The sequence below is a fragment of the Convolutriloba macropyga genome, chromosome 5, assembly GCF_964194025.1.
Source record: "Convolutriloba macropyga chromosome 5, txConMacr16.3, whole genome shotgun sequence".
Taxonomy (NCBI): Eukaryota; Metazoa; Xenacoelomorpha; order Acoela; family Convolutidae; genus Convolutriloba; species Convolutriloba macropyga.
The window spans coordinates 15,691,679-15,763,767 of record NC_134472.1 but is presented as its reverse complement, the minus strand read 5'-3'; the positions used below and the strand labels follow the sequence as shown (position 1 = coordinate 15,763,767).

Below are 72,089 nucleotides of genomic sequence, written 5' to 3'. Positions count from 1 at the left end.
CCAAAGCCTTTATTTTTTGTTTAAGAAATAGGCATAATTTTTCGAGGAAAAATTTGTTTGTAGTTTGATTTCACCTAGTACTATTGGACACTTTGCTATTATAATTTTTGGGCAATTTTTTTCTGCTTTGTTATAGTTGTCTGATTCCCTTTAAAATATTTTTCTAGTAAATTGATTGCTTTTTTAATAGCCCATCAACATTCTGAAGAGATCTCTCACCTTTGAAAATTTGATTGCATGCCTGTTTCTTGTGCAATTTATTGAATAACAAATTGTTTCAATAACGGTTGATTCAGCAATTATCAGTTCTGGAGCTGGTTATGGCCCGTCAACAAGTGACAAAACAAAACAAGTAATAGTTCCAGTAGCAACTTCAATACAACTCTGCTTGTGAGCAGAAGTTAATAATAATCCGCGTACAGACTCGAATAACTTCTCTTTATCTCTCATCGAAGCTAATTGATATATGAGTTTTTTGTTAATTATTAACATCAATGTTTTCAGAGGACCAAATTTGCGTGGTCTCTGTCATACGGACTGGATTTTTATACTAATATCCATTACGTATTTAGTTCAATTTCATTATTCTCAGTACCTTATTTAGCTCATTTTACCCTAATTTATTTTAGTTAGATGATCGGTTTCGATTTTGTGAAGATCTGATTTTTGTTCATGTTTTAGACAGGAAACAGTCTGTTCACGTCATGCACAAATGTTACGTTTTTGTCTCATTGCGTGATCAGATCATGATCACCTGAACTTCTTTTTATGAATAAAACTGTAAATTTTGTTTCACTCCAGCATTTGTGCTGCAAACTTTCAGTTCTAATTAAACTTTGCAAGTCGCTATTCAAAAGCTAGATAAGAAAGTCAGCTAGTCAATTGCCACCCAATCTCTCTAATTTAAAAGTAATACTTGAAGTTTTACTTTAATGAACTAGGAAAGGCAGCGCAATCTCCAATTCTAAACAATAATGCGTCAAACGCTGGTGAATTGAACCAAGTCTGAACTCAACCAAGTCTTACAACACGCCGCAGTCAGCAGCTGCTGCAAAAATTCCTTTTCAAAGATGCTTTTTGGGAAAAAGCAACAATCACACTACCTCTCTTGTGGGAGAAGTGGACTCAGCAGTGGAAACTTGCCTTGTTAGCAAAAAAAGGAATGCAACTTGAAGTTCCTCTAAACGTTCCACCTTCAGGACTTATATACCCACTTGAACCTGTATACTAGGAGTTTGCTGAAAAACACACTTAAAAAAACGGGACGGGACCGAAAAAAACGAAACCAACTGCGCAAATCAAAATGGCAGAACAGATGCAAGAAAATCGATGAAATCGGCATCCTTTGTGGTGACAAGTTATGGGATATCTGTGACCAAACAGCCGCTTCACTCTTTTACCCTTGCCTTGGCACAGAAGTTCGTAGAATTTTCAAAAGTAACTACCCACTTTTTGCACTGAAAAGGATCCAAAGAAAGAACTATGGAAAGTCATGGAATTTTCCTCCATGAAAAACAGTAATATAAAATTTGACAGATTTGTTGTTTTCTCATCAAAACAACAGAAATGTGAATTTGTTGAGAGTTTCTACGGAAAAATTATTGAACTAGCTGAGAACTGCAGTCTACGTGACGCAGAAAAACAGTAATACGCGAAACATTCTTTCTAAATTTTTTGAATTATGAGACGCAAACTGAACTACACAAAGAAACATTATCACCCAAATCATTGGAAGTAGCAATTCACATGGGAATGGGAGCCCAAAACCAACAAAAAATCGATCAAAATCTAGAAAACAATAACACTCAATCAATCCTTGAAATAGTTAACAAAAACTGTAATCGCACCACAAACTTCCGACAATAAAGACAGAGTTAAAATCACAATGGAAATGCCGCTAATCAAGACCAATTAACTTGTATCTATGCAAATTTTGGACAACGTTAGACCTACATCATTCGTCGAGCCTGCCCAGCAAATGGAAAAAAGCAACAACTTTGGAATCTTAAACCATTTTGAAATGAAGTGCAGAAGACCCAAAAAATCTTAATCTCAAACATCACCACCCCAACAAACTAATGTCAATCAAGGGTCAACGCCTGACTAAAGTGAGGACGAAGGGTCAGTAAACTATTTAACTATCTACAGAGAGCTATACGAAACAATACACGACTGAAACTATAACAGTGAATCGAACAACTATGTCGCAGCTGTTTCGACTCAAACGGCAAACAAACTAGCCACTCAATGCCAAAATACAGTTTGAAAAAAATTTCGTTAACCTCGATGGCCGACTCTGGCAGTGTCCTTAGCATCACAACCAAAACATTAGCCAAATACATCCTGAAGACTATCCCAACAGCTCGATGGATGGCTCCAGTAGAATAGAAAGACCTGAAAACCTCCTCAAATGAAACAATCAATTTCCCAGAGAAACTCGCCAGAAATGTCTCCTACAATGACTGGACGTGTGAGGATGCAAGTATCACTGTGGTAGACTATGGTTGCAAAAACATCACAGGACGGGAGTTCTTCAATAGCCTCGGACTAGAAAATTTCAAACGACAATCAAAAATTGACGACGATACAATCCCAGGACGAGCCTACTTATCAGACACAACAATGTGCTCAGATATTAAAGTAGAAAAAGTCATTTGCGCTGCAAACATCAACGCTCACGCTCAACAGCAGAATTTGCAGGACGGCAAGAGTTGACTTAGGTGGTCGGAAGGAATTTCACAGCCAATTCCTAGAACAGAGCGTAGTGTGCAAGCCAAAAAATTTCATGCTACAAGAATATAAAAAACATCGTTTCTGGAGTTTTGGCAACGTGTAGCTCTGCGGGAGAATAAAGCACCACCAGCAGCGTCATCAAAAAGCCAAATAACTGAGAGGTCAGCGTCAGACAATCTTACATTAGAAAATTCGGCACAAAACAAGAACGGCCGACAGATCTGGCACAGTACGCGGAGCGAAGGCCACCCAGGATAATTGAAAAACGCTGGAACAAGAGATTCAAAACCCCAAAGAGGATTTATTGCAAAAAAATCTGGCTGCAAAAAGATGACACGTTCACGAAAACAAGCAGATGATGTTATTGTCATTGCTTCTGCAAGATTGTGTTTATCCACACCAAGTAATGTAGCACGAGCTCTCGAAAAGCGCATCCTGAAACGCAACTTAAATCATCATGACGCATTTAAAGACAGGCATAACTTAAGGCAGGTCCTTGCTTTCTGCCCCGATTAAACATAAACAATTGCAAGGCCCCCGGTCCAGCAAACTACATCAGCGTCATCTGCACCGCAACTGGCGCCCATTCTACGCAAATAGAAAAAAACGCTACAAGTGAGCGACATATCGGATTCCGAATTTTCTTCAATTGGAAGAAACAAAAGACAAAAAAGCAAAGCAAGACTCTGAGCCAACAAACTCAAGCAATTATAGAAAATGTACTATCAGATAACTCATGTCTATTCTCCAGAAATACCGATTGCCGATACAATTTTCATAGGTACTGCATCAAACCGCAACCCAAAGGAAAGATGGATAAATGATCCGTACCCAAACATTCTTTTGGAAAACAAATGACTGTATATGAGGCGGAACAATGCCAAGAAGATGAGTCTGACTGAAACTTTACTAGAACCTGACAAATTATACGTTTAATTAATGAAATAATATTTTTTTAATATATAACCGGTGAATAAGAACTATTTTTCTGGTTTTATTTATTATTACCTTATTCATTTTTCAACAAAGGAAATGTCATACGGACTTGATACTGTTACCAATATCCATCGGAGTATTTTGTTCCTTCTCCTTATTTAGTTCATTTTACATTTAATTTATTTTAGTCGGAAGACCTAATTTTTTCTTCATTTTTGTTTATGATTTAGACAGAAAACTGTCTGTTCACGTCATAAGCAAATGTTAAATTTCTGTCTTGTTCAGTTTATTATTAAAACTGTAAATTATATTTCGTTCCCTCATTTTTGCTGCAAATTTTTATTTCTAATGCAACTATGCAAATGGCTCTTCAAAAGCTAGATCGGAAACTCAACTAGTCAATCACGACGCGAACTCCTTTTTTTGAAAAAAATTTGAGTTTTACTTTAGTAAACTAGTAAACGAAGCGCAATCTCCAATTCTAAGTAATAAAGCGTCAAACGCGTCGCATTTGAACCAAGTCCAAACTCAAGCAATACAAGTCTCCTCAGTTGTGTTGCCTTGGCGTTGTTTATGGTGTGGCAATCGCAGAAGGAATATCAAATATATGCCGCCGAAAATTAGGATTTAAGTTCTTGGTTATTTTTAGGCCTCAAATAACTTTTTTGGCTTTCTGGTTATGTGATCAGGTTTTTTTCGCTGGACAATACGTCAACTTTCTTTTTACTTTTGACAATATGACGTTCAACTTTATTTCTGGTTTTCGATAAGAGTTGTGTTCTGTTCTTTTTTGACCTCTTCTGTTCACATAATTGATTATGTCTTTGCCATGTTTCATTATACGCTCTTCTAAATATACTGGATGCACATTATGCGGGTTTTTGAAGTCCAATAAAGTTTCTTGCTCCTCCAAATATTTTTTTTCGAGCACAAAATTAACAAACTTGACAATTATAGCAGGGAGATTACTAACTTCGTCGATATTTTTATTGTTTGTTAAAACCCATTACCTTGTCGAAGAAGCTGATCACATCTTGAACAACTGACTTGTTGGATAATAATGGAAAATGGTTAATAATGGCTGTGTCTTCTAACAAGTAAAGTTCATTTTCATTTAATAATTTTTCGCATTTGAACGCTTTCTTTTTCAAGGCTTTTAATGCGCTCTTCTTGGCATTTGCCTTTAGCAATCACTTCATCAGTGATGGTTTTCAGTTTCTTTGGAATTGTGATTTAATTTTCAACCATCGAAAAAGAATCCATATTTTTAATCAGGACTCGAGTGCTTTCTGTTAAGCAAGGTGTTATGTTCGCTGTTCTTCGTAGGTTCAAGGCAATGAATCAGAACAGGACTCTTTCTCTTCGGCTGGACATTTTCTCTTTCTGAAACAGTTAAATTTAGTTCTGTAACAGCAAAATTTGGGGATTTATTGCTCACGTAATAAATTTTTCGGATTGATTTACCTTAGCCTCCCATCAAATAAAGTGTCTCTACCGGAACAAGAACGACAAAGAAGAAGTTCTCTGGAGAAATTGATAACAAAGGAAAAACTTGAATACTTTAGGGCACGGTTCAAAAGCCCTATAGCCTGGTAGGGGCATTACCCGTAACAAAGCAGTAGTCACGGCAAAACTATAATTGAGGCGCAAATTGGTGAAAAAATTTTACCCGATAATCAAATGTACCAAAATACCTTTTTAAAGTAAAAAATAATATTTTTCGATTTTTAATGTCCGCTCTTACGTTTGATGGAGTCTGTCTAAGGTGTCAATTGTTGGAGTAGATTTGGAGTTCAACCAAATAAAAAATTTTCCTACTATAACCCCGTGATGTTTTCAAATGACAGAAGTGTTGAAATTAGCATAAGATTGTGAATTTTCGAAATCGTCTGTTGTGGAACAATAGTGCTATAGAGAGGATCATTTTTTCTTATTATTTTGGTTGAACAACATTTATTAATGTATGTTCCTTTCGCTCAGCTGTTATAGCTTATGGTGCTCTGAAACGACCCATCAGTCACCTAATTGGTTGCGACTTTCAGTCAACCAATCACCACAATACATTTTATTTTAAACAAATGTAATGTCCAAAAATTAGATTTTCAAAAAATTTGATTATGATGCTGAAACGTAAATTTTCCAATCGGACCACAGAGTTAGCAGATTTTCATATTTTTTATGGAAAAGAAATTTTTTAAAAATCATTAATTTGTTTTTAATTTATCGAAAGAAAAACAAGGACTGTCCCTGGGGCCTCCTCTACAAGACAGCCCCCCCCCCCATTGTCGACCAAATTGTGTTGCTGTTTCGCTCTATACCAATTTCTTTCTAACCGGAGAAACTCAGTCTATTAGCAAACATCAACGTGTTCAACAATGAAATTGAATTAAAATAAAAAACATAGCCGGCAGATTGCCCGAATAGCTGCGAAAGAAAAGACCTGCCTTCCGTACAATAGAGATAGAAACAGAGACAGATATAAATTGAAAAAAAATCGAGACCGCTCAAAAAGCTAGGTGAAAACCATTCAGCGATAAATTGATAAAGCTTGTTACAATTCATTCCGCAAAAGCCTTTTACTAGGGACCTTTACTGCACATATGAGTTCCTTTGCCCTTAAACCAATTCAAATTAAACTTGAGTCCTGAAGTCATTTTTTGAGTGAGTTAAGTCACTTGTGATCAAAATCTAATCACGCAAAGAACGTTTGCTTAAGAGAGTGAGAAATGACGTCACGCGCGCAAATGCCTTTAGTGAGAGGAAGAAGTCATTCAGAAAATTTGACTTTTCAGCTTTGCTGTGTGAACAAATGTCAAACAAAAAAGAGCGTCAGACGACGAAACAAAAAAACCTAGCGGGACAAGTCCTGAAATACAATCCAAGGAATTCAATGAAAAAAAGGCCTAATGTAATTGAGCAACAGATCAATTAAACAATCCCAGCCAAAAAGACGAAATCTCGAAAGTTGATAAACTAAAAGAATCAAACTAAACAAAAAAAATCATTTCTAAAACTTTTGAAGCTTTTAATCTGAAGGCCATATATGACACAATGCAATATATTTTTTAACTCACGCAAAAGCCTTGAAAGAGAGTAATTTGACACTAATTTGACAATTGCTTCAAAAAGTAATGTGACAAATGCTTCAAATTGAAAGTAAAAAATTAAAGATGTCTTTCGAAAATGTGTCTGGAAAAAATGTTTAAAATCATTTCGTTCTCTGTTGAGTTCTGTCTTGTAACCCATCTGCAACATTTAAAAGGTTTCGCTGACAAATAAAGATCGTTAAACTCAGAAAATTTTAAACAAAATCAAAAAATTTGAAAACAATCAGAAAATTTTAAATTGCAAGCTTTATCTAAAAAATTACTTACATTTGCAATCTAAATTCAGGAATTCAAAGAAAAAATTGCAATTTCAAAATTGCTAAAATTTGTAATTTTAAAATCTTGAAACATATTCCCCATAGCCACTAGAAACTATGCGGTAACCTACTATCAAAATCTAGAGGAGATTCCTTGGCTGTTCAGGTTAGAGATACCTAAAAATTGACAAATTTTCAAAAAATTGAAAAAAATTGGCTTATTCCATTGCCAATAAAAATTTTCCAGTAAACTATTAGCAAATCGTAGACAAGATTTTTTGCACGCTGGAGCTGGAAAACTTGAATAATGACAATTAAGGTCAGAAAATTGGGAAAAACTGCAAGTTTTATCAAAAAAGTTGATAAGATTCGGGAAGTTAAAATGTTGAAAACCATTCCATTACCTTTAGAAACTATTAAAAAACCTATTATTAAACCCCAGATGAGGTTTCTTGATACCAAGAGCTGAAACAACAAAAACATTCAAAAACCTTAACTAAATTGTAAAAATTAGAATAAATTACCGTGTTTATGTTTGGGGTAGCAATATATATAGCTCTTAAATTGGCCATAAAAAGTAAGTACGTCTTGCAAAAGACCATTATCAACTTTCACAAACCTCAATTTCAGACTGGTCCAACAAAAAATCCGGAAAAAGACGACAAAAATTTGCAACATTTTGGTCTCAAATAGTTTTGAAAATGACTTTTTAACCTTGAATTACGGCCTTCCCAGAAGCTTCACCACTCTAATTACTTGAAGAACTACTAAACAAAAATACAATTAATTTGACACTAATTTGATAAATGCTTCAAATGAAAAGTAATAATTTAAAGATGTTTTTGAAAATGTGCCTGGAATAAATTTTCAAAATCATTTTATTTCTCTGTGGAGTTCTTTCATGTAACCCATCTGCAACATTTAATAAGTTTCGTTGTTCAATAAAGATCGTTAAACTCAGAAATTGAAAAAAATTTCCAAAAAATTTGAATACAATCAAAAAATTTCAAATTGCAAGCTTTTTTAAAAAAACTACCTACATTTGCAATCTAAAAAATGGAAAATTGTTTATTGCTACTAGAAATTATGCAATAACATAGAAGCAAACTCAAGAGGAGCAAACCCCTGGCCACTGAGGAAAAATACTAAAAGATCAGGAATTCAAAGAAAAAATTGCAATTTGAAAATCCCTAAAACTTTAATATTAAAATCTTGAAACACATTCCCCATGGCCACTAGAAACTATGCAGTAACATATTATCAAAACCTAGAGGAGATTCCTTGGCTGTTCATGTTAAAGGAACCTGAAAATTGACAAATTTTCAAAAAATTGAAAAAATTTGGCTTATTCAATGGCCAATAAAAATTTTCCAGTTAAATATTAGCAAATCCTAGACGAGATTTCTTGCCCCCTGGAGCTGGAAAACTTGAATAATGACAATTAATGTCAGAAAATTGGGAAAAACTGCAAGTTTTATCAAAAAAGTTGGTAAGATTCGGGAAGTTAAAATGTTGAAAACCATTCCATTACCTTTAGAAACTATTAAAAAACCTATTATTAAACCCCAGATGAGGTTTCTTGATACCAAGAGCTGAAACAACAAAAACATTCAAAAACCTTAACTAAATTGTAAAAATTAGAATAAATTACCGTGTTTATGTTTGGGGTAGCAATATATATAGCTCTTAAATTGGCCATAAAAAGTAAGTACGTCTTGCAAAAGACCATTATCAACTTTCACAAACCTCAATTTCAGACTGGTCCAACAAAAAATCCGGAAAAAAACGACGAAAAAATTGCAACCTTTTGGGCTCAAATACTTTTGAAAATGACTTTTTAAACTTGAATTACGGCCTTCCCAGAAGCTTCACCACTCTAATTACTTGAAGAACTACTAAACAAAAATACAATTAATTTGACACAAATTTGACAAATGCTTCAAATGAAAAGTAATCATTTAAAGATGTTTTTGAAAATGTGCCTGGAATAAATTTTCAAAATCATTTTATTTCTCTGTGGAGTTCTCTCATGTAACCCATCTGCAACATTTAATAAGTTTCGTTGTTCAATAAAGATCGTTAAACTCAGAAATTGAAAAAAATTTCCAAAAAATTTGAATACAATCAAAAAATTTCAAATTGCAAGCTTTTTTAAAAAAACTACTTACATTTGCGATCTAAAAAATGGAAAATTGTTTATTGCTACTAGAAATTATGCAATAACATAATAGCAAGCTCAAGAGGAGCAAACCCCTGGCCACTGAGGAAAAAGACTAAAATTTCAGGAACTCAAAGAAAAAATTGCAATTTGAAAATGCCTAAAACTTGTAATATTAAAATCTTGAAATACATTCCCCATGGCCACTAGAAACTATGCAGTAACCTATTATCAAAACCTAGAGGAGATTCCTTGGCTGTTCATGTTAAAGGAACCTGAAAATTGACAAAATTTCAAAAAATTGAAAAAAATTGGCTTATTCAATGGCCAATAAAAATTTTCCAGTAAACAATTAGCAAATCCTAGACGAGATTTCTTGCCCCCTGGAGCTGGAAAACTTGAATAATGACAATTAATGTCAAAAAATTGGAAAAACTGCATGTTATATCAAAATAGTTGGTAAGATTCATGAAGTTAAAATGTTGAAAACCGTTCCATTACCACTAGAAACTATACAATAACCTATTATTAAACCCCAGAGGAAGTTTTTTGACACCAAGAGCTGAAACAACAAAAATATTCAAAAAACTTAACTAAATTGTAAAAATTAGAAAAAAATTACCGTGTTTATGTTTGGTGTAGCATTATATATAGCTCTTAAATTGGCCATAAAAGGAATTACGTCTTGCCGAAGACCTTTGCCAACTTTCACAAACCTCAATTTCAGACTGGTCCAACAAAAAATCAGAACAAATGACGAAAAAATTTGGGCTCAAAAACTTATGAAAATGAACTTTTAACTTTGAATTACGGCCTTCTTTGTAGCTTCAGCACTCTAGGTACCTGAAGAACTACTAAATGCGGCTCTGGGCCTCTAATGAAACTTGAGGCCCGCTGAGCTTTACCTGTTCATCCCGTTTTGAAAGCTCAAAGTCATGAAAAAGGTGTGAAAACATCTTAGTAAAATAAAAAAACATAACCTGACAAGTGCTGACGTACAATTTAGAGAATTTTTATTGACTAATCAGAAATCTAGAACTAATGGATTGGGAAATTCATTAAGAAAAAAATCCGATCCAAAAAATAAAAAAAAACAGTAAAAATCAGAGTGAAATTGCCGCATGTGAACAAAAACCACTAGCGAGAAATAGAGTTTTCGATCAAACACCGTTTTCTCGCTCTACTTTAATTTTAGAGCAAAAAATTTCACGCCGCAAAATCACTCGATTTTTTTGCTATACTTCCTGTTTCGGCCTGACCAAAATCACTACTCCAATTTAACTTCCAAAATCATGTCAATGTGTGAACAGATCTTAAAAACATAGCCGGAAAAATTCCGGAAACAACTCGGAGTGAAAATCCATTTAAACGCCATGCAACTACTCATCAAACAAAACGTGCCTTCACTCATTTATGATTATCTTGAAACAAGATCATGAAACAAAAAGTAAAAATCAAATCTGTTAAAATATGATTAAAAAATCTGATCAAATTTTGTTATTAATTGAGATCCCGAAAAAACTATCTCTGCCAAAATAACTACATTAAAACCACGAGTACTTACTAAAACCACTTACGTGAATTTTTTAAAATAACTTGAGGCCAAATTATGGAAAAAAAGCTCTAAAAACAACTTTCACGAAAAAACTGGAAAAAGTTAATTTTTTTAATATTTCAAAAGCATATAAATCCAAAGAAAAATTTCCTATAGCCAATAGGGAATCGAGACGATCGCAAAACAATAGGCAAGTCATAATAGGCTAAGAAACTTGGTCTAAAAACAGAAAAAATAGAAAAACTGCTAAAAATTTAGAAAAATAGTTCCAATTTTCGCCTATTTCTTGTCATATTTCTGAACAAAAAAATGTTTCGTACCAACAAAACTGTAACGAACTGTTATCTTAAATTTGCTCAAGTAGAAGGGGTTTCTTCAATACCCATTTGAGCCAATAAAAAAAAATAATCGTCAAAAAAACGCAAAAATTAGCCCGAAAATCAGCAAAATACACTAAAACCACCGAGTTATCATAAAATTCATATGAATTGCCAGAAACCTTCAAAACACTACGAAAACCAGCCTAATATTAAAACATAATCTTAAACAAACCTCTTAATCAAAATAAATAAAAAATGCTCTAAAATGCCGCACGTGATCAAAAAATTTCGCTCGCTTACAAAATTTTTTTCACACCTCAATTTCTCGCTCTCTAGAAAACAGCGATATGAACAAAAAACCACTCTCTTTTCGCTCCACTCTTCATTTTGTTCAGCAACAAAATCACTCCAAAATTTTTCACGTGGTTTATTTCCCGCTTCAAAATTCACTCCAATAAAATTGATTAAAAAAGGACTTCTCCAATACTCCTCTTGGAGTCGTAAAAAGGACTTCTCCAATACTCCTCTTTGAGTCGTAAAAAAAGACAGCGCTCCAATAGAATTCAAATTCTTTGAATTGTAAAAAGACAGAGCACCAATACAATCCAATTCTTGGATTGTAAAAATGCAAGACCACCGCAATATAGCTGCGCTCAGCTTACAGCTTCGCAGCTATAAAAATAACTTATAATTTTCTTTTATTCGAAGCTGTCTTACAGCAAAGTATTTTATGTTTGAGCTAAAACAGAAAATAACGAAATTAATAGTAATTAAATGACCCAGAGTTCTTCCTTCAATTTGGCTAATGAAAATACTCATGCAGAACATTATTGCTTATGAAAAATAACCAGGCAGACCAAAATCACCTTAAGAGGTCCCTCGCCCATCGTTATTTTTGTTAATTCTCAATTTGGAAATTGAGCAAATTTTTTCACACATTCATAAATTTCCCCTTTTGATGTTATGAATAAAACTAAAACCGATGAAGTTTTTCTCTCTGATTTTGAAAATTGAGAGTTGTAATTAGTAGACTACGACTTGTAATTGATAAAAATTATTTTTTGAAAGCAGTAACATCAGTTAACTAATATCTCAAAGGAGTTAATCATTCGGAGAAAGTTTTATTATTCAAAATCTTTCCATTGAAAATTTTATCAGTGAACCAACACTTGAAAAAACATTGAAACAGATTTAAACTAAAAATTTAATATAATTTATTTAGAACAGAATAAGGATTATAACCAAAAGCCAAATAATCAAAACGGTACTTCCATATAAACTGTCTGATCAACACTTTGTTCAAGTTGTAGTAGATTTCACTCATTGACTTATAGCGAGTTTTCTTCAACACAGAAATATTTCCTTCAGTTTTTGGAAGAATAAAATTAACTTTCTGGTTAATTTTAGTCTTCTTATTAATCAGCAAATCCATATCCCTGTACATAGTTTCTGTCCGCCCTATAAAATTAATATTCAAATAACATGGATCGCATACATCAACTTGCTGATTAAAATGCTGATTATCTGTCGTGTTGTGGACTAAATAGCTGAAATAATCATTGGGCGTCCATTTTTTGCCCTCGAAATAGTTTTCTTTTCGTACTTTGTTGTAATATGCCGACAGCGCTCTCGCGAAGGGGTCTCGAACAAACATGAAGCCAAATCTGTACTTCGATTTTAACTGTTCTTTCAGTATTGAAACTTTCGATTTGGGCACACTTTTGTCACGTATTGGATGTATTAAGCTACTGGCATTCATCTGTTCCTTTTGGTGAAAAACTGGCCAGAAAATTGCTCCACGACTGGACGAACCTAAAACAATAACTTCACTGTAAATGTTATCCGAAAATATTTGTCGAGTCGGAACACAGAAATTGGTCGCTTTTAAGTTTCTACAATCTTACAAACAAGTTACTCTTTTTTAGCTTCAATTTGCTTTGGCTCAAAAGAAAATTCCATATAGTGAGATAAGATTCTGACGCAATCAGATCAGAAAAACTTATTTTGTCCCATAAATGATCTTGGAAAAAATCAGAAGTAACGTTACTCAATTTTTTGTTCAATTGTTTAAGCCTCATAAACGTTTCTTAACAAAATCTCTGGTTGAAATGTTCAGTTGAAAATTTTCAGTAGCATTCATGAATCTCAGTTCGACTCCAATCAAAATTATTGCCGCACGAGACATCATCATTCAAAATTGCGTTTAAAAATCTTTCAACATCGTGCAAAATTTTTTAATCCACCGTACAACATAACTTAATAGAGAGCGCTTTTAGTTTAAAATATGAATAAATTCTATGTAAATATTAGGCCAAAAACTTGCTTTTGAGAATTTTTTAAATTACATATTTGGTTAACTTTGAGATAAAAAAATAAACAATTTCTCAGTTAAACTAAAACAACAAATTGTTTTAAATATATCAAAACTCAGAGCAAATAAAAAAGTAGAACATTTCTGGATACATGCGATAAAAAGAAGGCTGAACAAACACAAAGCGAGTGTTTTATGAAAGACACTATAACTTTAGAAACAAGGGCTAAAAAATAAAAAAAGGACCAAGCCAGTGCAGACCATACTTCTAGTTATTCATTCTCAAGTCCGTATTGCTTCAAAAACGAAAACATTAGATTCAGAAAAGTAACCTCTTTTTAGCTTTACGTTATAAAAATGTTTATTGTGAGTCAAAATAATCAACATCCTTCAAATTTTGATTTGAAGACTGTTATTTGGCTCGCAATTGTTTATATTAACTTTTCTAGAGCTTGTTCTCCATTAAGCTGCTTTCGAGGTCTTTTAGAGCAATAAAAATTGGATATACCATGCAGTATTCTCTGACTGTTCAACGTCAGTTTCAATAACTTGTAATCGTACAATTCTTGTGCTAACAACAAACGGTTTTCAGAGCAATCATTGCTATCGGACTCATTTTTCTACTTTTAAAAATTAATTTTTTCAAACTTTTTTTTCACCATCAAGGTTTCTAAAGTTGCTGTACCATAAAGTAAAGCACAGTATTTACTACTGGTTGTGCGAAAAATTTGTAAGCGTTTAACATTTGACTGAGCTTTAGATATTAGTTGCGTAGCTTATGATTTGTGTCCCAGAAGTGTTTATTTCAACTCAAAATAGACTCAACACGCTTTACGAAATATAATTCGTCGTCAAAGACTTAACGCTATTATTTAGTTTTTAAATTTTGGTGCTGTCGTGTCCAATCTTTACTTGTGCTTTGGTTTTTTCAATCCAATATTTGGATTGTATCGAGGCCCAAAATTTTTTCTGTGCGATGTTCACACATTTTTTATGACTTTGATCTTTCAAAACGGGATAGATAGGAGAAACCCAGTGGACATTAAGTTTGTTTAGAGGCACAAAGCTAGACCTTAAAAACTTCAGTAGTCCTTAAAGTGCTTCGATTGGTGCAGCTGCTGGGAAAGCCTAATATCCAGGTTAAGGGGTCACCTTTAGGAGTTTTGTGCCCACAATGCGTTACTGGATAGTTTCTGAAGACTATCAATTGGTTCTGAAGATAATAATATCACAAATTCCAGCAACGTTTCAATAAAATTTGCAATTGCTTTCAAATTTCTTGAAACTTGTCACTTTCGGAGATTATAGATCTATATTGAAAGACTAAATAAGTTCACTTGGGCCACATTTGAAAATCATTGGGATCTGTTATTAAGCAAATGTGCTAAAAGAAGAAAAAAGAAACACAAATTTGAAAAAAGAAACACAAACTTTTATGAAAACGCATACTGATCAACAAAGAAAACATCAGTTACGATAAAAAAAACTAGTAGACACGTTTACTTTTTAATTACGAGGAAATGAATGAAACTCTTCGCTATACACTGAATGCATGGAGTAACATCTTTCATTCAATCTTCATTGAGAAGCTTATGAGACGGGTCTGCTTTTTACGGCTACATAAAAACAAAAAACAGGCAAACCTGCAAATTCAAAAAAAAATTGATCGAGAAACGTGTCATAGCCATTGAAAATTGAAATTTTAAGCAAAAATGTATCTATATTCAATTAACTTTTTAACAGCGATGGGATTTTTTTAAGAAATGACTTCGAAAAAATCAACAAACAAGAACAAAAATATTAAAACCAAGAATTAAAAACAGATTTTGCTTTGCATTTCGATTAAATTTACACAATTGCTGTTGCCAATTCAAGGAAAGACGTCAATCTACCCGAACGAGCTGAATGCAAAAAAGGAGAGAAAAGAGGCCGGATTATTCACTGTAAGTTATTGGCCCGACTTAAATTAGTTGTTTAGTACGCAATTTCTCAGCAGTTTAATCAAAATCTTTATTAAAATATCGCATCGAAACTTTATCCGTGATCACCCGATGGTTTAAAATAATCAGGAACGTGAAAAATAACTGTCCCAGCACACCTGTATCAGACCCACCTGTTTTTGGTACTCTGCATTCATAGCAACCGAATTCTTTGAATAAAGTAATTGAAGGGACGTTATCATTCTTATGCTTGAGCAACTTTTGATTGCAAAATGATCTAACATGATCAATCCTCAACTTCTGAATGTCTTCTAAATTGTCGATTATACTTTCTTCGTCAATTAGGTAAGTTTTGTTTGGTGGAAAAGTTGTCTCAAAACCAGGAATTTCTGAAGTTTCTCTCCCATCGATAAACCCAGTTAGAAAACGAGGATAAGGTTTACTTTTTATTATTTGCTGTTGTATATTATGATTTTTGCTTATTAAATAAACCATATCAAAATAATTTTGTTTACTATCTAATGAAAATAAATGATAAACGACCACAGTAATAAAACAAGCGGAAGTTGACAGCAAAAATTGTTTAATTCCGGTCGTTCTAAAATGCATAACGTTCAGTTGAGTTTATTTTTTTAAGTTTGCGAAACAAGATACCGCGATTATGTATTTTAATAATAAACAGCATGAGCTAATTGTGAACTCAAGTTCCCTTTTGAGTTCTAACAAAAAGATCTCAGTGCCATGGAGGCACAGACACAAAGATGCGTTAAAACAATGTAAAAACTCTATCTTGACTCGCTGGATCTCTACTACTGGCCAAAAAAAACATTTGAAACAATGGTTAATAAATTTGATTGCATCCCAAGAACTATTTTCTTACAAATTGAATATGGCCATCTTGTAAATAGCAAAATGCAAGCATTTGTTTGCTAATAATATTTGGAATGGTTGCCTTATCGATTCATGATTTGATGTCAAATCTTGGAAAATTAATTAGTGACTTCGTACGGTCTTGAAAGCCTGCGCACTTTTTATTCCAACCACTTTTGTAGGTTAAAAAATATTAGATTTTCTCCTTTGTCGCTCTTTCGCCTTTCTAATACAATTAGAAAACAAATTGCCATATTAAAAATATGGAAAAATGTAAATGTATTTTTTAGCGTTATAGTCAAACGAAAATATCAGACAAAACTTTAAGAAGATTTTTTTCTTTCTTTATCTGTTATGCACACCAAACCTCTTCTATGGTGAATGCTTGATAACTTTGCCAAAGGCGTTGAAAAGACTAGCGCAATAAGAATTAACTATTTAACGAACTTCTCTTTCTTTGCTTAAGACACCAAGTGCAGTTAGCTATTGCGCTCCGATCGGAGTTTGCGAATGACAACTGGTACAGCCAGGTAACAAAAGTGAACAATGCGCTTAACGTATTTAAAATCATGAATGATGATATATAATAACATATAGAGTCTTATAGTAATATAAGAAATTATATTATTACATTTAGATTCTTGGTTACTGTGTGAGCCAGGTGCTCACCACATTCCCCCCTCTGGGGGATGCCAAAAGAAGATCAGTGTTGGGATTCTTCGCTAGAGGCGTTGTTTTTAGTGTCGCAGTCGTGTGGTTCCCGTTCGGGTCCTTGGGGTGTTGGGGACCAGTCCATGGGTGTTGAGTTCTTGGGTTGGAGAGTCCGAGTGGGTATTGAGTGAACAGATGCAGTGTGGAAGAAGTTACTTGACTCTTGGGAGTCAGATGAGAGGATTATGATGTCTTGTCCGAAGGAGGAGCAGTTTGGGTTGGTGCTGAGAGGTGTGCTTTGTTGGGGTTCGTCTGAAGCGTCGATTAGATCGATAATTGTTGTCTCTTTGGTGTTTGTCTGGTGTAATGAGTCGTCGGTTGGGGGAGTGGATGTGAGATTGGCAATGGTCTTTTCGATATTTAATTTCTTTACCGTTGCTTCGGCTTTAGATTTGCGGATGTTGCGCAGCGGGGGTGACTTGGCGATTGTTGAGACTGTGCTCTTTTTGGGAGTTGAAATCAAAAAGTCCGCCGCTGAGGAGGATGCTGCAATAATGAAGGAGTGCTCTGGAGAATGTTCTTTGAATATGCGGGTTGGCTTCTTTTTGCCCATTTCATCTATGTTGACCGGACTTTGGCTTAGGCTGAATGCATAGCTTTGTTTTAGTGCTGCTAGTTTGGCCTTTGTTAGTATCATATTGTCTGTCTTTCGGGCTGCTGACACGGTTGCCTTTTTTCGAATTGAGGATCGTTTGCCCCTTTTGGGCTACTTTTTGGGACTTTTTCTTTGGCTTCTTTTGTGCTGGGCTTGGTTGTGCTTTAGTCATTATGGGGGATATGTTGAGTGTTGCCTTTTTTTGCTTGGGTTATGCTCTCGTCCTCGTCGATAGGGGTTGACGTGCCTTGCTGGAGGCTTGAGGTGGATGATTCTGGTGCATTTGCTGTTGCTTTTCGATTACGTGATTCGCTACTTGGTTGCGGTTCCGCTGTGGCTTCTTTGCATGCTTTCTTTGTGGGTTGTCACCTTCGGGTCCATTGGGCTTTCTCGGCTAAAGGGAATTTCTCTATTTTACGCTTATTACGATTACATTCGCCTACTGTTTTACAGGCAACGAAGTTTATTAGGCGGAGTTTGGGTTCTTGGGGTTTTTGTTCTTGAGGTAACGGACGTTTTTCGGAGGATATGGCTATGTCACTCTTACGTATTACTGTGTTTTTCCGATTTTGTGTGTCGATGGTTATGGTGTGGGGAGTATAATCAACAATAGTGCCCTCTGGTATTATTGACCATAGGGGTTTTAGTGTTCCTCTCGGTTCGGGGTTTTTTCTTCTAATGGTTTTACGTGCTAGGTTGCGGCGTGTTTGATCAATTATGGTTGTCTTATCTCCTATTTGGAATTTAAATTTAGACGGAAATATTGTACCCTTGTGGGATGGCATTAGTGGGGCATTGTCAGATTCCGAAGGGTCTGACGTCTGGGATTCCTCTAATCGTGGGTCCTGTCGGGCCTGGTCCTCCTGTCTGTATTGTATGTCCAAGCTGACCCCTGAATTAGTGTCCCGGTCCCATATTGCCGCCGGCGTCAATGTGGGGTTTTGGAGTAGTCGTTTGTCTAAGTAGAAGGATTTTATATTGCTGTAAGTTAGGTTATTAGTGTTAGGATTTGTTAGAAGGTTAGAGAGTTCTGTATTTTTTGGTCTACCCAAGTGTGCTTCGAATGCTGGTATTTTAGTGACCCTGTTGGGGATAAGTCTGATGGATTCGATTATTTCGGAGATTTTCTCTGCTATGGTGGTGTTGTCCCATATGGGATCGATATTCATAGTTGCTAGTCTTCGCTTTAACGTTTGTATTAGGCGTTCCACCATGCATGAGGCTCGGTGGTCGTGGGTGGGGGAGAATATGTGTTTTATATTTTTTTCCTTGCAAAAAAATTCAAAGGCTCTGGATTTAAATGCCTGTGCTTGGTCGCAGCGGATGCTGCGTGGTATGCCATGGAACTTGCAGTATTGGCTAAGGAATTCTATTGCTGTTTGAGTGTCGCAGTTTGTGTGTACTACTGCTGATGGATATCGGGAGAACCGGTCTACCACGGCTAAGATATGGTGTTCGTTGTTAGTGTTTTTTGTATCTACTATTTGTCCTGCGAAGTCTAGTTGTAGTTCTTCATTGGGTTCGCTTAGCTTAGGTAGTTGACCTAGTTTTGATTTTGGTATTAATGATTTTAGGTTCTTACCTTGATCCAGGCATTGTCTGCAGTTTTCTGCCCTTAGAGCGATGGTGCGATGTATCTGGGGGAACCAGATAAGGTTCGCCATTCTAATCATCCCAACTTGGCCCGGGTGGGTGCGATTCACGGCGTTAATAACTAAGTTCTGGAGCTGGTAAGGGATAACTAGTTTGCCATCATATAAAAGACATCCCGATTGGGCCACGGATAAGTCGTTTCGGAGACTGTAGTATTATTTCGAGACTAGTTTTAGCTCTTCCCATTTGTGGGCTTTTACAAAGCGAATGATGGACTGTAGGTTCTTGTCTTTTAAATTGGCCTCATCCAGGAATTCTTCGCCAAATACTCGAGATAAATTGCGACGATAATCGGGAGGGGTTTCGTTCTCGAATTCGAACAGGGGTGCATGTTTGGCTTCGTCGATTGGCTCTCGGCCTTGGCCTATATTTGAGGATGGTGGGTTTTCGTCCGTTTGGGTGGCTACAGAGTTGGGGATGTTAGGAGTGGGTGAGTTCATTGCTTTCGTTTTGTTAGGTTTCCTGGCACCTTAAACTATTGGTCTACCGAAAGTGTTAAAATTGGGTTTGTTTCTTGTAACTACGTTAATTTTAGTGCGGGGATTTGACTTAAGATAAAGGTGACTTATTGTTGTTTGAAAATTGAGGAAGGTTGAAGTTGTTTAATTTAGGATGTTCAATGTTGTTCAAAGTTGGATTGTTTTTGTACGAGAAATTTTGATATTGAAAAGTTGAATTTGATAACGAGAAAGAGTGCGACTGTTTGTGGTTAGATAAATGGCAAAAAGCGTTCGCTTTATTTTGCGCTTGTTGAATTTCATCTATTACGTCATTTTATTTGTGTGTTTGTCCGAATCGAGCGTTTTGATTGGTTGAAATGTTGTGCTTTCTTTCTTCGTTGACTAGTATGAACGTAAATTCTTTTAGTCTGTTTATGAGAAAAAATTCATCATCTGGGCCTATTGGAGGGGGTTTCAAATGTGGTTTTCTGCTTAAGTAATTGGTAAAGCCCATGTCTTTCCCCGGTAAATGCTTGATTTTGAAAGTGTATGGGAGTAGTTTGTCTACCCAACGTATTAGAATGCTTTGTCGCGATTTATTGGCCCGGTTGGGTTTTAATGCTGAAAGGAGAGCTGTATGGTCTGTGATCAGTTCAAATTTGGATCCTAATAGATGATATTTGAAGTGGTGTGTGGCCCAAACCACGGATAATAGTTCTAGTTCGTTGGTACTGTATTTCATTTCTGCCTCGTTTAGGAATCGGCTAGCGTACGCGATTGGAAACCATCTTTGTGGGTATTGTTGTTCTAAGACTGCTCCGAGGCTTCTGTGGCTTGCGTCGCATTTTAGGCGTGTGTTTCGCTGTTTATCGAAGTGTTTTTTCTGTTATTTTTGAAATTTCCGCTTTTGTTTTGTCGAGGGCAGTTGTGTGTGAATCTACCCATCGTATTTTATTGTTTGTTATGTTTTTTTTAGTAGGGGTCTTATTGGGTCGAGTAAGCTGGCTAGGTTTGGTATAAATTTTATGAGCTGGTGTATTGATCCCATAAGGGAGCGTAATTGTTTGAGTGTGTTTGGGGGTTTGAGGTTGAGAATGGAGTCTGTCTTTTTTACAGTTGGGGATATTCCCGATTGGGTAATTTTGTATCGTAGCCAAGTTATTGAAGGTTTTTCGAATTCGCATTTTTCTACTTTGATTGCTAGATTTTCTCTGTCAAGTCTTGATTGGACTCGGTATATCTCTAGTTCGTGGTCGTTGGGGGAGCCCTTTGTTATGATTAGGATATCGTCAAGAAAATTGAACTTGTTGTCAATGTTTTCTAGGGTTTTGTCTAATGTTTTTTGGAATGTTGCAGGCATATCACTAAGGCCATAAAATCCGTTTATGAGTTGGTATGTTCCTGTTGATTTGCCCCCGAGGATGTTGAAGCTGCAGTGTTTTCCAATTTCTGGATGTAGTGGAATTTGACTATATGCATATTTGAGGTCTATTTTAGAAAATAGGAAGTTGCCTGTCTCATTTTTGTTGTCGGAGATATATTTTGCTACTGAATCCATTAGGTTGTCGATAGATTGCATTTGATATTTATTGTTTTCGATGGCGTCGTTTAGTAGTTTGGAATCTAATGCTAGTTTGATTGATTGGTCGTGTTTTTCCGTTATTACTGCGGGGCTTATAAAAACTTTGTCGGAACATTTTTTAGTTTTGTTATTTGGTTCGTATCTAGTAAGTGTCGAATTTCTTTGTCAACTTTGTCCGTAAGATATAATGGTACTCTTCGGGCCTTATGTTGTTATGGGGTAATGTCTTGTTTTAATGTAGATTTAGCAATGTGATTTCTGGATTTGCCGAAGCGGGAGCACAGGTGGGGGAATTTATTTATGATTTTGTAGTGAGTTGTCTGAATGGATATTGTTTATATGTGTACCTTTATTTTGGGAGAGTGTGAAACCAAGCTCTCCCAGGATGTCTCGTCCTAGTAGATTCACAGTGTTTGCGTCTACCACTAGTATTTCGTTGTTGGTTGCTACTCGATGTCCCGACCTGGGCTTCAGTTGGATTCTTCCTGCAATTGGGATCTCGATGTTGTTGAAGCATCTGTATTTTGTTTGGCAGCCGGTCGGGTCTCTCAATTTGGCGGATTTGCATTTTTGGAGTATTCTTTTGCTTCCACCTTACAGACGAAGCTTCTTGGGCTACCTGTGTCTGCGAGCCAGTCGATTCCGGTCGTATCTGATGTTGTTTTAATCCAGATTTCGTCTGAGATGTTGGGGGAGAGTTTGTGTGGTTGGGCGTTGTGGAATGTTTTTGGGCTGATTAGGTTGACCGTGTTCCAACTGTCAAACACCTCTTGAATGAAGAATGTGTTTTCGAGGTCAATGGTTTCGTCCATGGTTTCCGATTGGGTATCCTGGATTTGGGTCGGGGTTTGTTGTTGTTCGGGTAAAGGTCTGATGTTACGTACTCGTCGGGTTTGGGGGATGTTCTGTTGGGGTAAATTTTGTTGGGGTTTTATTTGTTGCGTTCGCCACATTAATTTTGCGGATCGGCACACTCTGCTATAGTGTCCGATTTTTTGCAGAGGTTGCATTGGACTCTCTTGGCTGGGCATATTTGCAGGTGCTCTGGTGAGAATTGTAGTTCGCATCGTCAACACGGGTTGCGGGTGTTGGGTGAGCGTTGTGTTTGGGTGTTCCGGACGGGTAAACGGGGCCGTGGGTTGTATGCTTGGTTTCTTTGGCTGGACATTATATTGGAGATTTGTTCGAATGTGTGTAGATGGTTGCGATTTAATTGTGTGTTAATCGCTTTTTGGTTTTCTTGACCGAGTTCGCGGTTCAGTGCGAACTGAAGGACTTGTTGGGCTGTTCGCGTTTTCATAAGTAGTTCTCTTTGTATATCGGCGTTTGTCATAAATGCTATAAAAATATCATTGATGAGGTCTTCATCGGCTGATCCTAGGCGGCATTTTGTGCCTAGGGCTTTGAGGCGACAGTGGAAACTTTCCAGTTTTTCGTTCTGCTTTTATTTGCAGGCGAAGAGGAGAAAACGATTGTAAGTTATATTACGTGGCTGTGTGAAGGAGAAGGAAAGTTCGTGTGCGAGTTCGAACACTGTTATGCGTTCGATGTCCGAGTGGGGGAATCGTTGTTGGTAGATCCGTTGACCTTCAGTTCTCAGGCTGAGATAGATGAGGCTCCTTACTTTTAGGTCCGCTTCATCCCATGGGACGTCGTTCACTATTGGGCCTTTGAATGCGATTTGTTTGCATTCAGTGTCCCAGTCTACTTTCCCTTTGTTGTTTCTTAGGTCTCTCTCTCTGTGTTGTGCCTGTGTTTCGTTTTCTGTTGGGGATTCGTATGTGGGTTCTGCTGGGTATGTGAGGTCCTTCATTTTTGGTTTATGCTTTAATAGGGAGTCTACAATTATTGAGTTCTGGGCCATTATTGCCAATTTGAGGGTTGCAGCCCATATGGGCCATTCTACTGGGGGTTCCATGCCACTTTCCCAGAAGAAGAGAATGCCCACTGGGGATCGTGCGATGGTTACAGCTGCTGACTGCGCCATGTTATGCACACCAAACTTCTTCTATGGTGAATGCTTGATAACTTTGCCAAAGGCGTTGAAAAGACTAGCGCAATAAGAATTAACTCTTTAACGAACTTCTCTTTCTTTGCTTAAGACACCAAGTGCAGTTAGCTATTGCGCTCCGATCGGAGTTTGCGAATGACAACTGGTACAACCAGGTAACAAAAGTGAACAATGCGCCTAACGTATTTACAACCATGAATGATGATATATAATAACATATAGAGTCTTATAAGAGTTTATATTATTACATTTAGATTCTTGGTTACTGTGTGAGCCAGATGTTCACCACATTATAACTAAATTATTTCTCTGAAATACATGAGTTTTTGTAGCCAACAGATTGCATATAAACTATGAAAAATGTTCAATGGGCTACTGTCCACAAAAAATAAACTCAAATAGTATTGATAACAACTGCAATATCAATTTTTAACACACTTAAAATGAAATTCATCAAAAAATTGTTCCACTTCTTTTTCTTCAAAATTTTTGTATAAGATTTTTGTACGTTGTTTAAATTTAACTAATGGATTTAGAATTTGCACTGAGTTGTAAGAAAAAAATGGTTTTTAAAAGCCACTGAGATGTTTTTTGTGGAAAGGCACTAAGTATATGTTACAGCAGTAACACTGGTCACTCGATTGACATAGTGACCAGAGACGAGAGCAACTGTGCCCTACTGCTGGAACAAGGAATAAGCAAGGGAGCCTAGGTTTTGTTTTCTAACGTGTTTAGCAAATTGGAGTGTAAATAATTAGTCTTGTAATTGGAGTGTAAATAATTAGTCTTGTTTGTCAACAATTGAGAAATATTCAAAAATTAGTTTTTGCTATTGCCAGAGGGCGACTATGTAGGGCATTTAAACTGGACAATTAAAACTGGAGTTAAGAAAGCAACTAAGTGGGCAAGAAACTTAGATAAATGCTCTGTGAAAACGTGTTTGACTTAACTTCCTGTTTCCACCATCTGAATATGATCTCTCAAATTAAAAAGGAATGACTTTTTGTCAAAAGGATTGACTTTTGCTCAACTTTTTATTTAATAAATATCTTTTGCAGAAAACTGTGCTTTGGCAGATGGAGATAAAATGACTAGCTTTGATCAAAAAACAGATGACTTGATTTTACTAATAAGTGAGGTTAAATGTTTTCTTTTTTGTTTTCTATTTATTGCCAACAAATAGTCGAAGTTTTTGTTTTTGAATAAAATATGTTGCTTATGAAATGGATATCTGTGATAATTGCAAATAAATTAAACGTGTTGTAATAATACAGAAATTACTAGTAATTTTGGAAAGGGCTTCTGTAACTGACGACGGCATTCTGAGAGATGACTACAGTTAATGTTTTTAGTAAGAAAAACTTTGAATAGAACAAATTTTAAAATACTAGCTTGATATTGTGTTAACTTCAGTATTGAGACTTCATTAATATTTTACAAGCACTTGAGTACTACCTCAAAATTAACAAATCTACTCAAATGAATCTTTTGGAAAGAAATTCTATGCGGAAAAAATTTTTGCAACAGATATATCAGACACATTATACTCTTTAACTTAGAAAATATTCTTCGAAATAATATATAGTCTACTGTTTCGGAAAACTGAGAAAAGAGAACGGCTGCTCACACAGAAATCATCCACAGGAACAAATTCCGGAAAAATTAGTTTGACAAATCAACCTGAAAGAAAAAAACTATTAAGTGATCAAGTGAAGAAAATTTTGTTTCTAGAAATCCTTAAAACGCTTCGTTTTTAGGCAGCTTTATTTTTGCATAATTTTTGCATAGCTGGTGAATAGTGTAATTAAATACACCATTTGAAAACCAGGAAAAATATCTTATGTAGGCTTCAATGTACCACGCGTGGGATGAAACAACTAAACTGAAACTAATGCATCCTCCCCGCCAGTACATTGAAGTCAATGATTGCTCCAACATTTTTTTTACTAATCGGTTTTAGTAGAATGAAGTACAGATGAAAGTGAAATTTAGAGAGTTTATGGATTGTAAGATTGAAAAATTAAATTCATTTTTACAATTTTTTGGATATGAGAAAATTTTTCTCATTCCGCTGTATTTTGAAGTCGCTCTTAATCTTTTCCAGTTTCTGGATGTTTCAGTGAACAGAAAAACTAAATTTTTCATTGATTGGAAAACTCGTTATGAAAAACGAAAATTTCTTCTGAAACAGAAAGAAAAATGTTTCTTTTTTTTCCAGTTCTCATAAAAATTAACAAATTTTCCGATATCTTTTGAAATAAATTTATTTAGAAAAGGTGAATGCCATAACATTCAAAACACAGATAACTGTTGGTACGCAATGCTACTAAAAATTAACTGTAACAAAGGCTTTCAAGCTTCCTCTACAAGTTCAAAACAACTAGAGATAGAGCGCAAAACTTGTCAGAAGTTTGAAAAAATTTTAAATCTATGCAGATGCAAAACTGTGTTTCAAGCCTATAAATCGGATATGCACGAAAAAAAATTAAAATGGCAAAATATATCGAATTGATCCAAAAACTATTTCCGATTTTATTGTCATTTTTTATAATAACTTTTGCAAAGGGCTCAAGGCTTACACATTTAGTTTTTCAGAAAAAAAAACAATCAGGACACAGTTAAAATGTGACAAACAGTGTGTAAAAAGCAGATGCCAATAAAACAACTCATTTTTTTTGTTGCGAGGTTTGTATTTGTGTGTGTGTGTGTGTGTGTGTGTGTGTGTGTGCCGTTGTGTGTCCGTGCGTGCGCACATGTGTTATGAAATGTAATTTCGATGTGTGTGGTATGCGTGTACAAGAGAGAAGGAGAAAGAAAGATAGAGCGAGAAAGAGAGAGAGAGAGAGAGAGAGAGAGAGGGAGAGAGAAAGAGCGAGGATTCGTGTGAGAGAAAACTTTCCTTCAAATATTAGACACAATTAGAGGCACAGAGCAAAACTGGCAGAAATCCTGAAAAAAACTCAAAAGTTGCATTATCTTGCAGATTTAATTCGTCAAAAGCTAAAGGCTTGTATCTTTGATCTTGTTCATAATACGTTTTAACAGATTTTGGCATTTTTGGTCCCCTTAAGCTCAATAAACATCAAGATCGACAAAAGATGAAAAACCCCAGAACGTTAATTTCACTTTTTACTGTCAATTTTAGGATATCTGACACAATATTCTAAAGATTTCCATGCCTAAATGTTCATACAAAGCAATTAAGACATAAATATGCTGCGACGGATTGTAAGTAAAGATTAGACGCCATAAAAAAAATTTGTCTTGATATGATGAGGTTGGCAGTTGTGCAGTAGAATGTGAGCGCTTGTGTGCGTGTATTTTTGAGTGTGCCTGTTCTCCTATATGTGATGTGTGTTTATGAGAATGGGGAAGGGAGAGTTAGTGTGAAAAAAATAGTTCATACAAATTTTCGAAGAAAATATTGAGAAGGAAAAGGAACGGTCGCTCGTTTTGTGTGTATGTGTGTGAGTGTGTGTGTGTGTGTGTGTGTGTGTGTGTGTGTGTGTGTGTCTGTGTGTGGATAGGGGGAGTGGGGAGGGGGGTAACAGATCGCCTTGAAATTTACAATGGAAACATATGAAAAGTTTTTCACAGTAAATTTAGAAATTTAGTTTGGTTATTTGGATACTCAAGAATGCTTTATGTTTTCAAGCTTAAAAACATACAAATTAAATTATATGACGAAAAGCTTTCAAAAAGAGAACTCCGTTTTCTCCTGAAAATCTCCTAAAAACATTTCTATTCGTCTCTCTGTTTTCACTTGTTTGAAAACTATTGTACAAACCCTTTCTTCTCTCCATCCAAAAATTTTTTTGTGAATTTGAAGACTTAGGGCATTTTAGAGCTCTCAAAATAGCAAAAGTCAACTTCGAAAACGTAAAATTAAAAGCTCAAGCACGTATTCATTTCTAAAACATTTTTTGCAAAAGGTCTTCTCCATTTAAAAAATCAACTAAACAAGTATTTTAAAACCTTAGAAAAGTTTAAAAAATTGTGTCAAGAAATGGTCAGCAAATCAAGCAAAGTTTCTATCGAACAGAAGATGGATGTTTTTTCTTATATTCACTATTTGCATTCTTTATTATGTCAAAGCAGTTAGTTAGAACTAGTCCGGTTTTTAAAGTAGCTCTTCAAACTTGTCTTTTCTAGTTGTTGGACGTTTCAGTGAATTAAAAAAATTATCTTTCAATGATTTCAAATCTCGTTATGGAAAACGAATTTTCTTCTGAAAGAGAAAGAAAAGAATTTTTTTCTCTTTCAGTTCGGATAAAAACTAATAAATTGTCCTCTTTCTTTTAAAATACCTTTACTTACCCGATTTTGTGCAAAGCTATCAGATAAGGAACTTTTACAACAGATTTGAACGTTCGTATACAAATTGAAAACAACTAGAGATAGAGTGAGAAACTTATCAGAAATATTCAAAATATTTTAATCTTTGCAGATAAAAAACTGTTGATTATAAACCTTTAAAACGAATATTGGTCACAAAACATCAAAATGGACAAATATTTTGAAATAATCCAAAACAAATATTTTCCATGTAATTGTCATTTTCTCTATTAATTTTTCAAAGGGCTCAAGACGCACACACTTACTTTTCAGAAGAATATACAACCAGGACACGGATAAACGGTGACAAATATGTAAAAATCAGATGCGGATAAGATATTTACATATCTTTTGGCTGGCGAGGTTTGTTTTATTTGTGTATGGTTTTGTGTGTGCGCACCTGTGTGGGTGTATCAATTGTGTGTGGTATGCGTGTAAATGAGAAAGAGAAAGAGAGAGAAAGTGAGAGCAATAGTTAGTGTGATAAAAAAATTTCCTTCAAAAGCCAGACACAGTTAGAGGCAGAGAGCAAAACTGGCAGAGATCGTAAAAAGTTACCTAAAATTTGCTTTAAGTTGCAGATTTAATTTTGTCCATAGCTAAAGGTTGTGTCTTTGATCGTTTCCATAATATGTTTCAACAGATTTTGGCATTTTTGGTCCCCTTAAGCTCAATAAACATCAAGATCGACAAAAGTTGAAAAACCCAGAACGTTAATTTCCTTTTTTACTGTCAATTTTAGGATATCTGACACAATATTCTAAAGATTTCCATGCCCAAATGTTCATACAAAGCAGTTAAGACATAAATATGCTGCGACGGATTGTAAGTAAAGATTAGACGCCATAAACAAAATTTGTCTTGATATGATGAGGTTGGCAGTTGTGCAGTAGAATGTGAGCGCTTGTGTGCGTGTATTTTTGAGTGTGCCTGTTCTCCTATATGTGATGTGTGTTTATGAGAATGGGGAAGGGAGAGTTAGTGTGAAAAAAATAGTTCATCCAAATTTTCGAAGAAAATATTGAGAAGGAAAAGGAACGGTCGGTCGTTTTGCGTGTGTGTGTGAGTGTGTGTGTGTGTGTGTGTGTGTGTGTGTGTGTGTGTGTGTGTGTGTGGATAGGGGGAGTGGGGCGGGGGTAACAGATTGCTTTGAAATTTACAATGGAAACATATGAAAAGTTTTTCACAGTAATTTTAGAAATTTAGTTTGGTTATTTGGATACTCAAGAATGCTTTATGTTTTCAAGCTTAAAAAACTACAAATTAAACTATATGACGAAAAGCTTTCAAAAAGAGAACTCCGTTTTCTCCTGAAAATCTCCTAAAAACATTTCTATTCGTCTCTCTGTTTTCACTTGTTTGAAAACTATTGTACAAACCCTTTCTTCTCTCCATCCAAAATTTTTTTTGTGAATTTGAAGACTTAGGGCATTTTAGAGCTCTCAAAATAGCAAAAGTCAACTTCGAAAACGTAAAATTAAAAGCTCAAGCACGTATTCATTTCTAAAACATTTTTTGCAAAAGGTCTTCTCCATTAAAAAAATCAACTAAACAAGTATTTTAAAACCTTAGAAAAGTTTAAAAAATTGTGTCAAGAAATGGTCAGCAAATCAAGCAAAGTTTCTATCGAACAGAAGAAGGATGTTTTTTCTTATATTCACTATTTGCATTCTTTATTATGTCAGAGCAGTTAGTTCGAACTAGTCTTCTCTAGTAGAATGAATTACGGATGAAAGTGAGAGTTAGAGAGTTTTTGGTTTGTCAGATTTAAAATTTTAACACATTTTTGCAATCTTTTTTTAAATTGTGAGAAATCTTCACATTTCCGTATTTTGAAGTCGCTCTTCAAACATATCTTTTCTAGTTTTTGGGCGTTTCAGTGAACTAAAAAACTAAATCTTTCAGTGATTGCAAATCTCGTTATGGAAAACAAATTTTCTTCTGAAAGAGAAAAAAAAATTTCTCTTCCAGTTCGGATAAAAACTAATAAATGGTCCTATTTCTTTTAAAATACCTTTACTTACACGATGTTGTGCAAAGCTATCAGATAAGGATCTTTTACAACAGATTTGAACGTTCCTATACAAGTTGAAAACAACTAGAGATAGAGTGCGAAACTTATCAGAAATGTTCAAAAAATTTTAATCTATGCAGATAAAAAACTGTTGATTATTAACCTTTAAAACGGATATTGCTCTCAAAACATCAAAATGGCAAAATATTTTGAAATAATCAAAAAAATATTTCCCATGTAATTGTCATTTTCTCTATTAGTTTTTCAAAGGTCTCAAGACGCACACACTTACTTTTCAGAAGAAAAAACAATCAGGACACGGATAAACGGTGACATATTTGTAAAAATCAGATGCGGATAAGATATTTATATATCTTTTGGCTGGTGAGGTTTGTTTTTTTTTGTGTGTGTTTCTGTATGGGCGTATCAATTGTGTGTGGTATGCGTGTAAAAGAGAGAAAGAGAATGAGAGAGAAAGTGAGAGCAATGGTTAGAGTGAGAGAAAAATTTCCTTCAAAAGCCAGACACAATTAGAGGCAGAGAGCAAAAACTGGCAGAGATCATGAAAAGTTGCCTAAAATTTGCAGATTTAAAAGTTGCAGAATAATTAAAAAGTTGCAGATTTAATTTTGTCCATAGCTAAAGGATTTTATCTTTGATCTTTTTCATAGTACGTTTTAACAAATTTTGGCAATATTATTCCCCTTATGCTCATTGAACATCAAAAACGACAAAAAGCCGTAAACCTTCAAAACATTCATATCAAATCCTACTGTCAGTTTTGGGATTACAGGATACAATATCCTAAAGATCCATAAAAACAATCAAGCCACAAATCTGCTGCAACAAATTTAAGTGAAGACTAGTTTCCATAAACAAAGTTTTTCAAAGTTTTTTTCCGTTGAGGTTTGCAGGTGTGTTTGTGAGTGCTCGCGTTTGAGTTGTTTTATTTTTGAGTTTGCATTTTGTTCTTATATGTGGTATGTCTGTTTGAGAGTGGGGAAGGGAGAGTTAGTTGAGAGAAATAATTCATCCGAATATTGGATACAAATAGAATCAGAGTGCAAAAACTTTCGGAAAGAAAGAAATTAAATAAAATGTTTAATACTTGCTACAAAATGCGGTTTCAAAGTGTCCAATACCAAAACGCAGTTTTAGAAAGGTCTTTGATACCAGTTTGCGAGGTTTTGAAAGTTTAATGGTCCTGTTGTGCTTTGGAGAAAATCAAATTTGATAAAAAATTCTAAAAACTTTGAAAAGTTATTTTCAAATTTTAGTGTCAAAAATTCAGTTAGCGCTACAATAGCCTCAAAAAATTCACATTTTGTTATTTTTGTAAAAAAGAAAAACACCTAAATGAAGAGTTACTAACCTTGAGTAAAGACAAATTGACAAAAAACAAAAAAATTTCTTTTTTTTGTCGCTTGGCTGTGTATTTGTCTGTTGGCTTTGTTTGTGCAATATATGCCCTCTCTCTCTCTCTCTCTCTCTCTCTCTCTCTCTCTCTCTCTCTCTCTCTCTCTCTCTCGCTCTATCTCTCTATCTGTGTGTGTGTGTGTGTGTGTGTGTGTGTGTGTGTGTGTGCGCGTGTGTGTGTGTGTGTGTGTGTTTGTGTGGTCTTTCTGTGTCTTTTAGATAGTGCTACACTTGTCTTTCTAGAGTTTGATCTTTTTTTAAACATGACATTTTTTTGGTTCTAACAGTACAAGAAGTTTTTTCTAATGCCTATAAGTTGCTTTCCGATACTCCCAATGATTTCAATGTCAGAATTTAAAAGTTGTATTTGCGACTTTGAGGGGTATTTTGGAACATTCTGTGCTACGCACAGACTTGCGCGAGCCATCTTGTTGATATGTTCAAATGGTTTATTTTGTTTCGCTATGAACTATGCACTGGTTTATTTGGTCATCACGGGGGATCGCGGAAGAATTTGACCACCAACGCGAGACCAGAAGGTTATCTTGCAAGACTTTGCTTGATTCTTGCAAAAAAAGGTTATCTTGCACAATTTTGTAAGAAGATGATTATCTTTCAAGATCTTGTGAGACGAATGGAAGTTCATTTCTGTCATGTTCTGTTATCATTGGTCGTTAGAGACGCATTTCTTTTTTCATCTCGTGCAGAAGTTTCCAAGATATAGTTGCCTGTGTTTTAAGGTGTACTTTGTTTTTATTAGCTTTGAAATCCTTTGGAGTATGGGGGAGGGGGAGGATGGGTTGGGAAACTGCTATGAAGTCCATAGCAAAAATTACTCGTTCTCAAATATAAATGCTTCTTTTGCGATTGCCAACGCACTCCCCAGGTCGAGGTGTGCGTTAATTATCAGACAATTAAAAACGCACGGGGGGGGGGGGTAAAGTGCGTTTCTGATTACATGGACGAGCGCCATATTAAGGTCTGCCTACATGAACGAGCTTCTCATTGGCAATGCTATAGCTGGTACACGACAATTTTTTTTGGGGGGGGGATTTGGGAAGGGGAGTTATTCGGTGAATTACAAGAATAAGGCGTTATTAAGATAATTTAGATAAAATGTGGTAGGGATTATACCCAAATGCTAAATAGTCCATCCGGTACTTCCATATAAACTGCACCATTAGGTTTCTATCCAGTTCTCGAATTGTTGAATCCACAGAGCTGTAATTCGTTTTCTTCAGTATTGTCAAATTGTGATTTGATTCTTGATGGTTGAACTTTATCTTTTGGTGCAGTTCTGTCTTCAAGTTGATAAGTTGGTCCAAATCTCTGTTCATAGTTTCAGTCCGGCCGAGAAAATTTATTCCAAGGAAACACGGATCACAAAGAGTGCTTTGAGAGTCGAAGTGTTCATCTTGGGCACTTTTCCGAACGAGTCGCTGGAAAAACTGGTTAATTGTCCAGTTTTGGCCTTTGAAATAGTTCTGTTTTTTGACCTTATCGTAGAAACCCGATAGAGCTCGTTGGAAAGGGTCTCGCACAAACATGAAGCCAAATTTATACTTTTGGCTCACATCTTTATTCTTTAGTGCGATAGGTACGGTTTTGGGAACCTTCGAGTCGTATATCTGGTGCCGGATTTGGCCTGTTGTATAATTGCCATGGAAAAGTGGCCAAAACACTGCACCCCTCGTTGATGTACCTAAAATTGCCCGACGATGAAATTGCCCGTGTCATGAGAAATACAGGGTTATGAAAAAAACCAGTGAATTTAAACTTCATACGCTTTGATAAGAAGCTAAGGGTTTTCACAACCTGTTTAAAATTTGGAATATCTTGTCAGGAAATCTAATTAAACTCCAATAATTACCAAAAAAATATTGATTTTTAATAGTGGTATCTTATTAAGACAAGCAAAGAAGAATTAACACAAAATTCGAAAGGTTCTTGTTTAAGTACCAAAATTTGTATTTTTTGCTACTTTCACGAAAATAACGGCATAAAAGTATTGAACGCAAGCCTAATAGCAGATACAGTTATAGGGACAGAATAAGAAAATTTTCTATTGGTTTAGAGAAAAAAGAGAAGGAAAACAGAAAAAGCTTTTGTTAGAAGGTTTTGAGAGAACAAACTATTGTAAATTGTTCGTAAGATAAGCTTGACATAGCTTGACAAAAAGCTCCACTTGTTCAATGTATACTTGGTTAGAGAAATGAAGGCCTGGGGAAAAAGAAAAAAAAAACGTGAGAACTGGCTATAAGAGACGCCCAAGTTCGAGAGCTTAGGACCAGTTTGTGTAATTGTTAGAAAACTAGGCTTGCAAGGAAGAGGTGCTGGTTGGTTGAAATCCAATGTTGGTCCATTTTCACAGTAGTTGCGCTTGTTTAGAGCCCTTAACAGGTTATGGGCCCAGGTTATCAGTTTTAGATGATCGAGAGAGAACAAACTAATGTAAATTGTACAAAAGATAAACTTGACATAGCTTGACAAGAAACTCTACTTGTTCAACGTTTACTTGACTAGAGAAACAAAGCCTTGAGGCACAAAAAAGAAAGTGAGAACGGGCTAAAAAAGATGTCCAAGTGCAAGAGGTTAAGGCCGGTTGGTGTAAATGTTTTCATATTAGGCTTGGAAGTAGGAGATGCTGGTTCGAATCCAGTGCTCATCCTTTTTAACAGTAGTTGCACTAGCTTAGACCCTATAACATTTTAAATGAATTTGAAAACATAGTTTCATTTGCGTTTTTACCTCCGAAATGGTTTGAATGAATTGTTGAAAAACGAAATCGTCAGATAGTATACTAATCAAAACACAACGATTATTTTGCTGATAATCGGTGAAAAGGGTGATTTTTTGGGAAAATAGTTTGTTGTTCAAAATATTTTTGGAATAAGGGGTTAAAACTCAAAAATTTGATTATTTGGGATTTAATTGTGAGTTACTATAGCTTTTGTGGTACTTGGGGAAGATATCAAGCATCGTGGAAACCTAAGACTTTTATAAAGTTTAAACCTATGACTTCATATAAAAACCAGGACTAAGTTTAAACCTATGACTTTTATATAAAAACAATGACTATGTTTACTCTATGAAATGTTTTCTACGAAACATCAAAACTATAAGAAGTGGCTTGGACCCGGCTATTTGCTTTTCACTTTTTGCAGAACTGACCAATAAAAGTGTTGAGGGGAAAATACCAAAATGCGTGAAATTCTCGAATACTTCATTCCTTTGGTTTGGTGCCATTAATCTATGGCTCTATCAAAATCGTTGTCCTTTTCGTTTTAAGAAAACAGTATTCGAGAAAAAAATTGAAATTTGTAATAGTTTTGACAAAAAAGAAAAAACAAACCTTAATTTTCAATTTTTATATGGCTGTTATTCTCACTCTTTAGCGGAGGCTGAAAGTGTACTGGTTTTCGTTTCATTTTCTGGTAAAGTACTAACAGTTTCTCAATTTTTTGCTCCAAAATGCTAACGAATAATCTGCATTCAAGTTTTTTTTCTTTTGAAAAAGTATTCATCCCAATCATCGTTGAGCTCCGAGATAAAAAAAACAACTTTTTGTCAATTTTATTTCACATATGCAAAAGTTCGGGATAATCTGGGAATTATAAAAGTTATTTTTTATGTATTTTTAAATCTAGTACTTTATATGACCAAAAGAATTGGTTCTCCTAGTTAAAGTCACTTGGACAGAGTTTTTTGCCATTACAACGCTATGCTGCCGCCAATAAGAGCTACACTCTGCTTCATTTTGCGGCCTTAAAAAATTTATCGTCGACGGGGCTTGAATTTGTATCAAAGACAAACTTGAAGTTCTTATAATACCAAATGCATGCAGTGCCACAAAAAATAATACATTTGTAGCAGTAGAAATACTGATTGTCCACCTCCAGTCAATAAGAGACTGAGGAGACACTAATCTCTTCATACAGCGCTAAAACCACTAACTGTAGTCAGTCTATAAGAGTAGTTGCACGAGGTGTATACCTCTGGCTCCGGTGTTACATTTTATAACCACCGTAATAATTGAAGTTTATTATCAGTTTTTTATAGAATCGATTAGTCTTAGAGTTATAAGTAAAACTACTTCGCGCGCAGAGATAAGTAGCCTTAACTCTTTATACCTTAAGGCTGTAAAAGGAATCCAAATCGGGTCTGCCCTAACTGGTGCGACCAGTGAGTTAACAAACTCTAACCCTAAAAAGAACTCACACAGAACACCCCTTTCTCTCTTGAGAAAGAAATTTAGATCTAGATTACATAGCTTCTTATTCTTTATCTACTTAAATTTTAAGAAAAAGGGGAATAAAACGAAAACTACTAATACTTAACCAAAGAAATAAACAAAATGGATCATCACGTTGATCAACCCTCCTCTCACGTATTACGTGCGCGTTTTGTGTTTTAAGCATGGTTACGTGAATCTGCAGGAGTCACTTCGGAGTCCTCGCTCGAACATTTCGTAACCATTACCTACGCAGTTCGGATTATTATTATTATTATTATTATTATTATTATTATTATTATTATTATTATTATTATTATTATTATTTTTATTATTATTATTAATATTATTATTATTTTTGTTATTATTATTATTATTACTATTATTATTTTTATTATTATTATTATTATTATTATTATTATTATTATTACTATTATTATTATTGTTATTATTATTATTATTATTATTATTATAATTATTATTATTAATTCTATTATTATTATTATTATTACTATTATTATTATTATTATTGTTATTATTATTATTATTATTATTATTATTATTATTATTATTATTATTATTATTATTATTATTATTATTATTATTATTATTGTACCAGCAGAAATACTGGATGTACACCTCCATCCAATCAGAGACTGAGAAGACACTATTCTCTTTTATATAGAGAGAACTTCACTAACTATAACCAGTCTATTAGTTAGTACACCATGTGTATACTCTTGACTCTGGTGCTGTTCTTTATTACCACCGTAATAATAGAAGTTTATCTTCAGTGTTTTACTGAGTCGGTTAGTCTGAGAGATATAGGAAAGACTACTTCGCACGCAGAAAGAAGTAGCCCTAGCTCTTTATACCTTAAGGCTGTTAAAAAGACCATCTTAGATCTGCCTTAGCTGGGGCGACCAGTGAGTTAACAAACTCAAAAAAAGAAAAACAAACTATTCATAAATAGAACTCATAAGCACAATTTCCTCGTTTAAAGCGAAAACTTAGAGCTAGCCTATCTATCTTAATAACCATATATACGTTTAAAACTTAAGAAAAGGGAAACACAATCCCAACAAAATAAATAAATAGAAAACAGAAAATATTAAATGTCAAGTAAAAAGAGCCGTCACGCTGCCCAAATGTTATTACAATCAGATACACACTCCAAAGATTTATAACTAGCTGTTCCTGCACAACAGAACAAAATCCTCCAGAGCGATAGTAAACCATTGAAGGTATCACACTATTAGAACCAAGATGAATTAAGCATACTCTCAAATACAGCACAACAGTTTGAAGAACATTATTTTGAGTCGAGAAGCAGCCTCCTCTCTCTCTACCTGTTAAGGCTTCACAAGTCTCCCAAATAGCTTTTCTTTCATATATAATTGAGATTTATGGAACTCATCTTACAAAAGGCACAATTCTTTCACCTATGACCCTCTTACTGTTATTTATACCACACTCATTTATGACACTTTATTCAGTCCACTATCAGACATTTTTTTGAATATCTCAACGGAGTATAAACAGATTTAGAGCCGTCCGATAGAGCAAGCGCATTCAAAAAATTGTCTTTTGAACTTCTAAGACAATTAGAATCAACACTAAACAGTTCCGCTACACAATCACGAAAACAAATCATACAAAAAATTACCAGAGAAGAAAATGATGTTTTCACTCAAAATCCTACTAAGAACAATTGTAAGTTCAGTTAAAGATGCAGATATAGCAGAAGTAGAGATTTTAGGCGCTATCACACTCTTATTTGGTACATACATAGATTTTGTAAAAGTCTGGCACGCAATATTTTCCCAGCTACTAAACTAGTAGCAGACACATGTACTCAATTATTGGACAAATTACCAGAAACGCTACAATACAACTACGACCCCGAGTGGTTTTAAGAAAGTTTTATTACTATTACAGAAGTACCCCGTGAATTAGTGGAAAAACTGAAACTTGACTATAATTTAATGCATTTACAAAATCATAACGCTGAAAACCAACCATTCACATTTACTAATATCACAAAAAACACAAACACGGCTCTCAAAAAATCACAAACTACACAAAACAAAATTTGTACATTCACATCCAATGGATTCAAGTTTAAATGAAACCACAGAAACTGACTTTAATTTCACACTACTAGATGATAGAGTGAACACTTCATCAATAATAGACCTGGAAAACAATAATATCAATAAAAACAAAAAAAAAATAACTCTAACAACATTACTAATAATAACAAAACAACCATTTGTGAGAATCACAGAGACAGACAAACCGTGAAGTCAACCGATTTAACACACAGTTCAGATCAATTAAAAACAACTCTTCCACTAATGTAATTATCTATTATAAACTCATCCGTACCACGCTTGAAAAGACAAAATTCGTTTCATTTTAACACTGAACTTTTTATTTTAAGGGCATCTACCCAAATAGCAATATCAAATAATCAAAATAGCCAATTAACCCCCCAACAATTAGTAAATTTTGTCGGACAAAATAAATCACAAAAAACTCAACAAACAACAAACGCTAAAACCCCTTTCTATTTGCAAGCCGCGTCAACACAAGCACCTTCGCCAGTGAGTAGATGAATTGCACAAATAAAACGTTTTAATTTAGGAGGCTCAGTTCCCATGCAAAAGTCCTTAAAAGCGTTTGATGGTACTGATCCCGCATACACTATTGAAGATTTCTTGAAAGCTATCACACCAAATGTAGTAATGACTGCAGGATCAAAACAAGTTGATTCACCGTATCATGAAGCTCACCGTATCATAAACGAATCGCCATGATACAAACAGCGTTGATAGGCCCTGCGCAGCAGTGGTTTTCACACTTGCCACTAAAAATAACAAAGAATTGGCAAGTGTTACTGAGTAAAGCGAGATATTATTAGCCAACCAGATTCGATTTATTAAGTTGCGTATAGAATTGCGTCCAATTTACGTACAAAGCTCGGAAAAAGTGCAAATAACATAATTTCGAGTAAATCTAATCATAAGACCCATCAAATAAGACATGATTCGGCTCAATAATTTTCGCGTGTTTGGATTCATTGGTACAAAATGGTGACTGGCATTGAACTGATTCGTTATCAGACAAAATACCGGCCAAAAAAGCATAAAAAATTACCGGCACTAAAAAACCACTTCTTGCTATCTTCGATGAGTTAATACGTTGATATGTTCGCCGTAATCTTAATACGTACTAATGCTTATACCTGTTGCTAAAGCCTATACGTGTTGCCGATAATACGTTTAGTTATTGATCTTTGCTTAAAGAAATAGGTTACTTGAATTGAAGTTATCAAAACGAAAGAGTGTTTTACACCTTTATATTTGGTACCGCGACCTATGCGGATTTCTTTGTCACTCATTAGGAGTCAGTATTTATCTACACCCAGGACCCTTCTAAACTTCTCTGTCCTCATTGAACAAAGCGACACCAAAAAGCAGACATCAGCACCAGCACTCGCGAGTGGGGAACTTGACTGGTCGTACAGACATTCCCACTGCCATTAACGAAGAGGAACAACTTCAGTTTCCCGCTTCTACTGCCATTGTCGCTGATGTATCATTCGAAGGAGAGGAAGCATGAATACGGGAACACAATGATGCCACAGCCCTTTCAAAGTTCGATTCTACTGCTACTGCACGCGGCCATCACTTCCCCAGTTCTCAGGCTGGCGGGGTTCTTGGGGGGTGGACTGGACACCACACCTGATGTTGACTTCATCCTCTGCAACTAATGGTGTCGAAACAGTTCCGAGTCACAATCAGATTTAGCATAGAGAGCAAAATGGATGTGTATAAACAAGTCGTAAGTCAGAACCCCAAAACTGTAAGACAACATTTCTGAATAATTATGTTGCAGTAATGTAATAAATTTTAGATGGCAAAATCCAACCCCTATTTTTCCTAACTTTTCAATCAAACATATTGGGTTATCAACAAATTAACGGTATCAGATCAAAAAAATTAAGAATTCCGTGTTTTTCAACGCGGAAGTCTTAAGAATTCTGTGATTTTCAACGCGGAAATGTTAAATTAAGAATTCCGCAATTTTCAGCGCGGAAGTTATAAGAATTCCGCTATTTAGATAGCCGGTCACCATCAAACCACACATATCATACGTTTTAAGACGAAAAAAACATCGATTTTGAAAATTTTTGGTCCAATTGTCGAAAATTTGTAAAAAGTGATCAAGTTGGTTCGTATATCAAAAACTTACCTCTGATTTAGAGAAAACATCATGCTAAAGTGTTCAAATTTGAAAAGTTTTTTGTCAATTTTGATGCAATTCTAAAGACTTTAAAAACTTTAGAAAATCAATACCGAATATTGATAAACCATATTTTCAGGTATAAAACCGTTCAATTCACTACATTACCGTATCGAAATCAAGGCATTGCAAAAAATTGACCAATATTTCAAAAAATTGGACAAAAGCATTAAATTTTGACAAATTCGTCAAAATTATTATTTTCAATCGAAGGTTCGTTAATTGAGTGAAACTCAATACAGAGAAAAGGGGTGAAAAAATTTACAACCTCTGGCCCACAAAAAATGATGTTATCATATTCTTTCCGTATCTCGTTTTCGTACCGTACCGTTCGCTTCTTTTTCGTTCCTTAACTTCGCCATTCACAAACTCCGTTTATTTTTTATCAACGTTGCTCTCCCAAAATTTTGTTTCCGTATCCGATCATTCCATTTCTTTTTCTTGCGTTCACAGTTTGGTTTCTCCGCCTAAATATTTCCTCGATGTAGTATGTTGTCATATATGATGAAGTATGTTGTGTTTCTGTTGAGTTCAGTATGTTGATTATGCTAGTATGCTGGTTGGTTGTTTTGGTCTTGTTGCTTTCTAGGGTGTGACTTAAGTTTGTTCTAGAGTTACGGCTAGTTGGTTCCTGGACTTTTTCAACATTACTAAATTACTAGCCCCCCTGTTGTAGTATACTGATGTTCCCTGTTGTATGTTTACGTGTAACTGTATGGTTGTTAGTTGGTTTAGGTTTTTGCCTTCTAGGGTGTGACTTAAGTTTATTCTGGAGTTACGGCTAGTTTGTTTCTTAACTTCTCCAGCTTTCATAGACTACAAAAGCGCTGCATATTACTTAACCTTTGCTGTAGTTTGTTTAATATTGTTGGTATGCTGATCGGTTGTTTAGGTTTGAATATTGCCAGGGTTAGACTTAAGTTTATTCTGGAGTTACGGTTAGTAAATTTCTTGCCTTTTTCAACCATTTAGTATACCACTGCTTTGCCGTGAATTATTTTGTTATTTGTATACATTAAGCCCCACAATGACTTGTGCTAGTTTATCTCACAGTAGCATCTCTCCTCCTTCCTAGGGTGTGACTTAAGTTTGTTCTCGAGTTACGGCTAGTTTGTTTTGTTGACTTTTTTGCTGTGGTCTGCTAGCATAGTACTTCCCGAACTCCCCGCTCGCTGCTTAATCGTTTCCCGCCCGTTCCTTCCCGTGTTTCCCTTTTGGTTGGGCGCTACTCGTTCAACGCGTCCGTCCTGTCGTTCTCGTTTCCCTGTTTTTTGTGCGTCGCTTGTTCCACGTTTCCATCCCGTCCGTTGCGTCGCTCGTTTCCTAGCCGCGTTTTCGCACGTTCCGTTCTGTTTCCCGTTTGGTTGTGCGCCGTTCACTTGTTCTTCCCGCCCCGTCCACTTGTTTCCCGTTTCGTCGTGCTTCGTCCACCCAGTCCTTTTTCGCCGGTTGCCTGTTTTCTTGTTTAGTCTCACGTTGCTTAAAAGCACGTTAGACGCCCTCTCCACTTTGTTTTTCACTTTCGCCGAGTAATTCGTTACTCGGTAATTTCTTCCCTGCTCTTCGACGTCTTGACTATCAAGTCGTTGTCATTTGGGTTCGGTATAACCCACACTACACGTGTTCGTTTGGAAGTTACTTTCATTGCATTGTGAAATTAGCCATTTCAATATCATGGCTGAACGGCAAGAGAAATTGAAAAAGCTCTGCAATGCAAGATCTAATCTAGAATCTGAGTTACGTAACATCCATAAGGACATCACAGATGCCACAGATCTTCAAGACAGGAGGTTCAAATTTGAACGCTTGGTTTCTAAGTTGAAGGATGTTTTCAGTAAACTATTGCAGAAGAATGAAGAACTATTTGACTTAGCCAGTAAAGCAGAGAACCCAGATTCAATTTACTCTGTCTTTGAGCAATGGTTGGATGATGTAACTAAGAACAAATTCTTGCTCGCGGCTAGAAGCTATATTGACACAGTTGCTGACCGAGACACCGTATGTGAGGGCGTTAACACTCAAGGGCAGTCTAGGAGAAGTTCCCGCCGAACAACATCAATGTCTAGCCAGCGTAAACATAATTTTCTCATGGCAAAACTAAAACGCGAAGAGGCCGAGAAACAAGAACAAGCTGCCATGCGCCTCGCGAAACAAAAACACGAAATTGCCATGAGAAAAAAGGAGCTTGAAATACAAATGGAGCAGATGGCACTTCAAGAATTGGAGGAAGACCACCACAAGCGTGTTGCAGCAACTAAATTAGATGAGGCTGAATTAATGGATAATCATTCATTGTCTAGTCACAACTCAAGTGAACTGAATTTGTTTAAAGATAGGGGATCAGATAGAAGTCAGGGACTTGTTCAGGATTGGGTAAATTTGTTTCCAGCAGGTAATTCAAGTGAGTTAAACTTTTCTCGTCCTGGTTCAGCAACCGCCGACCCTCCTGTTAAAGATACTGCCCCTAGTAATCCCCCAGAAAACACAAGTAATGTTGACGATAACTTACATAATCTTTGAAATGCTTTCTCAGTTTACACGGCCAGGAGTTGCAATTTCTGTTGCCCAGCAGGGAGGTGTTTATCGGGAATATCTCCAGGCTCAACTGCAGCAATCACTCAATGGTCAAAGGGTCGAGCAGGCCTACAGTCCCTCAGGAAGTGGCAAGGTGAACACAGTGAACCAAGTAACAGTCGAAGTACAAAATGTCGCACTCCCACCACTTCAGCCACCTATGCAACCTCCTCGGCCACCGACACCCGTTATGGCACCAACGAACTTTATTTTTGTACCTGATTTTTCAACAAACTCACAAGTAAATCAGTTCTTGGGTCCGAAAAGCTCCAGTGTGCCTGGTCAATTACACATGTGGATGCCTCACGTTCCTCAACTACTGAATCCATCTCAAAGTAACATTCCACACCAAAAATAAGTACCTTTTACCCATTCCCCGCATAATGTCCCTCCACCTCTAAAACCACTCGTGAACCCGCTACCCGTATTCCCGCCTCAACAATTATTTAATCCTCAGCCTCCAATGATTCCGTCGCCCATTCCTGCGAGCGCAACAATCTACCTACCCGTCCCACACATTCCACAACAAAACATTATCCAATCGCCTCAAGCCTGCCTGGTACCGTGTCTTACCGCACCGAAATTTCCACTGAATTGTAACCTTGATCTGAGCTAGTGGAGATTTCCTCAGAATAACCCCACAAACCTAAACCAGGCAACAAATAATGCCACCGTCTTTAACAACATTCAACCGAACCTACCCCCAAGCACAGCTAACCCCACCATCATCCACCCTATCTTGCAAATGAATGCACAACAAAATCCTAATAGCAACCACGCAGCTAACTGTAGCATCCCTGTTAATCTCTTTAGTACAGCTACTAACATCGCGCCACCTTCTCTCACGCCGGTTATACATCCAACATACGGGCATACTGCTCCTATACCATTGTGCTGGGGTGGCCCACCGCATCCCACGCCTCCAGAGCCAACATCTGAAAATGCAAGCTTGATTAAGGCATTCACTGATGGCTTAACTAGCAAAAGGAATGATCCGCTACCCGAATGGAAGTTGTCCCAATACAATGGGGATCCCTTATAGTGGCACGAATGGTATGGTCAACTTAAAAGCGCAATTGATTCTCAGTCCCTAACTGATGATGTGAAATTGACATACCTTAAGACCCTCGTAACTGGTAAAGCTAAAACAGCTATAGCTGAGTTCGCTTACTGCGGCGCAATGTACAAAGACGCACTGAGGACCTTAGAACGTAAATTTGGCCAACCACAGGCGGCCATAAGTGCCCATTTGGACAAACTCAGCAGCTCTCCACCATTGAAGATGCACAATAGCGACAACATCATTAACTATTCAGGGTTCATTTCAAGTCTTGTCGGGGTATTTAATTCGCTCTCATACGATTCAGATTTAAAGAGTGCTGCGCTTCTCAACATCGCCGAACTGAAACTTCCACCCAATATGAAGGAATCGTGGTCACTTTTCACGGTCAAAAAGCATTGGGTGAAACCTACTCTTCTGGATTTCAACGACTGGTTAAAGGAGAAGGCCAAAGCGCACGATTTAATGAAGAATACCGCATTTAAAGCAAGGACTGAGGATACCAACAACTCAGTAACAAGATCAAAAGTTGCCTCAAGGGCATTTGCTGCAAATACGCAACACAAGAGTACCTTAAGCCGCAACAGAGCTCTCCGTCAACATCAATCTATAGTTGCCTTGAATGCAAAGGGAGCCACCGGCTGTGGGAATGCCGTGTCTTTAAGGAAAAGACCCCCACGCAGAGAGCCAAGTTTGAAGCAAAGCTCTGTTTCTCTTGTTTGCTTGATAAACACATGTTTAGGCAATGCCCAAGTCCCCGTAAGTGTAAGAAAGATGGCTCCAACAGCTCCCATAACACCTTACTTCATGGAGCGGAAAGGGTTTTTCCAGCTAAACCCTCTACAAACAACAACTACATCAATACTTCGAAGTCGAACACAGGTACTAGTACGCCATCTACCGGTCAACAGCAACCAAGCAAAACAACCACTTTGTCTTCCGTGACGGATGTCAAAGGCCTCCTTCAGTTCACGGAACTGAAACTTACTAATTCTTCTGGTAATAGTACTACGGCGTTGGTTTTATGCGATACCGCTTGCAGTAACTTTTGGGTGTCCGATAGTCTCGCAGATAGGATCGGTTTGCAGGGTACCGCATTAAAACTGACCGTCAAGGGTATAAACACGGATGAACTGATCGACACAAAGGTGGTTCAATTGACTGTGACACCTTATAAAGACCAAGACTTCGGAGCATTCACTGTGCGTCCCTATGTGAGTGAAACATTAAACGTAGGTTCCGACATCATTGACGTTAAGTCCATGCAAGAAACTTACCCACATCTAGCCTTCCTAGATCCAGTAAAGTATAACTATGGGAACATTGGGATGATACTTGGACAGGATGTCTACCATGCCATCCGCCCGTTAGAGTACTTTGCAGCCGACGAAGAGTGCTCACCGTTCGCTGTTCGCTTGCCCGTAGGTTGGGTTTTAAGCGGCCCACTTCCGCCAAGTTCAAGTTTGGTCTCAACGTGTTTCAAAGCCAATGTCGAACAGGATTATGAATTAGCTTGCCAGGTTAAGTCTTGGTAAGACATGGAATCGTACGGCGCGTACAGGCAGGTTGACTCACGATCCGCAGCGGATGCTCGCGCGCAGGAAATACTTGAAACAACAACTATTCATAACGGTCAAAGTTACGATGTCGGTAAGCTATGGGCTGATGACAACATCCAGCTCCTTAATAACTACTTTTCGTCACTGGTACAACTCAAGTCACTCGAAAAGCGGCTCTCGAGAGATACATCTTTAAAAGAAAATTATGCTAATTCCATCCGTGAGGACTTGGAAAAAGGTTACTTAATTACAGTCCATGACGCTCACAAGGTCGAGCAACGGTCGGATAAAGAGTGGTACCTACCACATCATCCCGTAACCAACCCGAACAAACTGGAGAAAGTGCGAAGGGTATTAAATGGTGCAGCAAAGTTCCACGGTACTTCTTTGAATAAATCTTTGCTCACTGTCCACGACCTGCTCCAAAACCTAATCCACGTACTACTTAGATTCCGTCAACATCAACTCGCTGTATCCGCAGATATCGAGGGCATGTTCCTCCAAGCGGGTGTCCTTGACTGTGACCATACATTTTTGCGTTTTTTGTGGCGGGAGGACTCCACAACAAATGCCATAAATTTGGGGCTAAAGACTTGCCCACATGCGCTAACTATGCATTGCAACGCACGGCACGAGATAATGTCAGTCAGTACCCGGAAGCAGCCAAAACCGTCCTAGAAAACTTCTACTTGGACGATTACTTGGATTCGGCGGAGTCGCCTGAGAGGGCTCTCAAAAGATCGAAGGAGTTGGTGCATCTTCTCCATCTCGGTGGGTTCCAGCTTACTAAGTTCGTAAGCAATGTACCAAATTTGGCTTATCGAATTGATGGGTCACTTCAGTTCAACGATCCAAAAGTAATTGCCTCATCTAAGGAGGATTCTTTGCATGTGCTTGGGTTGAAATGGGATTACAACAATGACACTCTATTTGTGAGTCGGGGTACCTCCAGTACAGTATCTAAGTCTTTAACACAACGCTTGGTTTTGAGCCTAGTGTCTAAGGTATTTGATCCCATCGGCCTAGTGGCACCATTTACTGTTGGTGCTCGATTGTTACTAAAGGACATCTGGCGTGTCAGTGGGCAGCACTGGGATGAAGAATTGCCAAAAGACACTGTTGAAAGGTTCCTCGAATGGAGTGTAGAACTACCTAAGCTTGCCGAAATCACTATACCAAGAAGCTACTTTTCCGGAAATTTTGAACACCTAGAATTGCACATGTTCGGCGATAGTTCACAAGAACTTTTCAGTGCATTTGCATTTCTCCGAGCCTGAGTAACAACTTCGAGTGGGCCCAAACGGAGCTTGCGTTTGTCCTGGGTAAAGCTCGCGTAGCACCTATGAAGGTCATGACTGTTCCAAAGCTGGAACTACAGGCAGCGCTACAGGCCGCTCGATTGAAACAAGACATCTGTCGAGCACTTACTGTGCATATTAGCAAAGTTTTTATGTGGACCGATAGAACTACTGTCTTGCAGTGGCTAAACTCCACAAGCAAGCAGCCAATATTTGTTGCAAACCGTGTATGCGAGATTTTCGAACACACTAGCGTTGAAAAATGGAACCACATTGCCTCAAGCGATAATCCGGCAGTTGCCGGCACTCGTGGTATGTCCGCTGAGGTTTTGCAATCAAGTAGCTGGGGGAGAGGTCCAGATTTCTTAAGAACCAAGGAATTCCCGTTCGAACCAGGCACTGAAGTAGTTAATAACATCAAACTCGGTATAGTAATTAAGGAAACTGATGAAACAAATTGGCCGCATCCGTAACCAAGCCAACTAAAGAACCGCCCCCGCAACTAATTCCCTTCGATAAATACAGTTCTTATCAGAAGTTGCTACGGAAAACAGCATACGCACTGCGCTTGCTACCTTCCCACGAATGTTATCGTAATGCCGATGGTAGCATCATTGACCCAACGGAGCTTGACGAAGCCGAGCGTCATCTCCAGTACATTGTGCCAGGGGAAACATTTAATGTGGAGAGAAAAGATCTCCACGAAAACAACTCCGTTAAACGAAGTAGCCGCATTGCTCCGTTTTCTCCTTTTATTGCGCCAAATAGTCTAATCCGGTCGGCCGGCCGCATCAAACGGTTGGTCGAAGTTGACTTTAAGGTAAAACATCCTATTGTTCTCGGCGCACAACATGCATTTGTAAAGTTGTTCCTTAGGCAAACCCACGTTAAACATCATCATCAAGGCATTGACTACCTGCGGGCTAAAGTACAAGAACGTTATACCATCCTCAAATTACGATCGTCACAGCGCTCAGTCAAATCCAACTGCGTCACGTTCAGAAACTTCCGAGCTGCCACTATCCGACCAATCATGGCTGACCTCCCAGTAGAAAGACTCGCATACCAGTCTCCTCCCTTCACGAACACCGGGGTCGACCACTTTGGCCCGTTTTACGTTACTGTACGTAGGACTACCGAGAAGAGGTGAGGTTTCCTCTTCACATGCTTAAATACTCGTGCCGTTTATGTTGAAATCGTTTCATACATGGACGCCAGTTCGTGTGTAATGGGAGTGGAGCGGTTCGTCTCCCGTCGAGGTACACCGGCCGCTATTTGGTCTGATAATGGTACTAACTTTGTTGGCGCGGAAAAAGAACTACGCGAGAAAATCGAAAATTGGAACACCATCAACATCGCCGTCGAACTTGCCCAAAAAGGCATTAACTGGAGGTTCAATCCGCCCAGTGCGCCACACCAAGGTGGCATCTGGGAGAGGCTAGTACGTAGTTTCAAGCGCGTGCTTTACACTATCCTTGGAACTCGTCGCCTCACAGATGAAATTTTAAGTACCACTTTTTGTCTGGTCGAACATGCACTTAATTCACGTCCGTTAACGCCCGTAACCGCTGATCCGTCCGACCTAGGCGCAAAAACAACTAATCATTTTCTTCTCGATAACCAAGCAAGAGCATTTCCGTCAATCTTTTTCGTCGACGAGTTCGATCATCGTAAACGGTAAGCCCGCGCACAGTCGTATGCTAACACTATTTGGTCACGTTGGATCAAAGAGTACGTACCGGCGCTGAACCGACGTTCCAAGTGGCAGACGCCTGCCGAGCAACACCTTAAGACTGGTGATTTGGTTTGAGTAGTTGAGGAGACCAACCCAAGGGGTTACTACCCCACAGCTCGGATCACTGAACTCCGTTACGGTTGCGACAGCGTCGCGCGCTCCGCCGTCGTGCGCACGTCTACCGGAGCGCTCGTTCACCCACTTGGAAAATTAGTACCGATTTTCCCAACATCTTCTCCTGGGCCGGAGTATGTTACTGAGTAAAGGGAGATATTATTAGCCAATCAGATTCGAGTTATTAAATTGCGTATAGAATTGCGTCCAATTTACGTACAAAGCTTGGAAAAACCTATCAAATAAGACATGATTCGGCTCAATAATTTTCGGGTGTTTGGATTCATTGGTACAAAATGGTGACTTGCATTGAACTGATTCGTTATCAGACAAAATACCGGCCAAAAGAGCATCAAAAATTGCCGTCTAAAACAACCACTTGTTGCTATCTTCGATGAGTTAATACGTTGATATGTTCGCCATTATCTTAATACGTACTAATGCTTATACGTGTTGCTAAAACCTATAATTGTTGCCGATACTCCGTTTAGTTTTTGATCTTTGCTTAAAGAAATACGTTACTTGAATTGAAGTTATCAAAACGAAAGAGTGTTTTACACCTTTATAGCAAGTATTTTGACGGGAATTCCAAAAAGAATCCGATAACCAATAATCGAAAACAAAACCCAAGTTACTTTTAGAAAGCAAAAAACGTGCTTCAGGCAAACAGATAAAACACTAGCCCCCCGAATTGAACAAATGGCTAGAAAAGCATCCATTAACAGGGCTCCAAATATGAGAAGTGCACAAATGAAGATGCATTTGTTAAAACATTAGATCCACAATTAATCAGAATAGCTCTCAAAATATAGCTAACCATAAATCATCAGCATTGGAACCACAGCTCCCATTTGCATATAATTTGAGAAAATAAATCAAGAAGACATCACGAGAAGACATATTGATAGACACAAACTATAACAAAAATGCCTCTCTTTCTTCGTCTATAGATATTATATCAATGGATATTAACAAAACTATAGTGGATGATGTACACACTATGGAACAGGATCTCGCTTAGAGGATCCACTTAGTGCGACGCAAGTACTCAGAAGATCCGAATTTTAAAGGAAAGCCACTGTTCCTAAAGATTTGTAAAAAAAGTGCACGATCAGGACACAGTATCTCTACCTGCCCTAGGGAAAGATACAAAAAATCACAAAACTAACTTTCAGAAACCAACATTTAAATAAACCATGAATGGTAATCAAAACCATTCAAATAAAAATGTCACATCTGACAACATGAATGGTAAACCAGAGAAACCAGAATTATAATAGAGACAATCGAGCCACTTCTCGACATAGAAGCCCTAATAGCACTTCGAACTTAATTTTGAAACCATATAACGATACTAGTAACTTTAAACCACCGAGTAGAGTGGGTTCCACATACCCTAGACTACAAAACTTTCAATACAAACCAAAATTTACAATAAAGAACAATTATCGTAGTAATTCTCGAGCACAATCAGCTAATAATATTAGAGAAGGAAATCGATCACCACAACCATTTTTATGCAATCGCTTACGAAAGGTACGAAAATATATTAACTCACTCTTAGATCAAAAACAGCAGATGACACAACGTCTCATAATGAACAAACTGAAACACAAAATGTTTCAGAATAACAACGTTTGGAACAGCAACTTTATGATTTACTCATAGAACTAAATCAAGACACACACTATGAATGTTTCAATAGCCAGGATGATTGTAATACTCTCACTGAAAAATACATCTGTTCTACATCATGTAAAAAGCCCGATTTGAGTTTTACCCCTTAAAATTTTTAAATAACACACACACCTTACCATACTAAACAGATTTCAGCATTACACCTTGAAATTGACTTTCAAATGACTCAGGAGCTACACTTAATTTACTAAAAAATGATACTCGAAACGAAAATGAAGAATTTTACGATTTTAAGTTAAAAAATCAACATTTGTCCTCTCAGCAGCAAACAATACTAAACTACAGTCAAACGGAACTGTAAAACTTGATCTTTACCCAGATGTAACCGAACATAGAATACATCAAAGTACCAATTTCAATTTGAATTTTTACGCTTCAAAAACCAAATTTAACAATCTGGTAACACTATTCTCGGAAAAATATTAAGAAACTATAAAATGCCCATCCCATTTAAAAGAGATAAAACATAATTATAAAAGGAAATTCTTAAAGGTGTATGAAGGCTCCACAAAACCACCACCGTATTATTCACGACTATTTCCAGTAATTGGAGATCACACATTATATTTTCAACTATTCGAACACCGTATCTTAACTTATTCATTCACTGCATTCGAACGTAAAAGTAGATAGACGAATGGAAACACAATTAATAAACCTAATTTCTCATTTCTACCATTACCCAAAAACATGTTCTTCTCTATCATGGACATCAATAGTCATGATTACCCTTTCTAATCCTTTATACAAACTCTATTCAAAATCCATTATAATCTCCCCCAGCTCTTGTTAAAGGACTTAGTGGATATGCACAACAAAAGGTTTCACTAACAGACCTCAAAACTACAAAATATTGTATCAAAGAACTCACGGAATTAATGGATGCGTATACAGCGAATTAGCTAAGGCATGGTACACTAGAAACACTCAAGAAGCTCTATTATTTAAATCTAAAAACAACAAGAGCGTGAATAAAAAGCACAACAAAAAACTTTTCACATAACAGTACAAAACCCTCTGTTCACAGCCACATAATAAACTCTCTCCAATTGTTCATTTTCGAACATACAAAAAGATATCAAAAACAAGTGGAACAGTTGGCTTAATTTTTGATTCATTGCAAAAATTTCTATGCTTTTTCTAAGTTTGATGTCGGCAAAATCAAGGATGAATTGAATATACCTCTAAAAAGCACAGCAGTATTCAAAAAACAACGCGCTACTCGCATAATTCTACAATTAAAAGAACTAGTACAAAATATACACGATATCCAAACACCTTTTGTTATAATTTCACCAGTCAACACCAATTCCCTGACTACAGGTGTCAAATTCATTAATCACGTAATTATTTCTAAGAAGGAAGAATCCCGTAAAATCGTATTATATGCTCGTCAAATCACCGCAATGATTGACGAAACTGAATGCAATTGGCCAATTGAGCCAAATGAAATCATTTTAACTGTAATAAAAGGACGGTTTTCTCAACAGCAGGCATGAACAGTGCATATAACCATCTGCAACCAGATAAACATTTACAACTGTTAAATAATTTTGTTATTGCAGGAGAGTATTTCAAATAAAAAAGTCACATCTGACAACATGAATGGTAAACCAGAGAAACCAGAATGATAATAGAGACAATCCAGCCACTTCTCGACATAGAAGCCCTAATAGCACTTCGGACTTAAATTTGAAACCATATTACAATACTAGTAACTTTAAACCACCGAGTAGAGCGGGTTCAACATACCCTAGCCTACAAAACTTTCAAAACAAACCAAAATTTACAATAAAAAACAATTATCGTAGTAATTCCCGAGCACAATCAGCTAATTATATTAGAGAAGGAAATCGATCACCACAACCATTTTCATGCAATCGCTTCCGAAAAGTACGACAATATATTAAATCACTCTTAGATCAAAAACAGCAGATGACACAACGTCTCAAAATGAACAAACTGAAACACAAAATGTTTCAGAATAACAACGTTTGGAACAGCAACTTTATGATTTACTCATAGAACTAAATCAAGACACACACTATGAATGTTTCAATAGCCAGGATGATTGTAATACTCTCACTGAAAAATACATCTGTTCTACATCATGTAAAAAACCCGATTTGAGTTTTACCCCTTACAATTTTTACATAACACACACACCTTACCATACTAAACGGAATTCAACAACACACCTTGAAATCGACTTTCAAATGACTCAGGAGCTACACTTAATTTACTAAAAAATGATACTTGAAACGAAAATGAAGAATTTTACGATTTTAAGTTAAAAAATCAACATTTGTCCGCTCAGCAGCAAACAGTACTAAACTACAGTCAAACGAAACTGTAAAACTTGATATTTACCCAGATGTAACCGAACATAGAATACATCAAAGTACCAATTTCAAGTTGAATTTTCACGTTTCAATCACCAAATTTAACAATCTGGTAACACTATTCTCGGAAAAATATTAAGAAACTATAAAATGCCCATCTCATATAAAAGAGATAAAACATAATCATAAAAGGAAATTCTTAAAGGTGTATGAAGGCTCCACAAAACCACCACCGTACTATTCACGACTATTTCCACTATTTGGAGATCACACATTATATTTTCAACTATTCGATCACAGTATCTTAACTTATTCATTCACTGCATTCGAACGTAAAAGTAGATAAACGAATGGAAACACAACTTATAAACCTAATTTATCATTTCTACCATTACCCAAAAACATGTTCTCCATCATGGACATCAATAGTCATGATTACCCTTTCTGATCTTTTATACAAACTCTATCCAAAATCCATTATAATCTCCCCTAACTCTTGTTAAAGGACTTATTGGATATGCACAACAAAATGTTTCATTAACAGACCTCAAAACTACAAAATATTGTATCAATGAACTCACGGAATTAATGGATGCGTATACAGCGAATTAGCTAAGGCATGGTACACTAGAAAAACTCAAGAAGCTCTATTATTTAAATCTAAAAACAACAAGAGCGTGAATATAAAGCACAACAAAAAACTTTTCACATGCCAATACAAAACCCTCTGTTCAGAGCCACATAATAAACTCTCTCCAATTGTTCATTTTCGAACATACAAAAAGATATTAAAAACAAGTGGAACAGTTGGCTCAATTTTTGATTCATTGCAAAAATTGCTATGCTTTTTCTAAGTTTGATGTCGGCAAAACCAATGATGAATTGAATATACCTCTAAAAAGCACAGCAGTATTCAAAAAACAACGCGCTACTCGCATAATTCTACAAATAAAAGAACTAGTACAAAATATACACGATATCCAAACACCTTTTGTTATAATTTCACCAGTGAACACCAATTCCTTAACTACAGGTGTCAAATTCATTAATCCCGTAATTATTCCTAAGAAGGAAGAATCCCGTAAAATCGTATTATATGCTCGTCAAATCACCGCAATGATTGACGAAACTGAATGCAATTGGCCAATTGAGCCAATTGAAATCATTTTAACTGTAATAAAAGGACGGTTTTCTCAACAGCAGGCATGAACAGTGCATATAACCATCTGCAACCAGATAAACCTTTACAACTGTTAAATAATTTTGTTATTGCAGGAGAGTATTTCAAATAAAAAAGTCACATCTGACAACATGAATGGTAAACCAGAGAAACCAGAATGATAATAGAGACAATCGGGCCACTTCTCGACATAGAAGCCCTAATAGCACTTCGGACTTAAATTTGAAACCATATTACAATACTAATAACTTTAAACCACCGAGTAGAGCGGGTTCAACATACCCTAGCCTACAAAACTTTCAAAACAAACCAAAATTTACAATAAAAAACAATTATCGTAGTAATTCTCGAGCACAATCAGCTAATTATATTAGAGAAGGAAATCGATCACCACAACCATTTTCATGCAATCGCTTCCGAAAAGTACGACAATATATTAACTCACTCTTAGATCAAAAACAGCAGATGACACAACCTCTCATAATGAACAAACTGAAAGACAAAATGTTTCAGAATAACAACGTTTGGAACAGCAATTTTATGATTTACTCATAGAACTAAATCAAGACACACACTATGAATGTTTCAATAGCCAGGATGATTGTAATACTCTCACTGAAAAATACATCTGTTCTACATCATGTAAAAAACCCGATTTGAGTTTTACCCCTTACACTTTTTACATAACACACACACCTTACCATACTAAACGGATTTCAGCAACACACCTTGAAATTGACTTTCAAATGACTCAGGAGCTACACTTAATTTACTAAAAAATGATACTCAAAACGAAAAAGAAGAATTTTACGATTTTAAGTTAAAAAATCAACATTTGTCCTCTCAGCAGCAAACAATACTAAACTACAGTCAAACGGAACTGTAAAACTTGATCTTTACCCAGATGTAACCGAACATAGAATACATCAAAGTACCAATTTCAAGTTGAAATTTCACGTTTCAAACACCAAATTTAACAATCTGGTAACACTATTCTCGGAAAAAAATTAAGAAACTATAAAATGCCCATCTCATTTAAAAGAGATAAAACATAATTATAAAAGGAAATTCTTAAAGGTGTATGAAGGCTCCACAAAACCACCACCGTATTATTCACGACTATTTCCAGTAATTGGAGATCACACATTATATTTTCAACTATTCGAACACCGTATCTTAACTTATTAATTCACTGCATTCGAACGTAAAAGGAGATAAACGAATGGAAACACAATTTAAAAACCTAATTTCTCATTTCTACCTTTACCCAAAAACATGTTCTTCTCCATCATGGACATCAATAATCATGATTACCCTTTCTAATCCTTAGTACTATTTCTATCCAAAATCCATTATAGTTTCCCCTAACTCTTGTTAAAGGACTTATTGGATATGCACAACAAAATGTTTAACTAACAGACCTCAAAACTACAAAATATTGTATCAATGAACTCACGGAAATAATGGATGCGTGTACAGCGAATTAGCTAAGGCATGGTACACTAGAAACACTCAAGAAGCTCTATTATTTAAATGTAAAAACAACAAGAGCGTGAATATAAAGCACAACAAAAAACTTTTCACATGCCATTACAAAACCCTCTGTTCACAGCCACATAATAAACTCTCTCCAATTGTTCATTTTCGAACATACAAAAAGATATTAAAAACAAGTGGAACAGTTGGCTCAATTTTTGATTCATTGCAAAAATTGCTATGCTTTTTCTAAGTTTGATGTCGGCAAAATCAAGGATGAATTGAATATACCTCTAAAAAGCACAGCAGTATTCAAAAAACAACGCGCTACTCGCATAATTCTACAATTAAAAGAACTAGTACAAAATATACACGATATCCTAACACTTTTTGTTATAATTTCACTAGTCGACACCAATTCCTTAACTACAGGTGTCAAATTCATTAATCCCGTAAATTGGGGGACATGGAAGCACAATGCTGAGGCGAAAACCTTGTGGGGAGGGTTAGTAACCCAGGGTGTAGACGTGATCTGTAACCTCCTCGCGGTGCCCCCGGGTAACTACTGCTAGCTCAGTTAGTGGAAGTTAGCTAAGCAGATAGTCTGAGGAGTGTGCCCTAAGCAAGCCACCTTGGACTCAAAACAAATTTTCTGTGAATTCCTTGTCAGTCCGATACTCATCAGCGCAGGCATGAGCCTGAGATGAAGGAGTTGAGGCAGAGCTCGGAATAGCGCCCTTGAAAGAAGGGAGCAAAAGTGGTTGTTGGCGGGACCCTGTGAACAAAAGTGGCTCTTGTAGTCATGTCTCGCTGACTTCAACTGTTGGAAATGTCTCCAATATGCGAAAGATGGTCAAAGATAACTGATTCGAAAGTCAACAAAGTAACTAAAGTGAAATCGAGACTAGTAGATGAGGTTTTGATCGTTTAGTAGTGAATTGGCTAGACTCCAATATAAGTCTCTTGCGAACTCTAATTGACCAGAAATCTTTGTTAGTAGGCAACGAACGCAAGGTTAGTATGGTTGAGATGTGAGTGAACTTGAGATGAATGCTACACTGTATTCACTGAACGTTGATAAGTAGTGGATGAGAAAACTGTGTGTGATCCCTGCGCACAATTAGTATCTGAAATGAAAGTCCTCTAGTAGGAAAAACTGTGTAAGGTCCAGACAAGATAGATGTAGTGGTAGTCACAGAAATAGCATCACAGAGTAGTGTTGCAATTGTGATCGCAGAGCTAAAAGATAAAGAGTGACTACACTACATGTTTGGTCCAGACAACACATGCTCTGCTAAGTCCCGAAAGATGGTATTAAGGAGACTTGAGGCTCACGGGACTCGACTCCTCAAAGAGCTAGACCCCAGATGGTCTTAGCACCGATGCTCTGGTCTTCATGACTTGGAATTCATTCCTCTAAAGGTCTGATGACTAAATACCTGAGGCTTCGGCCAAAGGGGAGGTGCAATCCCGTAATTATTCCTAAGAAGGAAGAATCCCGTAAAATCGTATTATATGCTCGTCAAATCACCGCAATGATTGACGAAACTGAATACAATTGGCCAATTGAGCCAATTGAAATCATTTTAACTGTAATAAAAGGACGGTTTTCTCAACAGCCGGCATGAACAGTGCATATAACCATCTGCAACCAGATAAACCTTTACAACTGTTAAATAGTTTTGTTTTTGCAGGAGAGTATTTCAAATAAAAAAGTCACATCTGACAACATGAATGGTAAACCAGGGAAACCAGAATGATAATAGAGACAATCGAGCCAATTCTCGACATAGAAGCCCTAATAGCACTTCGAACTTAAATTTTAAACCATATTACGATACTAGTAACTTTAAACCACCGAGTAGAGCGGGTTCAACATACCCTAGCCTACAAAACTTTCAAAACAAACCAAAATTTACAATAAAAACCAATTATCGTAGTAATTCTCGAGCACAATCAGCTAATTATATTAGAGAAGGAAATCGATCACCACAACCATTTTCATGCAATCGCTTCCGAAAGGTACGAAAATATATTAAATCACTCTTAGATCAAAAACAGCAGATGACACAACGTCTCATAATGAACAAACTGAAACACAAAATGTTTCAGAATAACAACGTTTGGAACAGCAATTTTATGATTTACTCATAGAACTAAATCAAGACACACACAATGAATGTTTCAATAGCCTGGATGATTGTAATACTCTCACTGAAAAATACATCTGTTCTACATCATGTAAAAAGCCCGATTGGAATTTTACCCCTTACACTTTTTACATAACACACACACCTTACCATACTAAACGGATTTCAGAAACACACCTTGAAATTGACTTTCAAATGACTCAGGAGCTACACTTAATTTACTAAAAAATGATACTCAAAACGAAAATGAAGAATTTTACGATTTTAAGTTAAAAAATCAACATTTGTCCTCTCAGCAGCAAACAATACTAAACTACGGTCAAACGGAACTGTAAAACTTGATCTTTACTCAGATGTAACCGAACATAGAATACATCAAAGTACCAATTTCAATTTGAATTTTTACGTTTCAAACACCAAATTTAACAATCTGGTAACACTATTCTCGGAAAAATATTAAGAAACTATAAAATGCCCATCTCATTTAAAAGAGATAAAACATAATTAAAAAAGGAAATTCTTAAAGGTCTATGAAGGCTCCACAAAACCACCACCGTAATATTCACGACTATGTCCAGTAATTGGAGATCACACATTATAATTTCAACTATCGAACACCGTATCTTAACTTATTCATTCACTGCATTCGAAGGTAAAAGTAGATAAACGAATGGAATAAAATTTATAAACCTAATTTCTCATTTCTACCGTTACCCAAAAACCTGTTCTTCTCCATCAAGGACATCAATAATCATGATTACCCTTTCCAATCCTTTATACAAACTCTATCCAAAATCCATTATAACCTCCCCTAACTCTTGTTAAAGGACTTATTGGATATGCACAACAAAATGTTTCACTAATAGATCTCAAAACTACAAACTATTGTATCAATGAACTCACAGAATTAATGGATGCGTATACAGCGAATTAGCTAATGCATGGTACACTAGAAAAACTCAAGAAGCTCTATTATTTAAATCTAAAAACGACAAGAGCGTGAGTATAAAGCACAACAAAAAACTTTTCACATGCCAATACAAAACCCTCTGTTCAGAGCCACATAATAAACTCTCTCCAATTGTTCATTTTCGAACATACAAAAAGATATTAAAAACAAGTGGAACAGTTGGCTCAATTTTTGATTCATTGCAAAAATTGCTATGCTTTTTCTAAGTTTGATGTCGGCAAAATCAAGGATGAGTTGAATATACCTCTAAAAAGCACAGCAGTATCCAAAAAACAACGCGCTACTCGCATAATTCTACAAATAAAAGAACTAGTACAAAATATACACGATATCCAAACACCTTTTGTTATAATTTCACCAGTAAAGACCAATTCCTTAACTACAGGTGTCAAATTCATTAATCCCGTAATTATTCCTAAGAAGGACGAATCCCGTAAAATCGTATTATATGCTCGTCAAATCACCGCAATGATTGACGAAACTGAATGCAATTGGCCAATTGAGCCAATTGAAATCATTTTAACTGTAATAAAAGGACGGTTTTCTCAACAGCTGGCATGAACAGTGTATATAACCAACTGCTACCAGATAAACCTTTACAACTGTTAAATAATTTTGTTATTGCAGGAGAGCAATATTGTTTTAAATGCCTGTTCTACGCTATTTCATTCAACCCAGCCGCCTTCTCATCATTTATGAGTAGTTTTCTTAAACCAATAATTCGACAAAACAAAATAACCATATATTTAGACGACGGTTTTATTACAAGGTACTACAACAGAAACAATGTTACTAAATATAGATAAATTTCATAAAAATCTCAAAGAAGAACAATTTTAAGCCGCTGCAGATAGATCCTTCTTCTTTTTAGAATCGGTATAATTTCTATGACACCAGATAAAAAGTAAACACATCCACCTACTTGAATCAAAATTTGATAGCTTCCTGAAATTACAACCACCAAAGAACAATAAAGAAATACAAAGTTATGTTAGATTTTTTTATCTCTAAATATATCTACAAATTACAGGTAATAATACGACCTTTCTATGTCCAACTCCGAGGTACTGTTTACATTAAATGGACACCAGAAATCCAACAAAACTTTGGTAGAGTTAAAAAAGACTACGTTAACTCACTGACGGCAGACTACGTCTCGCTATCCCTAACTCGGAAAAAGCATTTTATATTTTATGCGATGTCTCTAACTATGATATCGGCAACTTACTTCTTCTGAAAAACCAATTTGGAAAAATGGAACTCGTTTCCGCAAAGTCCCGTTTTTTCTCCACAACTGAAATTCAACTCTCCACTACTCTCCGAGATTGCGCGGCTATAATTAATACACTTTCTGAATACGAATTTTTCATCCAATGATCTTAACACCCTATTATTTTATACAGAGATCACCAACCCATACTCTTTTTGTTCTCATAAAAGAATGAACCAGACGACTGGGTTTATAAGGTTCAACTCATCCATATGAAATTCCCAAACTTACATATTTTGAACAAAAGGGAACACTTGAACTCACTTCCAGTTTGAACTCACTTCCAGACTTATTAAGTCGTTCACTAACAAGAACAACAACACAAAACGAACATCGTCTACGAGCTGTAGAAATACCAGATTCAATTGAGTTCTTCATGACGCACAACCAACAAACACAAGCAAAAAACTGCCACTATGCTGTATCAAATTCACAAATTAACTACAGAAACTGTAGAATCAACTCATTTTCCAATAAATCCTCAAATAAATGACAACAATTTTAAAGTACAATTAGAAAATGATCAGTATCTTCCTGTCTCATAGCACGAATACAAGATAAAAGCACAACAATAGAAAACGTGCAAAATAACCAAACTAAACAAGCAAAACCTAATCGAACACTAAAAGAAACATACCCAATAGTACAACATACTGATGTTATTTTAAACACCAACAAAAAAGAAACATTAACTTTTGAACCACAAAATGCGAATTATGCAGAACTGATAAATATTATAAAATGTTTACTTCCTGCAATGGATAATTTTATCCCTAAATCACCGGAAATTTATAAACATTTCTATTATCAAAAAATTGAAATCAACGACACGTTTCAACAAGAAACACAAAAACAAGACTCTGGTTTACGACAACAAATTCTTTGGAAACAATATACAAATCTCCCTGCTACCCACACTTGTACAATAAGGGACTGTTAGACTATTATTGCAGTTTAGATGACTTAAGTATAAATGAACCAAACCACCTATTTTACCACATACATGAGACACAAACACCAAAAATCTGTTTATCACTCTCTCTTTCCTTTTAGCAGTTTTTCACATAGCACTTTCACATGTTCTCTCAGGCCATCCCGGTTGTGAGGAAACATAAGCAACATTGAAAAAACTACTATATTCCGAATAACAAAGCATGAATAGCAATTCAAACGCAAGATTGCCTAAATTGCCAGGCAAGCAAATTCAAGCCAATCCTCTTTATGGCTCCATAGCAGCCGTTTTTGGAAGTTTCAGCATATTTCAACTACCGTATCCCAATGGAAACAAAGAGACCAATCTTCCCGTCTTCAGACGGAAACTCCTACATCTACTTCTTAATAGACATCTTCACACACTATGTTGTTCTCAGCCCTTAACACAAAAATGATTCAGCTTACGCATTGAACGTATTGTTTGATCATTGGATAGTTAAGTTCGGAATACTAGATATTTTTGTTACACTTATCGGAAACGAACAAATTAACGGAGAATTCACACATTTTGGCCGTACTTATAACGTACAATTTAAACCACGCACACCGTTGGCACATTGGTCAAACAGGCTGATAGAAAACAACAATAGGCAATTTAATACATTTCATTGAACAGTTTTAGATACACAATACGACAAGTGGTCACAAAAAGTGAAATCCTTCCCCTTTGTCCTCAACTCGCAAGTTAGAACAATTATGGGTCTTTCACTCCATGAACTTGTTTTTGGAATCAAGCCCAAAAAACCTATAAAGTTCAATCTATCTTCCACTACCGATAGTTTTGGAAATTGAAATTTTAGCCCTTCACAAACTTCCCCAAGTTATTCTTTCCTTACAAAAACACACGTTGATCATCTTGGCGACCTTCCACAAATTAAAAAACAACGAAAGGGAACTTTTGCACACTGGTTCATTTGTTGCAAAAAATACAATCAGACGTTTATTTTGAAGTACACAACTATCTCAACTAGAATAAACATCTACGCACATTTATAAACCGCCGTTTTTGAACGGCCCAACAAATTAACATTTCAATTGTACATAAATTAAAATCAACCGGCCAAAAATTAACATTTCAATTGTACATAAAGCTCCGCAAGTTGGAATTTCAAATAAAATACAGCCACAAAAAACCCTTCACCGCAGTAGTATTGTTCCGTGTTCGTCAAGAGCAAATTGCGAAATTTTTCTCCAATACATCGTTGGTACATTTTTACCCTCAAAAACCGACTATCACACAGTCAAAATCCGTCTCGTCCAATCTAGACACCCCCAGCAAACCATCAAATGCAGACAAAGCGTCCCACCAACCACCTTATACCCGTCTAGAATACCCGAGACAAGCTCGGAAAACTACACTACTAGAAAGATATGCTTACGAAAACAACCGACAAAATTCTACAAAGTCTCTATACCACAGTAGAAAATTTCGGCTTTACGAACGATGCACTTTTAATGAACACATATACTACTGAAAACAAGTGCAAAAATTTCGTCTCTCGCTTTAGTTAGCCGAACAAAATTTAGCATAATACCTCAAATACTCCACTAAATGAAATCCCATAGAAATGCAAACTAGTAGTTCTCCTGCACGAGGGAGATAATTCGGGTAATTTTTTTACCTCTGTCCCCTAATACAATTATTTTCACAACACAGCTCTTTTTTTAAGCTAACTAAGCATACGCACTTTTTTGTCAACATGCTATCCTAGCAGAACCACAAAAACACGTCTATCAGGAAATGGAGATGATGGGAACACAGGCCATTCGCCTCGACGTTGAAAAAAAAATTAACTAAAAAGTAAGCTAGCAGCCGACCCATATATCGATCTAGGAATAATTCCCCAATATAATTAATTTAACGAGATATCAGTCCGTAACTTCTTTCGTGGTCAAGCCAAACCGCACCGTCTAAAATCACTTCACAGTCTTACTCGCCTGCAACTCAGTTGTCTCTCTCTTTCTCTCTCCTTCTTTGATTAAAACTCTAACTCTAAACTTTGCTCTCATTCTCTCACTTCTTAAATCTTATCTTGTTTCTCAAAACTTAGTCACTCCTTTATTTTAACTTAGAAGAACTCTAAGTTTCCTAAATTGAACTTTATAGTTCTCTCAAAAACTCAAAAGAATTGTCTCACAGTACAGTTCCTATCCCTCAAAGAACACTTTTAAATCAGCTCACAACAGCACAAGTGGATCAGTCTACAGCAAAACCAGTCAAATCAGCTCACAGCAGCCTTCTCTTTATCTTCAAGTTTTCAATTTTGCTACCATGAATGATATCTCACGTCTATACAACAGACAGGTTTGCAAAAAATTCGCAGCACAGACTTGAAGTGTTGTTTCGAAGAAATCTTTACGATTATACTTTTCGATATATCCAAAGTTTTAAAACAATTGAAATACACATTCAAGACAGCTTTTACAATCTAGACGACATCTTATTTTCACACATTTGCTGTAAATGCTTTTTTTATGTAAGAAATTTTAACAACCAATGAATTGCTCTTGTTTATCTTCCAATCTTTCCATCACAAGCCTCACCAAAATTATCTGAACTCCTTTATACTGATATATTATACAAAAATAACTTAGACGCTATTTGAGACTCCTTTGACATTAAGTATATTAAAGACCATTTTAAATTAGATGAACAGCAACAACAGTTTGCAAAACAAAACTGTATATCCACACAGAGTTCACAATTGAAGAATCACTAACAGTTTTTTCTGCTCATTTTTTAGATGTCGTCTACCAGCGTAATGTCCTCCCACCAAAATCATCCATCGCAGCAATCCGAGTTAGAATACCTACTTTAAATTTAAATATAATTGTTGTTCCAACCTCATATTATTACAAAATATTTTATTGCGATCACTGCCCCAATTTCGGGCAACGTTTTACATCACACTTGCGTTCCCTAATCAACAAACCAAAACCAACCCCATTAGTTTCCGAGTCTCAGAATCACCAAGTTCTTCTTACAACGACGCCACTAAACAATCCACAAAACATCCCAAAAAATATCATTGAAATATTTAAAAAGAAATTAATAGCACAAGAAACCGCGGACTACCCATACTTGGTCGGTACTACTGCCAAATCTACAGGTAGATCTCGTCCCACTGGACATTCCCCACCCCGCTTTACTCCATAGTGAGTAAATTCATACCCATATAACAAAGTCAAGCGCAAATACACCAAGCGCAAACACAACAACAAATGAACACGCACACTTTATTGAGGTACTCAGGCTTTAATGCAAATGCAACGTTTGAACAAACACCTTTCACACCTGCTCCACCATAGACAGCCCAGCCTGAATTATAAAATTTTTCAAACACACCACAGTTTTCCACTCAACCAATTAATTTTGACAACACAAACAAAACAAATAGTTCAGATTTGCCACAATCGATAACCACTGTCTGCCTCAAATATAAAGCAAACACCACGAGTTATTAGTCTCTCTCATGTCAGACGGTTCTGCCTCAGTATCTTTAAATTCTAATTTCGCTCACAAACTCCGTCACAAATTGCGAGTAATCCATTTAATCTGCCACAAGGACTAGAAACAAATATTGAACGTTTACTCTCTCAAGCTCACTTGAATCACTCTTATAGTATGGTTTATTAATCACCATGTTTTCAAAGATCACTATCCCTTTATTTTACAGGTATTTCACCTGTAACAACTCTTAGCTCAAATTCTCCCACTCTTGACCCAGATGAACATTTTCACCATTGTATTGGGAAGCAACCAGATACTACCAGAATTTACCCTACGCTACAGGACACTTTGCTTTTTATAATCTTTACTCAGGACTCCCTTACACATGTGCATTACAAATCTAATCTCGTTTTGTTTTATTTATTTTTTCCTCCTCATCACATTTAAAACCCCCTATCAAAATTGATAAACGTAATATCTATACTCCCAAATCAGGGGTACAAGATCTAATTGCCACACATTATGACTTCTCTCCACAACATATCTTAAGTGGGCAGTATTATAAACTTAATAAAATTGACGAAGATAAAATCAACCAGCGCCTTTTCAAATACTACCTGCCCAAGCCGCCATCTTTTTACAAATTTGAACTCTTCAAGTACGCGCATACGCCATACTTGGAAAAGTCAGCAAGAAAAAAATTTGCCACAAATTCTTTTTTAAAAGAGGCTTCCGGTTACACCACGATGATTGGTAAGTTAACAAAATGGAAATAGTTTCATTCCAAGAAAAATTGAGGCTCGTACGGAACTTGCGTGCCTTGGTCTCGTAGGTAAACATCATTATCACCCGCAGTTGATAAAATTTGATTTGCTTAACAACCTACGCTGGCAGGCTAACAGAAAAGCCAAACAAGGCTGTTTTCAACTGGATCGCTATTGAACTTTTGCTTTTCAGCATGGAAGTTTTGTAAATAACTGAAGAGACCACGATTGGATGCCAAACAACACTGATAACCCTTGAGCTAATTGCCCTTGACAAAATCCAAAATACGAATAATACACAGAAGCATAATGCACACATGTACACAGAAAATTTTCAGAACAATCTCTACGATGAGTGTGCACTCTCTTGCTCTGAGGTAATTACAACAGCAATCTATATATATATAAGTATATACACACAAATATAATTTTATATATATATATATTTATATATATATATATATGTAGATATATATATATATATATATATATATATATATATATATATATATATTTATATGAGGATATATAGTTTATCCAGTATTAACAAGGCTTTCATTTCTCTACAAGCAAGGCCTCTGCGGAATGTAAACATGTTCACACAACAATCCCTAACAATGCACTTTCGGTTACACCTTACAATAAAGCAAAAGACCAAAACGGTTACGTTATACAACAAGAATCACAAGTGTACAGAAAATCAGCAAAAGCACAAAATTTTTTGTAAATATGATTGATTTTGTGCAGTACATCCAAAGGTACAAATCGATGCTAAACTTGGTTACATGATTAGTAGAGGTTTATTAGAAATGGTCCACATGAATCTCTCAATATATAAAAAGCCCTGCGATCTCCTTCGTTATCTCCAACAAACCGCCTTTATCTTTCGAACACAAATGTTTCTTCCTCTAGGATACGCAATCACATATAATACATCAAAAAACACATTTGCCACTCTTAAAAGCTAGCTGTATTGTAGCTTCACATTTCCAATGTAAAACGGTATCCGGTATCTTCACCCCTCTATTTACTCGAGAATCAAGGTTTTGAACGTATACCTATATACTATGAAAACAAATTCTAATTTTTAGACCGAGTAACACGTAAAACGTTCCCTTGGTCTATTAAAGCACCATGAAAAGCTGACAATTGTTATCAGAAATTCCAATAGAAAGCGGATGTCGATGTCTCATATCGCTTAACGCCTTACCCAATTAAAGCGCGAAACCAGTTACAAACCTTCATATCCAATGAAATAAACCGCAACTTCACCCACGCGGACTTCACTGCACTTTAATTTGGCATTTATAGCCAACAAGATTGGACTAACTCTATAAACGAAAATGTAATTTAACCGATAAGTAGATGACGTAGCTGAGAAATTTGAAGTTTCACAAGCCTTTAATTTCGCCGATCTAGCAAAACATGCACATTTACAAGCACAATTTTCGGAGTTGCAAAGTCAATACACAAATTATTTTCATAAACTCTTTATTAAAGGAAAAAAATTTACACTTCTTCGTCTTGATTGTCGTGACCTTACCAACGGCAACTATTTAAAAGACTCCCTCATCTGAATCTTTGAATACCCATGGTACGTATTAAAAAAGCCATAATATGGACAGTATTCAATTCCTTACGACGTCTATTTGGTCTATTTCGTAGCGCCCTAAATGTACATAATGTTTAATCACTTTTAGGACTTAATATCACATTAGTTAAAATTAAAACATCAGGACTTTTTGGTGTATTCTCGCAAACTATTTTCCATGTCTCACAGACAATTTCTTCTCACTATAAACCACCACCACCAAAGAAAAGACGAAAACACTCTGTTGATAGTAGCACTCCACATATTTAGAACGAATAGATATTATTACTCAGAAAGTTTGAAAATTTGTCAAAGAAATTTTCCTCTACTGTAAACAATATTTATAGCAATCATAGAGCCTCAACTCTCCCCACATCAATTTGTTAATGCTTTGAATTACCAATACAGTCGCAACCAAAATCGGACTTTAAATCCCTACACTTACACACCTGTAATTCTAGCAAAAGAAAACAACCACGAGTTATTTCACTATCTAAAGATTCTTTTGAGGATAAACCTGATTTCCAGGAAACCCCGGAAGGACTTGCTTTGAATTTGCCTAGTAATTGTATATGACCTTTGTTTTGTTTAAGAGACACCACAGCTGTCAAACCCAACTCTAACGACGGAGGATTGCCAATCCCTTCAAATGTCGACCCAGCAGCATACGATATAATCATGCTAGATGTCGAAGACTTTCTTCATTCGCCGTTGACACCCATGGTACTGTCGCCCCCAATAGCTGGACCACTTTGCGAGATGCAAAGACCGGCCCACTTCACGATGGCCAAGTGCTGTCCATATCCACAGTCTGTAGATTCAGACTTAACCGAGGCTGAACCTAGTGCCTTCAGTCGCCACTTCTTTCTACTCATCGGGAACTGACTTTGTTTATTGAGAGTGACATAAGTTCAGCAAATGCAACTGTAGGACTCATCAGTTCGTCACAACCACTGCTCGTACAAGGGCAGCAACCGGTGCCAGAGCAACCACAATCATTTCAACCAGTGCCACAACCACTGCTTTCGGTGCCAAAAGCCAACATCACAACCCCCACACAGATCTTCTTGGGCCGACGAGGTTGCAGCCGAACATCCGGGCCGCTCCAAACCCGAGACACTGGTCGCGAAATGGGCTTACTGTGTAGGAATCTGTGGCACCCATCCCCGTTCACGACCTCTTGTCTACCCTCAGCCTGTGATACCCACGCGCCTGTGTCACAGCCCACAAATATCGAGATATGGAGCATCCACAGTTCCTTCACCTCGACCTCAGCAATCTTTACCTCAGCCTCCTTTATATGATTGGCCAACTTCGAACGACATCTACCCTTGAACGGACCTTTTGCTACGAAGACGTCCTCAACCCACGACGCACGAACTCTACCATGTACTTGCATCAACGATCCAGGCCTCACACTCGCCTGCACGGTTGACGGCATGCCCACCCAAGGGCCCATAAACTTCATCCTCTAAACATCGTGCAAATCTATTTACCCCCCCCCCCCCAAAGCACATTCCACAGAGCACATGGACCGAACTTTAGATTTTACCAGTTTACAAATCCTCTCTGTGTTAACACTGAACACGGTGTTCACGTTCCTGAAAAAATTACTGATGTTTCTACGCCGCCTCAAAAAACGTTGACACCCACGGCCAGCTCGTGCCCTCTGGGGAGACTTGAAATTGAACATGTGGATGAGGGACGTGATAAGGACCTCCCCCAGATTGTCTTCATTTTCCCATCAATCCCGGCTTCATGAAAATATTTTGGCACTGGTCCAAATATTTCTTCGCCCTGGTTGATTCCCGGAACGACTATTGGAACACGATACTCGCGAGAGATGTCTCCTCTATCCTATTTACAGAAATACGAACCCTTCTACCTGCAGTTTGTTTTTTTGCATCTAACTCAAATGGATGTGAATAATCAAACAAGGTAGGTCAACAGGACAAAGATGCTACACACAATTCACAATTATCTATTTGTCTAGCACCATTTTCATCGGAATAAAACCTTGATTCACATAAACTCACGTCTACACTATGCTAACACCAAACTCAGTTCGCCCTACTGCCTTAATTACAATTATGTCGTCAACCCCAACTATTGTGAGTGCAAATTACGTAAATTTGACCCCATAAAGAACTAATTCCTGTCTTCGCCACTCTACGCGAAAAAAACATCCACCCTTACTTGTCCCTATTGAATATCTCCTAACCTGATTTCGAGTTTGAACTCCGCACATATGCCACTGTCCTACTACATTGGGCCACTGACCCAACAACTCCAAGACTCACCGCTGTACTCATCTCATTTTTTAGTATATCCTTTTCTCCTTTTTGACAATTGAAGACTAGGATCAGTTCTTTTCTTCTTTTCTCCGGTCGGAGTTTACTCTACGACTACAAGCGATCCTCCAACTGAGAATAAGTCCTCACTATGGGACAGTGAGAGTCAGTTGGTTACTTTATCAGGAACGATGTTACTGACCAGCACGCCCTGTAACTGGCACCCTCGTTAGCTTCACATTCGACAAATATGTGGATTATTTACTGACGACTCTTGTCAATACTTCACTGACAGGGACTTCTGACGACGGCTCAAGTCACAAACGCCAACACACAACGTGGATGGCGCATCCAACGTGTTTCTGACCTAAACAACAGACAACTCACAGATTCTGGCCAAAATCTCTTAACCCCGAATGAATGTAGCTGTAGAAAGACTGCATGTACACTTTAAGCCAATCAAAGACTGAGGAGACACTGTTCTCTTTCAAATAGCGCTAACTCCACTAACTGTAGTCAGTCTATTAGGGTAGTTGCACGACGTGTATACCTCTGACTCCGGTGTTACTCTTTATAACAACCGTTATAATCGAAGTATATCTTCAGTGTTTCATAGAGTCGGTTAGTCATAGAGATACTTCGCGCGCAGAAATAAGTAGCTCTAACTCTTTATCATTTAAGGCTGTAAAAGCCCATCTTGGGTCTGCCTTATATTGTGTAATAAGCGATTTGGTTTTCTACTGTTGCAAATACACACTCCCGAGAAGATAAGAAAGTTGAATTATATTATCTAATCATGAAAACGTTATGATCCGTGACGTAAACCGAATCTGTAAGAGCTTGTATTATCAATTCCAAAACCATTCGACAGGGAGCACGATTAGACCAGGCATCAATTATTATCCTGTGCGACTATGGCTCTGCGATAATGCAAAGCAATAATTTGGCAAGAAGTACAGCGTCCACTGAAGTTCGTAGATAACCATATTAGGATCAAAGTTCTTCGAAAATGCAGAAAGTATCGAACAAACAACTGTTTTTTTCTTGAAATATTGAACAAATGAGTTGAAAGTTTTGAAAACCATGTTTGGTCTCAAATTAAACAATTTTTAAATCAAATAAGCGTAACCTTTGGTTCAAATTACTGTGGCTAGAAATCGATTCCTGCCTCTGTGTGCGAACTGCGCCGAATATGGTGCAAAATAAGTAGGCGTCAAAAAGTAACCCCCAGGCTGTTTATTCCCCGCTGATAGGGAACACTCACCACCTAACATACTAGCAGATAACTTCTAGGCTAATCTTATGAAGAATGCGGTTAACATTTTCGTATTTATGATATTTGGTAACCAGAAATTTCGATTGCTTTGGAGTTTCCTTTTTAAAAAAAGCAGACAAAAATTTATAGGCGGACTCTGCCAACCAAGATAAAAAACTTGCTCCTCATCTACGGTTAATAGGAATTTTCAAACCTTTATACTTTTTCCAAGTTTAGAGTTTTATTCAAATTCTGCAACACATATCACTATAAAAAACCGTGTGAGAACACACACAAAATTGTGTATTTGCAGACATTTTTTTGGCCGAAAAGACACAGTATTATGGCATGAATCTCTCGAATTTAAAATAATTTTGCATGAATCTCTCGCGTTGGCCATGATGATGTTTCATATGAGTGACAAATTTTCATATACATTTTCAGATATCACATAAAATCTCACGTGGTTTCCAGCCGAAATCTTGCCAACGCATAAAAGCCAAAATTATTTCTTTTTCATGAAAAACAACTCAAAGTCTCCAGTAAACCACATAAAAAACGCAATACTCAACCATAGAGTTTTTTGTCATGTAAAAACATACGAGTTACACCTATTACAGAAAAGAATGTGAGATCTCATAAGAGAAAACTTTCAGTTGAGGAAACAGAGTGGAGGAAAGAATACCTGTTTTTGGTATGCGACACTCGTAGCAAGGATACGGATCGAAAAGAGTAATCGATTTTATGTCCAACGACTTGAACCTGAGCCAATAACGACGGCAAAATGACCTCAAATGTCTCATTCTCAAAAATTGAATATCATCGAGGTCACCAAAATACTGTCTTTCCAAGTCCACTAAATAACGACCATTTTCCGGGAACACAGATTTGAAATCAGCTAAGCTTATTTCGTGAAGTCCAGAAAAGTTAGCATGCGCATCCAACATTAAATCGGTTCGAGGAAAAGTATTTTTTGCACTCAGGCGAAGCAGTAATCGGATGAAAAAACTATCAGGATCAGTCCAATGAAAAAGAGTTGATAGACCAATAATTATAAAAACCATCCGCAGTACTTGAATCTTTGGGAATCTGGTCATCGCTATTATGGTTACTAAATGCTTAGTTATAACTAATACTACTACAGTTATGTCAATAAGTCATCGTTAAATTTCTAGGATTATTTATATTGTATTTTGCATCAAACAAACTAAATACTAAATAGCCATATATGATGGTATCGTTGGTTCATGGTATCAATAGCCATATATGATGGTATCGTTGCAAGCAACTGTTGACAACACATCCCAAGTCGAGGTTATAATTTGTCCTCGTTTATGACGCAGACCGTTTTTGAACGCACACAGGGGGTATGGCGCGTTCAAACATACACAGGCGAGGATTTTTTTTTGAACGAGCAACATAAACGCACCAAGTACTTACGGTCGAGCCAAAGTCTGCCCCATAGACGAGCCAAAAACTGCCCCATAGACGCACCAACTCTGCAACATAGACGAGCCAAAAACTGTCCCATAGGCGCACCACTTCTGCAACATAGACGAGCCACCTTCAGCCCCACAGACGAGCTAGAAACTTTATCATAGGCGAGCTAACGTCTGCACCATACACTTTTTTACATCTTTTTTATAAAGTACTGTCGGAAAATTATCTCAAGTTGATTGAAAAAAATCAACTTTTTGAGATTTTCCAGTATGTTCTGGGTGTGTTTCCCTCCTCCTTTTCTCAACCGGGCTGGGGACCGGCTACGGCGGAGTTACAAACAAACAACTATAGGAGAATTGAGCAGAGCACTAGCTAAAAAAACTGGGCTCGAAAAGCTCTCTCCAAAACAGAAACACTTAACAGACAAAGTAAAATAATAACTGGAATAAATAATCAATATAAATATAATAAATATAATAAACACGTTCCACTCAGGGGTAAACACGATCCACGCATAGATTAACACCATAATGAAACAAGGAGGTACGTTAATGTGCGATTGCACATAATGTTCCAACTATTCTCATTGTCAAACATTTTTTCTATACAAACTAAACCAAAAATTGTTTTTCCACCTAAACCCACACAAAAAGTGGGACTCCTAGGTTGCTTTTGGTTAGCTTTCGACAACTCTAAGACCCGATTGCAAAAAAAGACGTTTTAAATTAAAATTTTCAAATAAGCGAAAAACATCAACTAAGAGACGAAGTTTTTTTCTATACGAGCTAAACCAAAAAAAAATTTTGCACCTGGACCCACACAAAAAATTGGACTCCTTGGTTGCTTTTGGCTAGCTTTCGACAACTCTAAGACCCGATTGCAAAAAAAGACGTTTTAAAATAAAATTTTCAAATAAGCGAAACACATCAACTAAGAGACGAACTTTTTTCTATACGAGTTAAACCAAAAAGTATTTTTGCACCTGGACCCACACAAAAAGTGGGACTCCTAGGTTGCTTTTGGTTAGCTTTCGACAACTCTGAGACCCGATTCCAAAAAAGACGTTTTAAAATAAAATTTTCAAATAAGCGAAACACCTCAACTAAGAGACGAAGTTTTTTTCTATACAAGCTAAACCAAAATTTTTTTTTGCAACTGGACCCACACAAAAAATGGGACTCCTAGGTTGCTTTTGGTTAGCTTTCGACAACTCTAAGACCCGATTGCAAAAAAAGACGTTTTAAAATAAAATTTTCAAATAAGCGAAACACCTCAACTAAGAGACGAAGTTTTTTTCTATACGAGTTAAACCAAAAAGTATTTTTGCACCTGGACCCACACAAAAAGTGGGACTCCTAGGTTGCTTTTGGTTAGCTTTCGACAACTCTGAGACCC

At 36.6% G+C, this 72,089-nt stretch overlaps 2 protein-coding genes across 2 annotated transcripts; both read right to left on the bottom strand.

The window, feature by feature from the left end:
- Positions 1-12,263: 12,263 nt before the first annotated feature.
- LOC142339836 (carbohydrate sulfotransferase 14-like) lies at positions 12,264-15,906 on the bottom strand. Its single transcript, XM_075390136.1, has 2 exons — positions 15,491-15,906; positions 12,264-12,878 (listed from the first exon to the last, which is right to left on the bottom strand). The coding sequence occupies exons 1-2, from the start codon at positions 15,810-15,812 to the stop codon at positions 12,271-12,273; spliced, it is 930 nt and encodes a 309-aa protein (XP_075246251.1). The 5' UTR covers positions 15,813-15,906; the 3' UTR covers positions 12,264-12,270.
- Positions 15,907-32,041: 16,135 nt separating this feature from the next.
- Positions 32,042-70,297, bottom strand: LOC142340286 (carbohydrate sulfotransferase 9-like). The gene is made up of 2 exons (XM_075390859.1): positions 69,940-70,297; positions 32,042-32,646 (listed from the first exon to the last, which is right to left on the bottom strand). The coding sequence occupies exons 1-2, from the start codon at positions 70,199-70,201 to the stop codon at positions 32,042-32,044; spliced, it is 867 nt and encodes a 288-aa protein (XP_075246974.1). The 5' UTR covers positions 70,202-70,297.
- Positions 70,298-72,089: the final 1,792 nt, after the last annotated feature.

Excerpts from the sequence above, each read along its gene's own strand:
- LOC142340286 (XM_075390859.1), bottom strand. The coding sequence starts at position 70,201 with ATGTTGGATGCGCATGCTAACTTTTCTGGACTTCACGAAATAAGCTTA. Across the intron at positions 32,647-69,939 it reads GTGTCGCATACCAAAAACAG|GTACATCAACGAGGGGTGCA; the intron begins GTATTCTTTCCT and ends GGGCAATTTTAG.
- LOC142339836 (XM_075390136.1), bottom strand. The coding sequence starts at position 15,812 with ATGGTTTATTTAATAAGCAAAAATCATAATATACAACAGCAAATAATA. Across the intron at positions 12,879-15,490 it reads ATGCAGAGTACCAAAAACAG|GTTCGTCCAGTCGTGGAGCA; the intron begins GTGGGTCTGATA and ends TTATTGTTTTAG.